Consider the following 60458-nt stretch of genomic DNA (forward strand, 5'->3'; position numbering starts at 1 on the left):
AAGTTGCCGTGGGAGGAAAGCCACGTGTGCTTCCCAGGGATGAACTTCTTGGTTTTCGGAGACAGTAGCACGTGTCCACGTGTAGAGGAGATAATAGGCGCCAGACGAGAAGGCCAGAGCATTTCCAGATGTAAAGACCCGGCCTCCTCCGGTGCCCTGGTTGGACTGCGTGTGGCCTCGTGTCCAAAGTGACTCAGAGCAGAGAAAGAAGGGCTGGTTGCGAGTGCTGAGTTGGTCTTCAGGCAGTAAGGGAACTCCTCCCCAGTATCGTGGGGATGGAACATGCAGCTGCGAACGCTGCCACAACTCAGCCCCCGGCCCTCTTTTAGCTTTGTCACTGGGACTGGATGGTGGGGGGGTGGGGGCGGAAACGACGGGAAAAAGAAAGGTGAGCAGGCCTCTGTTTCCGCCCGGTTTCGAACCGGGGACCTTTCGCGTGTGAGGCGAACGTGATAACCACTACACTACGGAAACCCGGCGGGCGCGGGAAGCGCCCCGCACATCCGTGAAAAGCGTCGGTCGCTCCTGCCACCACCATCCTGGCCGCCGATCTTTCCAGTTGAAGAATGAACCCGGAAGCACCAGCAACAATCCCCTGGAGCAAGGAGACTGCGGCTCCTGAGAAGCCCTCGCTTAGTGCTTCCCGCCTCCTTCCAAGCGAGGCGTCGGGACCCCGCCGTCCGCCGTTTCCAGTTCCACAACTAAGCGCCCGAGGGCAGGAGTCGCCCCCTCTGACTCGCCAGCTCCCCGAATTTCCACTTGTTCTTTAAAATGGATTCTCTTTCCTTGGTGAACAAGATTTCTGATTTCCTTCTTTTTTTTTTTTTTTTTTTTTTTTTTGATTTCCTTCTGATTTCTCATGGCATCCATATTCTGAAGAGCTCGAACCTATCATTTGAAGTTCCTCTCTGATGATCTCAATATCTCAGTCACCAGCGAGTCCGTTTCTACGTTTTCCTCCCCCATCCCACCCCCTTGGCTCCTGTTCCTTTGTAATCCTAGACTATTGTGGCTGTATGATGAACCAACCTGCTGTGTGAAAAATGATGGACAGTTTCCTGACGCTATTTTTCTCTGAAGATCGTTCCCCCTCTCCCGCAGCAGGCAGCGGAGGGGGCAGAAGACCTCGAGCCAGTCCTTGACTAAGCTGACTTGCGCTTTGTTTGCCCTCAGGGGAAGTCTCAGTCCAGAGCTCGTTTGCTCACATTGCCATGCTGAAGGCAGGGAGGGCTCCGACCTGAGACCTTGAGCTGTTTCCTTGCTTGGGTCCCTCCTCTTGGTGAATTCTGAACTTGAGTTTTGATCTCCTTACTAAGGAGATACCGCGATACTGCTGAAAATTCCACTCTCTCACAGCCACAAGCTGCTTGCCTTCACAGCCTCTTACACGTGCACACGGCTTAATTTGCAAAGGTCTTCAGGGGAAATCCCGAAGCAAGCATCCGGCTCCCGCATCAGCCCCCTCCAGGATCTTGGCGCCTCAGGTCTGAATCCTTGGACAGCTCCGCCTTTCTGTGTCTCCATTTCCTCCTCCCCCTCCTCTTCCTCCTTCCTTTTCTTCTCCTTCTCCTCCTTCTCTTCTTTCTCATCCTCCTTCTCTTCTCTTCTCTCCAGATTTACCAGAATATCTCAAGGGTTGCTGTGTTCCCTGACCCTCAGCAGCTGCCTCTTCTGCCCCCAGCCCCAGCTTTTCAGTTGTCTGTGCCTTGCCGAGAACTGGCACATTGCCCTAAGGGGGAAAAGTAGAGAATCCGGCTCATTCCAACGAGCTTCTCCTCCCTCTAGAGCTGACCCTGTGGGTCCTTGCTGCATCGGTATTTCTCCAAAGACCTCCAACGGCATTCCTTTAAGCCAGATTTTATGTAGCTGTTTTCAGGGCGGATGCTGGTTGCCCGCAAGCACTCCCTCATAACCGAAAGAGGCAATCTTCTCTAACTTCGAGATAAAGAATATGGCCCTCCTTTGATCTTACAAACGAAACAAAGTTAAAAAAGGAAAAAAAAAAGCAGCCAAAAAGGCTGGATCCTCTGGTGCGTATTTGGACTTTTCTTGTAACACCTAAGACAAGTCTGCTGTATATGCATAGCTCTTGCGAGAAGCAAGTGTGAAAGATTGTCTACCAGGAGCTAGAGAATCCTCATGCCTGTCCAAGGTCCAAGGATCTGATGAAGATGGACCCAGTGCCCCTGCTGCAGTGCGATCACCGTCAAAATGCACCAGTTTTCCAAATGCTGGTCACTAATGGGGGGAGGGGAGATGAAATCAACTAAACCACTGAACACTCCCACTTTATTCTGTGGAACATTGAATGTCAGCAGGGGTACAGTGAGATGTGGAAACAAAACACTTAATCCCGACAATAATTACCGCTTTCCCGGAGCTCTACTGTGTGACCAGCATTGTTCCTGAGTGCTTTACGGTGTGATAACTTACTGTGTCCATGTAACCGCCCTGGTAAGATAGTGAAGGACATCACCACCCCTTGTTGCAGAGAAGAACACTGAGTGAGGCACTGAAAACCCAGGCTCACCTTTCTCAGAGTCCCACCCCAGGGATGGTGAGAGCCAGCACTCAGCCCCGGGCAGGTTGCCTCCGGAGCCCCTCCCCTTGGCCATGATGCTCCGTGGTAACCGAGAAGACAGCCACGAAGATTTGCATCCCCTCCTTCTTGTCCAAGGTTTCTAAGAGAAAAAGAAAACCAAAAAGAAGGCCTGAACACTCCCCAAACTATGTAACGAAAATGCAGAGGAATAGGGTGTTTGTTCTAATAGGTGAAATTAAGCTGCCCTTATTTAAAAGGAGGAGGAGGAGGAGGAGGAGGAGGAGGAGAATCTCAGAACCAAGGAGGGAGAAGTCCTGTAATCGTTCCTGGGTTCTGCATCTTCAGGATCTTCAGGTAGCTAGGCCCTGAAACCTTAGCGGTCACATAAGAGCCTCATGGCCTGATCTTCCTACGAATTCAACACAGACCAAAAACCTTGGATGGGCCTGCCTTGATGTTCGATATTGTCAAGGAGCCAAAGTCCTAAAACATCACCTTTGCTTTGGTACCTGCTACAACGCGAGAGTGTGGCGAAGGAATCGGACGTTGCAAGTCCAATAGAATGAGCCACGCGGCAGGACCGGAGACCCCACCCCCACGACTTGGCAGGGGTGGACACCTGAGAAGCACGGCGCTGAAAGGGCTTTCAAGAGAGGAACACTGGGATCAGGGGGCGCGGAGCAGTGGAGGGGGCGGCGGAGGGCGGGACGGGGGGCGGGGAGAGATCATCCTACGGTTTCCTGGATTCCAAGCGCCGCATATTCCCGAGAGTGGAGAGCACTGACAGCCGGCTTCTCCCAAAGGGCCACCGAGGCGCGGGTCCGCTGTCCCGGCGGGGCGGCGTCTACACTGTTCAGGAGCGGGGTCGCCCTGGATCAAACGCAGCACCTCCCGCCCACCACCACCTGGCCGCCTCCTGCGGCTTCCCGAAGCTGGGGAGTCAGCCGTGGCGACCCCTGCACTCAGGCCCGTAGCTGCGGATCTGGAGACCCTGCGTTGGGTGTATGACGGAAGGAAGGATCCTCGCTTCACGGGAGGCGAGGAGACCTAAAGAACCAGGGCCTCTCGGGAGCCTCCCCGAGAGATCGCTGGAGCTCCCAGCATTAGTCCTCAGTGTATTGAAAAAGTCGGTGGTCGGGACCGCGGTGGCCAAGACCTACGGTTTTCACAGATACAGCGAGGGAGAAGGGCGCGGTTTCGGTTTCCGTAGTGTAGTGGTTATCACGTTCGCCTCACACGCGAAAGGTCCCCGGTTCGAAGCCGGGCGGAAACAGCCCACGCCCTCTTTATTTACTTATTATCTATTTACTTTTCCTCCTTTCCCCCGAAATTTACATTCCATTCAAAAAAGTGAAAGGGGCTGAGGAGTGCGGCAACCTGCGTAACTGCACTTTCCTTTCCCCAAGACACTTGGGAGGAATTCTGTTACTACTACCTGGGAAGGAGCGCTCCTTACTCTGCTCTGGGTCACAGTGGAGACCAGGCCACAGACAGTTAGTCCAAGGAGAACGCGGGACAAGGCCGACCTCGGGTTATCTTTACAGATCCCCTCGCCTTCCCACCTGGCACCTAAATCTCTACGTGCTGACTCCTACTACGTCTCTGAAAACCAAGGAGGTCATCCCCGTGAAGCACACTGGACTTTGCCAGCCCCCAGCGCACATGCGGAACGCGGTCATTTGCGTGACAGAACAAAAGAGACCGAACCCAAATCGCTACCGGGGGACCGGCGAAGGGACGGCGGGGGGGGGGGGGTCCGACCCAAAGACGCGTCGATGACGATGTTCAGGCTGCACGGTTCGAGCTGGTCGCGGAGGAAAAGGAGTCCGTACCCGTGCCTTTACCAGGAGAGCCCCTGGAGTCGGGTCAGAGCATCACCTGCTGAGAGCCGAGTCTGCCCCAGACTCCTGAGGAAACGGAGGCTCAGAAAGAGAGCGCAAGGGCCGGGTGCCTCGCACAACTGCCCTCAGTCCCGGCCCGCTGGGAAGCATCTCCTTTCTTGCCCTTCGCACCTCAGCAATTTGATCTTTGACATCACGCCGTGTTTACCAGGAGACGCTAGGCCCCTCCACCCCCGCAGCCGCCCTGTTCCCTGGTGGTCTAGTGGCTAGGATTCGGCGCTTTCACCGCCGCGGCCCGGGTTCGATTCCCGGTCAGGGAAGCTTCTTTTCGCAGCATCTTCACCCAGGCCCGCAGGAGGCGGAAGGTGCGACGCCCTCGTCGTCCCCCAGTGATGTGTGATAGGTGTTCCAGAGGGAGGGCTCCTCTCCCGGCTGGGGGCGGGGGCAAGGAGAAGAGAGAGTTGGTTGAGTCCTATCTAGTCTACCCACAGAGAGGTAAATTCGGGTGGGTGCAAGAGGAAAAAGAAAATTCCAGTGGATGGTAAGGGTGAATCTCCAACAGTTTCGAGGTTCTAGGGACTTCTAATCATTGACAGACGTACGCATGATCGGACCGAAAGTGCTATGGAGGAGCTAGAGATGTATTATCAGGTACAGGATTCTGTAGGTTGTGACGATTTGTCTCGGATGGGTTAATTTTTGCAGAGACACCCAGACACCATCAAGGAATCACATGGAGGCAGTTGTTAGCATGCTAACACGGCCTTGAAGAGGAGGGTGACCGGTCATGAGGCGCCGCATCCAAGATGGCAAACGTGTATTCATGAGGAAAAGGGAAGAGGAGTAAATATCTGAGACCAGTGGGGGGGTCCCCCGGGGGTCCCCACCCTTCCCCTGCACCCATAAACTGCTTAGTAGGAAGCTACTGGGAGTCATTCTGGTCAGTACTGTCTGGACCCTCGTGAGTGGGTCACCACCAAAACCAATTACAATTATTAGAAGACTGTCTAAGCATCCTGGAAGTCCAGCTGCTGAACGTGTGCCAGAGAGTGTCTCCCGGTAAGGTGCACAGTCGACTTTTGTTGTACCTCTGGCTTGACTGAATCAGGAGGGTGCCACGCCCCTCGTTAAAGTATCATTCTGAAGCATACAAAGTTTGCGGTGATGGCCAGGACGTGAAGAAAACACTCCTTCATCGAGTTTGAAAAATGGAATGACAAAGTGGCACACCTCCAACCGAAATCACACTAGGAACACATAAGGAGATGCCTTCAGCTCCTGACAAAGGCGGAGTGGCAAAAATCAGGTCTACCCTCTTGCCCTCTTGCCGGAAATCACACCCTCCCTCTCTTGCCAGCTCCCACAATGTGGGGAGGGGAGGGGCAGATCATGCCGGCTTTCTAGATGCAGGTAATCAGGCAACAAAGGACAGCAAACCTCTAGACACGAGAAGCAAAGCAGGTGAGTCCTCTCATAGCGGTTCCAGGCTGGGCCTGAGGAGGGGGATCCGCGGTCAGCTCCTTGTATTGTGGAGATGAAGCTGAGTGTTGGTGGAGAGCAACATAGAGCAAAGATCCAGTGAGGAGAGAGAGAGTGAGCAGCAAGCTGAAGAGAGAACCCAGAAGCATGAAAGGCTCTCCTTCGAGTACTCAGCAGAGTTCCGATGGGACCATGCTTATGGAGAAAAATGCCTGAGACCAAGGAAAGGAACGCTTGAAAAGATCATGGAACAATGCGTGGTGCTCAGACAGGACAGGCAATTGTATTCGCTCTCGGGACCAGACTGGACTATTCACAAGTAATGCGCCATTGGGGAGGACATTCAGGAAGCACTTGTCTCGGTAGTGGGAATAAGCCACCTAGACGGAACTACCTTTAAAAAAAAAAAATTCATAAAGCAAGCTGCAAAGGGATCAAACGGTTTACAACTCGCTTAGCTGCACCCCAAAACAAAACTCAAGAAAATTTATAGCAATACCAAAATAGCTGGTACCAGAAGGGAAGATTTCTTTTCTTTTTTCTCTTTCTTTCTCTCTCTCTCTTCCTTCCTTCCTTCCTTCCTTCCTTCCTTCCTTCCTTCCTTCCTTCCTTTCTTTCTGTCTTTCTTTCTTTCTGTCTGTCTGTCTTTCTTTCTTTCTTTCTTTCTCTCTTTTGGACATTTACAAGGGATGCTCTCTGGCCAGGGTGGAACCCGAGCCACAGCAGGGATTTGAGCTGCTGCAGTGACAGCACCGGATCCCTACTCCTGTGTGCCACAGGGGAACGCAGAAGGGAAATTTTGACAATGCCCAGCATCCAAAGGAAAAAATGCCAGGCCGGCAAAGAAGCAGGAAAACATGAGGCATAAGGAGGAGTATAATCAATCAAACAAAACTGAAGCAGGACGGAAACGATGGAAAAATCAGCAGCGAGGACCTTAAGCAGGTATCATGACTGTGTTACATAGGTCCAAAGAATTCGTCAGAAATGCGAAACATAGAGGAAATGGCCAAAATCAAACATTGAATGAAAACTATAAGGTCTGTGAATTAAAAACATATTGGATATTGCAGGGGGAAAAAAAGTTTAGGGAACACGAAGCCTTGAGCCCCTGAAAATATCAGTTACGGTGGAGTTAACCACTGTAACGCCATTTCATTTTTTAAAAAGCAATATAGCATCAGTAAATGGCAGGCGGGCAACTTTAAAAGGCCCGAGAGAAGAGTGTTGGGAGTCTCTGAAAATTCCAGGGGAAATGTTTTGAAGAAAGAAAATTTTGAAGAAAGGCAACAGGAAATAGTCCAATCATCAGGAAAATCATAAACCCACCAAGTCAAGGAAACAAATGAGCTCTGAGCCCAAGAAACATGAAGAAAATCACACCTAGTCACGTTATAATTAAACTGCCCAGATCCAGTGGGGGAAAAAAACAAAAAACAAACAAACAAACAAAAAACCCCAGACCACAAAACCTCCAAAGCAGCCCGAGGGAAGAGACACAGAACTTAAGAAAACAAGACTAAGGCTATGTCAGATTTTTCATCAAAAGCAGTGACAGTGAGAAGACAGTGAAGCAACACTTTTAGAAGACTGAGGGGCAAAAAAAAAGTCCAGATGGAATTCTATGCCTCCACACACACACACACACACACACACACAATAACCTCTTTGAAAAATGACGGCGAAAGATGATATTTACAGACGTACAAACGCTGAAAGACTTCCTCGCCGGCAGACCCACACTGCCAGAAATGTTAAAGGAGTCCTCCAAGAAGAAGGAAACTCACACCAGCTGGAATTCTGGAGGTTCACAAAGGGATGGAGGCAGAGAGACATGGTCTCTTGCATGGGAAAAGTGATGAGCTGTTTTGTCCTTATCAACTACATCTCTTTAAAAACATGGGACAGTTTAAAGAAAGGTCTTAAGGGCGGACTGTGGGGTTTACATGCTAAGTAAACTGCATGGCAACAAAAGCCTAAAGGCAGGCAGGGGAGAAACGTGAACAGGTATGACATCACTTGAAGGCAGACTGTGGTAAGTTACGCATGTGTGCTCTAAAGCCTAAAGCGGTCGCTGAAATAGCCAGAGAGTCCTAAGTCATCAAATAAGTCACCAAAGGTGAGAACATGGACTCACATGCAAAACCTTACATAAGCCACGATAGCTCTTCTTCCAAGTGCTCTTCAAAGATGCTACCCGACAGCCTGGTGTGCGAGAGTGACGACTGCAGCGCTATGTGTAATAAGGAAAGCGTAGGACGGAGTTAATTTCAAAAGTATACGTAAAGGATTAAAGACTAGTACCAACGAACAGTGGAAGAAACTTCACTGGTAAAAGGAGCTGACCGCGTAAAGATGTCGAAGGAAGCTACTCTCCCTCCCGGGAGTTGTAGGTTTCCCAAGGACCTGCTTTCCTCCATGAAGCAGTGAGGGTGCGCGCAGGTGTGAGAGAGGCAGCGGCCAGAAAGACAGGAGCGCGGGTAGGACGTGCGGAGGGGAAAGCTCCTCCGCGAACCACTTACTTTCTAAAAGGCCAGGCTCCGTCCCTGGGTGGGCTCGAACCACCAACCTTTCGGTTAACAGCCGAACGCGCTAACCGATTGCGCCACAGAGACACGGGCACGCCGCCCTTCCTTCCGGCACCACCCCGCCTCCGGGTTCCCCACAGAGAGCAAACGCACCCAGGCCAGGCGCAGCCACTCGCCTTTCGCAGGACAGCCGCGCCGGCTCCCAAGCCTGGGAAAACCGGACAGGTGGAGTCCACGCAGCATGAGGAAGCCGTGCGCTGGGCGACTCCGAAGGCAGAAGGGCAGCCGAGGGTCCCCGCCGCGCCTTGCTCCACACGCGCCGCGCCGCAGACGCCAGAGGCGGGGCGGAGCCCAAGGGAAGCTGAAAGCCAGGTCTGACTCGGTGCCGGCTCCCCGTTTGCCCGGCCTTCACCGACCTTCTGCGCCGCTGGGCAGGGGCTTAGCAGGTGTGGTTGGTGTGGCTGCAGAGCGAAAGAGCTCGGGTCCAAAGAGGAAACGCGAGAAGCTACAGTTCCCTGTGCCCGTTTGCTTTCCGTGCCAGTGCCAGCTATGCCCCTGAGCAGTGGTCCGAGAGCTGAGTTTAGCGCTGGCCTCACAGCGCCACGCGGCCAGAAGAGGAGTACACAGCCCACAGGGCGCAAACCTGCGGGGCGGCCGGTGGAAAGGAAACTTAGGGCGGTTCCTTGCCTCTCCAGGAGCCTTCTCTATCAAGCTTCCCCAAAGAAACAGCATGGTCAATGCCGTTGCTCTGGTAAAGACATTTCAAATATCAGTGGGGCTCTTTATGCCAAAGGAGACAGAGGTTTTAACAGGCTTGCAATAAAACGCCACCTCGTTGTCACGGTCTACACCAGCTTGTCTCCGTTCACCATACACTAATTTTTACGGGAACAGCAAATCACTAGACCATACTTCACACATCGTGTAAAAAGCACAAATCTTTACAAGTGCACAGTTTGTCGAATTTTGGTGAATGTGCTCACCACCGAAGGTCAAGTCATAGAAAATTTCCATCATCCCAGAAATGTCACTTGCGGCCCCACCCCACCCCCGCCGGCAATGCCTACACTCTCCCGAGTAGTTAATTGCTATTCTGACATCTGCTGCAGTAGTTCCTTGTCGCCTGCTCTTAATAGTCAAAGGAATGAGTGTCCTTTTTTTTGGTAGTTGACTTTTGTTTCGGGCCACATTTGTTCATTAAGCATCTTCAAAGTGCTGTGCATGTCACCTCCTAACTACGGTGTAATTGGACTGATTGTGGTGTTGATTGGAGTCTTGTGAATATTTGTGGTGTCTTGGCCAACATCTTGTACCAGGCTTCGTGCGTACTTGTGCTGTCATCGAAGTACTGCAACTGCTGGGCCATGGAGTAGTTACAAGATTTGCTTTATTAGAAATTGCCAACAGGACTCTAGAATGATTTCAGACCAACTGCTACTGATGCCAGTGCTCCACATTTGTGTCAGTTCTTGGCGTGCGCATTGCTTTGTACTGGAGGATGTGTGGGGACATCTGCTTACAGCATTAATGCATCCTTCCCTGATGAGTACAAACATCAAGAATATTTCCTTATCACTTTCATTCATTTCACTCAGATAGCTAGCTTTGTGATCCAGGGAGACCCCGGTGGGCTTCCCAGGAGGAGGAAACAGGGTCATAGGGTTGGCCCCAGCGGTGCAGCTGGGACCGGAGGCCTCTCTCCCAGAGACAGAGACCCAGGCTCGGGGTGTCACTCAGAGCAGCGGCAGGTGCAGATTCAATGACAGGTACAGCATCAGCCCACCTGTCCAGCCCCCCAGGCCTTTGCCATATCCACGCATTGGTCAGTAGAGCCAGGGCGGAATATGAAGATGCTTATGGAATATTCTCTTTCAGTCAATCCATTCGCATCCATTTCCCTGAGTAACTTGACTTTCCAATTCATCTTACTACCCTAGTGGAAAGCGTCTCTGGGCACCATAATCAGAAGGGGGGGGGTGTGAAAATCAGCACCAGAACGATGGATGGTGATCCATGCATATGAGCTTACTTCTGCAATCGCTGTTGTTTTGATTGCGCGTGGTCTCTACCAGCCCTTGGCCGCGCCTTCCCTTTTGCCTTGGACACTCGCTCACAAGACCCGTTAGGGTAAATGGTTCTGCTCACCGTAAGGCAGGAGGAGAGGGAGCCAGCGCAGAGGTGTGGACCAAGCCTGCAGAGGCAGCAGCAGATGAGACAGCGTAGTGGCTGTGAGTCTGTGGTTCTGGAGTCGCTGCTGAAAGGCGGTCAGTCTGGCGGGCCGGGCCGGCGGAGCGTGTTCGCCTGAGCGGGCGGAAGAGGGGCGGGGCGGGGCAGGGCGTCGGGAGGCCTTGGGTCGAATTCCTTTGCCGAGAGTGGTGCGGTATGGGTGGAGGGGAGGATGGTAACCCTGAGTGAAAGACGGTGGCCTGCGGGGTATGTGCTGGTAGTTCCTCCGCAGGAGAGAGATCGTGCTCTTGAAGGTGCTCTGGGGGCCGTGCTGACCTCTGCGGTTTCCCTCCTCGTGGTTACCTCGGCTGGTTGGAAATAGCGAGATAGGAGTAAGAGTGTCTCTTCAGTCATGAGACTTGGAAGAGAGGACAAGCCTCATCTGTGGGGTAGACATCAGAATAGTTTAAAGTAGCAGGGGGTGGATGGGCATTCCTGGGCAAGGGGAAAGTGTATCAAAGGGTTTCTTTCATCCCTGTATCAAAGTGTACCACGCATACATGGTTGATAACCGCTGTCCACGTCGTGATCCTGGTGATGATTACACATGCGAATACGCAAAAGAGCTGCCCGTTGATGACTGGTGCATTTTGTTCTGTGACTACCTCTTTCCAAGTCCTTTTTGGGTAAAAATTGACGGTCAGATGTGGGAGAACCCGTCGGAGGCCGTCATCGGTTTGGCGTGCATTGCAGACTCTTTAAAAGCTGGTCTCTCTTTGCGTGGGTAGGTGGGAGGCGGGGGTGGGGAAGAAGCCTCAGTGACATTGGAATGACTTTCAGCAAAAGCCCAAACCAAAACGCGTGTGACCAAGATCATTTCCTTAGTTAGAGCTGCACCCCAGGCTCACTTAGAATGGGCACCTCCCTAGGTACTGGTGAGTGAGACGTGCAGGGCGTTCACGTTTTCCTCGTGAGTTTGGTGCACCATTGCGTCGGCCTCTCTTCTCCCGGGCCAACCGCACTTGGAGGCAGGAGGGAGCAGGCACTTCCCTGGGGACCCCAGGTAAGGGGCGCAGCCCAGGCAGGTGTAAGAAAACGGGAGGCAAGGGCCCCTTCTTCTGCTCTCAAAACGGGAGGCAAGGGCCCCTTCTTCTGCTCTCGAGAGCGGAAGGAAGGCGCACGGAACACGCCTGGCCAGAGTGCCGTGACTCGGAGTCGAACCGAGGTTGCTGCGGCCACAACGCAGAGTACTAACCACTATACGATCACGGCGCGCCACAGGGCCTTGCGTCGGCACGGGGCCTTGATCTTTGTGCTTGGCGTCAAGCGCATCCGTGCTGTGCTTCATCGGCTTTGGAGAATGCAGGGATTTCTATTCTTTACTTCGTCGTGTCCGCCTACCAGTTTCCCCTCTCTTCCTCTCAGCCTCAGTCTTTTTTAATACATGACTGGAAAAAAAAAAAAAAAAAAAAAAAAAAGCCAATTCTCATCCTCCCAAATCGGGCGCGTGCCTCTCCACAGGCCTCCTGGAACGTCTCCTCGTCCTCGTTCCCGCCTCGCCGGCTTCCTTCTCGCCTCTTCGCTCTTCCTCGCTTTGACCAACCCTGTCCACCCCCTGGGTCCGGCTCCCGCCCCACAGACCGCGGCCGAGCCGAGGGAGGGCCGCGCCCGCGGCGCGGCGCGGCGCAGACGGTCGGGTGAAGGCGGGGCAAACGAGGGGCCAGCACCGGGCCAAACCCGGCGTTCAGGTCCCTCGAGTCCTGGCTCAACTCGGGCCCGGGGCGTCGCGGGGATCCGAGCAGACGTCTCCGGGGCGCTGGCGTTGGCGGCGGGTGTGGCGCAGGGCGCGGCGGGGCCGGTCGGCTTCCCTTCTGCCTTCGGAATCACGCAACAAACGGCTTCGCCACGGGACCAACGCACGGCGTGCGCTCCACCTGTCCGGTTTTCCGAGGCTTTGGAGCCTCGGCCGCTGTCCTGCGAAGGGGGAGCGGCTCCGCCTGGCGACGAACGAAGCCTTGCTCTCTGAGGGGCTGACGGGAAGGTGGCTCAGGCGAGTCTCTGTGGCGCAATCGGTTAGCGCGTTCGGCTGTTAACCGAAAGGTTGGTGGTTCGAGCCCACCCAGGGACGCTTCGGCCTACCCTTTTAAAAGGGGAACGCCGCGCGCGTCTTTCCACCTGGCACACACACCCGTTCCCCTAAAGGCCGGAAAAGGCTCCTTCCCTCCTGACCTCCTGTCCCCTGTGTCTGCAGCCTAAGCCAAGCTCTTTGAGGAACAGCGCGCTGGAGCCCAGAGTGTCTTGAAAGAGCGCCACTAACAACTGTCTCCGCCCTTCTCCCCTGCCTTTATTGCTGCTGTTAGTGTGCATTTTTCACGTCGCCTGTCATCTTACAAGCCCCACGGTCCATCCTCACGACTTTCGAAACATCTGTCCCGTAAGGCAAATCTCCTATTTTCCGCATGCAGATGCCATCTCTGTTTTCCTTCACCCCTTTGTGTGCATCCAGACTTCCATCTGGCGCCAGCGGTGTTCCTCCTGGAGGACTCCTTTCACATTTCTCGTAGCACGGGTCTGCCCTGCCGCTGCGGCCTTCTTTAGCATTTGTATGTCTGTGGATGTCATCATTCCCCCTCATTTTGGAAAGACTTGGGCGGCTGGGGAGGAGTCATAGATTTCCACCTTGGCTTTTCCGCCCTTGCGTCCTCTCAGGAGGTCGCTCCCCTGTCTTGCCCGTGTCTTCTCGCCTCCACTACTTCTGAAGAGAAATCTCACACGGGTAATTTTTCTCTCCGTCTGTACCCGGTCTTTTTCCTCTGGCCCCTTTGGAGATCTGTATTCGTTTTCAGTGGATCTGAGCAGTTTCATTTTGTTCATCTGTCTCCTTGGATCGACGGGTTTACAGTCTTTGTCTTTACTATCTGTATTATGACAGGAATTTTCTGACGTTGTTTCTTCAAAACTTGTTGCTTCTCCTTGGGTATTTTCAGGGACATCAAGCACCTGCGTATCAGGTCTTTTAACCTCGCCCTCGCATTCAGTGACACTGTGCTCATGGTAAACATTCGTTTGTCTGTCGTTTCATTGTGCGTGTTGCCAGCTGTCCAAGGCTTCACCGTCCCTAATCCCCACCCCCACCCCGCCCCCGGCGAATTCTAGTCTGCTGGTCGTTAAATCCGGTGAATGTATCGTGTGGAGGTTATAGTTTCCATCTCTAAACAACTGAAGTCAGTTCTGCCTCGGTTTTGATCGGTGGAATACACGCCTCCTTAGGAGTGTTAAAGTTTCCCTTCTCGGGCACTGGCTATTTTGGCCTTCCTACCAATTTTCTTGAGTCCTGTTTTGGGGTACAGCTAAGCGCCTTGTGAGCAGTTTGGTCTCTTTGGATCTTGCTTTATGATATTTCAGGTAGGTCCGTCTAGGGCTGATCAGTCCCACCGCCGAGACAAGAGCTTCCTGGGCGTTCTTCCCAAAGGCCGAGGAGTTAGGTGTGGTCCAGTCTGGCCGAGGGGAGCAAGTACAGTTGCCTGTCCCGTGTGAGCACCAGGCACTGTTCCATGATCTTCTCAAAAAGTTCTTTCCTTGACATCAGACAAACCCCCGATCATCACTCTGCTAAGTACTTGAGGGAGAGCCTTTCCTATCCCTGGATAGTCTGAGCTCTCTCTCTCTCTCTCTCTGTCTCTCTGTCTCTCACATAACATTTCACTGGGTCTTTGTCGAGTGACCTCTAGCTGCCTTGCTCTCCACCACCTCTCAGCTTCATCTGCACAATGCAAGGAGGGGGCCTCAGGTGCCCTCCTCACACCAGCCGGGAGACTTTCGGACAGCACTAAGCTGGGCCAATGACAAGGCTCCCCTGGCTCGTAGCTCACGTCTAGAGACTGCTGTCCTTTGCTGCCTGATTTCCAGTGTCTTGAAACCCCGTTTTTCATGTCTAGGGTCTGTTTGTCTGTTGGTTCTTTGGGGGCAGGGAGAAGGGGGAGGGTGAGATTTAGGCATTTCTGTGCCTCCACCTTTGCCAGAAGCTAGAGGCGTCGCTTCCTGTTTTTAGTTTTCCTTCGATGGGTGTGCCAATTTGTATGTTTCCATGGGAATTCCCTTTTCCACCTCAAGGAAGGCGCCTTTTTCTTCGTAGTCTTGCTCCCACAACAAAGTTTCTAGGCATCTATCTGAGCTCTAACAAGGGGGGTGGTGTCCTACTGACTCAACAAAGTGGGAGCTACCATAGAAGGACGATGGGGACGTTTCCCAGAGGCACCCTATGGCATATGTCCAACAGGTAAACGTCCAAGTTGTTTAGAACGTCTTCCAATAACTGGAATTGTTTTCGATGGTGACCTCTTGAATGAAGTCCAGGGAAGACCTGCCTGCACGACTCCGGATTGCTTCCTGCCAAAGCAGCTCATGGACTGGCGCATGGGGGCATGCCAGTGCTCCCAAACACACACTCGGCTTCCCTTTTCTTTGTAAATTGCATGTCTGCTTTGGTTGGGTGCACACAATGTAATAAGAGGGGCGAGAGGGGCTTCCTCAGCAAGAAAAGCTTTCTGTGTGTGCGGACTACCGAGTGCCGAAGCTCGGCATGCCCCTGGACCTTGCAGCAAGAGGGAAGCCCCCACTTGGGCGGAAAGGAGCGCGAGGTCCAGAAGTTTCCCTGACCGGGAATCGAACCCGGGCCGCGGCGGTGAAAGCGCCGAATCCTAGCCACTAGACCACCAGGGAACTGCGCGGGGCTCTTCTTCGCCGATGCCAGTGAAAGGCATGAAAGTAGCGATTCGGTGCCGCAGCTGCCAAGAACAGAAATGGAGTTTCCCAGCGGCCCAGAGCGGAATGCAAGTGGCGAGGCGCTCGGCCCTTGCCTGGCTGCGCATCGCCCTTCCCTTCTCCTGGCCTGGGCTTCGCGTCGGGCTCCGAGGCCAGGCCACGAGGTCAGCCGGCTGGGCTCCACCCTGGTCTAGCCTGAGCTCTTCTGGGCAGCGGAGCCAAGAAGAGCAGAGCCCTTTCCGACCCTCGGGCTCCTCCGGACCCTGGGGCGGCCGACTTGGCTCTCAGCGGGGGACGGGAGCCGATTGCTCTCCTGCCAGATCTTCCAGACCCACTCCAAGGGCTCTCCTGATAACAGGCGCAGGTACGGGGTCCTTTTCCTCCGCGACCAGCTCAAGCCGTGGAGTTGTTTGGGTCGAGTCCCCGGTGGAGAGCTGGGTTCGGTCTCTTTCGTTCTGTCCTGGAAATCGACGTGTTCGGCAGATGGGCAGGTGTGTTGGGGGGAGGGAAAGCCACGTGTGCTTCGCAGGGATATGACCTTCATGGTGTTCAGAGACATAGTATGTGCCAGCGTGTGGAGGAGATTTAGGTCTCTGGTTAGGAGGCGAGGGGCTTTCCAAAAACAAAGGTAACCCGAGGTCAGCCTTGCCCTCTGTTTGCCCCCTGAGAGTAACCGGTTACGACCTGAGCTCCAGTGCGACTCGGAGCGGCGAAAGAAGGGGTGCTTCCTGGGGCTGAGTGGGCTTCCAGGCGGTCCCACAAGTCCTGCTTTGTTGCGGACGGAAGATGCAGTTGTGCCAGCTGCCTTTTCGCCCCTTTTGGTTTTGTCAAGAGGCGTGTAAATTTCCATAAAAAGACGTCTCCTGTTCCCGCCCGGTCTCGAACCGGGGACCTTTCGCGTGTGAGGCGAACGTGATAACCACTACACTACGGAAACGGGGCGTGCGCGGGCCTTGACGCCATCGCCAGGAAAACCCGTAGCCCTGGCACCTGTATGCTGACCACCAACTTACGACTCATTTCTGTTTTAATGGCCAACATTTCAAGCGGAGAACAACCCTGGAGCCCCAGTGATCTCTTAGGCAAGGAGACTGCAGCTCCCGAGGAGCCCTTGCTCAGGTCTCGTCGCCTCCCTCCAACAGAAGACCCTCGGGGTCGCCGCTCCCCGTGCCCGCACCCCCATCCCCCGACTCCCCAGTTTCAGAGCCACAGGGGCGAGGCAGAGCGGGGCGGGGCGGGGCGGGGCGGGCAGGGGTTAGGTGCGCTGAGCCTCAGGCGACTCTGGTGCCCATCGGTGTGGACGCCGTCCCTCCCGGCTTTGCCGACGTCGGTGGCCCTTTTCTTGGAGCCGGCGGTCAGTGCTGCGGGGGTCTCCGAAATGATCGATGCTTGGAATCCACCCAAGGCGGATCAGACCCGCGCTCTCAGCCCTCCCCTCTTCTCCGATACACCCGACCCACGCGCTCCTTCCTTGCAAGCGCTCTCGCTCGCCCGCCACAGCACTTCTTCGGGGTCCTCTCGTCCAAAGGGAGTCTCTTGGCTTTCTTTTGGGCAGGTCCTGCCCGGGCTGCTTTAAAGACATTGACAGAAGCCTGTGGCCACGTCCTCTCGGCCCCATTCGGGACAAAATCACGACGAAACACCAGAAACGGAGAGGAAGAAGAAGAAGAAGAAGAAGAATAGTAATACTACTAATAAAATAGGAGTTCCCATTGTGGCTCAGGGGTTAAGAACCCAGCCGGCATCCATGAGGACACGGGTTCAATCCCTGGCCTCGCTCGGTGGGTTAGGGATCCCCTGTTGCCTCCAGCTGCGGTGTAGGTCGGGAGTGCAGCTCGGCCCTGGCGTTGCTGTGGCTGCGGTGCAGGCCTGCTGCGGCGGCTCTGATTCCTCCCCTAGCCCGGGAACTCCATTGCCTCACGTGCAGGCTTAAAGAAGTAATAATAAGGATAAAAATAGATATACACCCCATCTGAGTGTGTATATCCCTGTGGGATACGGATGGTACCGTAATTTAGTACAACCCACTTCCCTGATGATTGGCAGTTCCTCCCAAATTTTAAAATAAACCTACTTGTTACCTGGTTCTGTCACTTCTATTAACTTCCCAAGTCTATAAAGACTTCCCCAAAACCCGTTCGTGGCAACAGCATTCATACTGGCCAAAAACTGGATGAAACCCACACGTTCATCAACAAGATTACAAACCCTATGCTGGTAGTGACATACGAACCCCATACTTGATTAATAAGTACTCCGCGGTAAAAACAACCATCTATAGATAAGGCAGTAATGCGGGCAGCAACCTCTCCCCCCCCCGAACCCCAAATAGTAGGTTCAGCTGAATATGCCCATCAAATATTTTTGAATTTTTATCTATTTTAATATACCTATTGGATAGTCCTGTGTGACCTCATTTTCCTGAAGCATCAGCATAGAAGAATGGTTGGCCCTGAGATGTTTTGATGGAAACTTCCTGGGTTGATGGAAATGGTCTAGCCATTCACCCGGCTGACAGTTACAAGGGCTGATACCTTTATATCGGTTAGCATGTCTTACTGTATACTTTTTACATTTACGTTTTTAACATCAAAATATAATAGATTAGTATTTTTTTTCTTTTGAGGGCCCCATCCGTGGCATACGCCACAGCCAGAGCATTGTTGTTCTAAATCTTGGTTTTACATGTATTTCGACATATATTTTTTCACCTTTGTGTAGTGTGCAAAATCTGGGCTAAAGACTCTGATATAAACTAGAACTTCTCCCATTTCCTAGACAAGGCTAGAACTGTGGAACACCTTGGCCTCGTTTACTCTCCTCCCCACTTCTGAGAGTTTGGGCTTAATTCGCAAATGTCTTTAGGGGAAATCCTGTACAAAGGCTCCACCTCCCTTATCGACCCACTCCAGGATCTTGGCTACTCTTGGGAGCACTTGAACAGCTAGCTCCCTTTTTCCTTTTTCTCCTCCGCCTGCTTCTCTTCCTCTTCTTCCTCCCCCTCCTTCCCCCTCCTCCACCTCTTCCTTCTCTAGGTTTCCCTCCTGACACGTGAGATGAAAGTGCTGCCGTCTTCCCTGACTCTCAGCAGCGGCTCTCTCCGCAGCTTCGCCACTGCTGGTTCATTGCCAAAAGCTGGCAAGCACCCTAAAGAGGAAAGACAGAGGGTTCGTGTCATTCCAACGAGCTCCTCTCTCGCTGGAGCTGACCCTGTGGGTCCTCGCTGTATTGGTATTTCCACGAAGATTTCAACCATACTTCCTTTGATCCAGACTTTATTTAGTTGCTTTCAGGGTCACAGCCGGTCTGCTGCAAACACTCCATCACAGCTGAAAGAGAAATCTTCTACAACTTCCGGAGAAATTATGTTTCCTCCCTTTGATTTCGTAAAACGACCCCACGGACAAACAGACAGGTCACTGGTACATAGCTGGACTTTTCTTGTAACGTCTCAGGGGAGTCCAAGAGAGGAGAGTCAAAGCTCGTGCTAGAAGCATGTGCAGACAAGGATTGTCTGCCAGGAGCTAACAATCGTCATGGCTGCCCAAGGTTCAAGAGTTGGATGAAGTTGGACCTAGTCCTCCACGGCAGATAGATCACCACCAAAAAAGCCAAGCGCACTTCACAGGGATGAACTTCTTGGTTTTTCAGAGACATACTATGTGCCAGCGTGTGGAGGAGATTTAGATGCTTGGTTATTAGCAGGCGAGGGGATGTCTAAAAGTAGAACACCCCGAAGTCAGCCTTGCCCTTTGTGTGCCCCCTGGGATTAACTGGTCGCGGCCTGAGCTCCAACGTGCCTGAGAGCAGAGAAAGGACGGCTAGTTCAAGCGGCAAGGAAAGTCTTAACCTGTTGCCCTTGGCAGATGCCATTGTGCCAGCCGCCTGACAACCCCCCCCCCCCGCCCCCGGCCCTTTCGCCCCTTTCGGTTTTTTCCAAGAGGAATGGCAAGTTCGTGAAAAGAGGTGACTGTTTCCGCCCGGTTTCGAACCGGGGACCTTTCGCGTGTGAGGCGAACGTGATAACCACTACACTACGGAAACACTGCATGCGCGAACATGTAACGCCGTATCCAGGAAAACCGTTAATCCTGACACCTGTATGCCAGCCACCAACTTTCTCTCTCTCTCTCTCTCTCTCTCTTTCCTTCCTTCTTTTTTCCTTTCTTCCTTCCTTCTTTCTTTCTTTCTTCCTTTCTTCCTTCCTTCCTTTCTTTCTTTCTCCCTTCCATTCCTTCTTTCTTTCTCCCTTTCTTTCTTTCTTTCTCCCTTCCTTCCTTTCTTTTGTTTAATGAGAAAGTGAGAAATAACCCTGGGAGCCCCAGCGATCTTTTAGTCAAGGAGACTGCGGGGCTCCCGAGACGCCCTTGTTTAGGTCTCTCGGCCTCCCCCTACCAGAGGACCCTCGTGTCGCCTCCCCCGCACCCCTGCCCTCCCGACTGCCCGGCTTCGCAGCCACAGGAGCCCGGTGCCCCCGAAACGCAAAGGGCATCAGAATGGTCTCACTCCACTTCGCCCCTCACCCGCCCCAGAAGCAGATTCCTGCGCCCTCGGAGACACCCGGGGCCGGGACCTTCCAGGCACGAATCCGCTGGGATCCAGCGGGAGCTGAACACCCGCTGGGCTCCCACGGAGGCTCTTCCCATTTCCTCGTCCGTCACCCTCCCCCCCCCCCCCCCGTGCTGACAGTTTGCCCTCCTTTCCGAGAGGCCTCCGGCCTGGCGCTTCGTTTCCCGTGTCCATCACGCGACCTCCACGAGGGCAGAGGGCAGGGTACGGTTGCCCTGGTGTCCCCACGCCCGAAACAGGGCCGGGCACGCACCAGGACACTCTTCGGCCTTGTCGGGTTCATACATGGTCGTCTTTAGCCCTTAGTCCCATGAAGACCTTTGAGAATGGAAATAAGGAAGCGCTACCCAAGTGAGACATTCTTTCTGAAAAGCTTTCATTCTAGTGCACTGACTGCTCAGCATCCCGTGGGGGCGGGCAACCGAAAGACCTGCAGAGCACCGTCTGCGCGCCCCCGGGAGGGAGGCAGGCTGTGTTCTGGGGGATCGATTCTGGGAGCGGAAAGGGCGGGAAGCGAAAACCCCTCGGGGAAAGCGGGTTTGGGAGGAGCACAGCGAGACCTCCCGGGAGGCCCGTGCAGGGATCCCGAGAGAGGAGCGTTGTTTCTGCCCCGTCACAGCGCGCGGAAGGAGGGAAAGAGCTGGAGTAGGAGCCAAAGCAGGAGGCGAGGGGAGGGGGCGCGATGGAGGGAGGAGCGGAGAGGGATGAAAGGAACTTGAGCTTCCGCCCCCTCCCTCGCGCCTTCTCTTGCCTTCCCGCTCCTTCTTGCGCTTCTTCCCATTCCCACGGATGCAAAATCCGGATGTATTCACACCTGAGAAGAAAGCCCCCACTCGTCTGTGCTCAGGAGCATACCCTTCACGCCACCACCACTCCCTCCCCACCTCTCACCTCGGGCTCCCAGACCCAACGCCCTTTCTTCCCTCAAGGACATTCTTTCAGACCACCGAGGGTCCCACCTCACTTGCTTCTCTCCCTGCTCCTTGTCAGAGCCCGGGTCTCCAGGTGTCTCTGGTCCTTCTGCTTTCTCTCGACAGATTTGGCTACGGTCTGGCTTGTCTGAGTGTTCTATGGAAATGTTGGACATGGTTGATCACTTCGTGTCGTACATCTTATCATCCACATTCATTAAGAAAAACCACTCCTCCCCGGCCCCAAATAAATAAATCAGAGGTGTGTGAAGGAGAAAAGGAGAGCGCCCCTGCCTCCCACTCCCACTCCACGGCTGACACACTTTCTGTATTGCATGTAGGAGGTGGTGGTGGCTTTGGAGTGCCACCTGTGCTATGTGGCCAAGGGACCCAGGAGCCCCCGACGATCCTGCCCTGACAATCGTCTGCCCTGTCCGGGCAATGGGGAACGTGGGAAGGCGAAGAAAAGGACGGTAACACGATTATTTGCAGAAATTGTACTTGGAGCACAGGAAACTGGCAAACAGAGACAGAACGTGTGGTTTATGATGGAGACCGAAGGGGCTCTTCCCTGGCCGGAAGCCCAAAGCTCACTTTCCACTCTACCTCATTTGCTGAGATGCAAGTGCAAGGAGAAAAGGCGGTGGAAGGAGAGGCGCAGAGAGAAAGCACGAGGGATGAGCTGCCACGCAGGTCAACCGTAGTCCAGCCTTGACGGATGGGTAGAAGACGTGTCTCGGGATCACCAGGGAGGAGGATGGATGGTAAGTAAAGAGGTGTTCACCCGTCTCTAGCCGCACGTAGGACGCCGCTCTCGGGGAGGTTCCATGGTGTAATGGTGAGCACTCTGGACTCTGAATCCAGCGATCCGAGTTCAAATCTCGGTGGGACCTTTCTGTTTAATTCCGACGGGGGGGGACTTTTTAACCCCCTAAATGGGACTTGCCTTCCAGCTCCCGCACCCCACTCCGTCCTCCTCTTGGGACTGGACAGCCTCCCCCGCCCTCAAGGAAGCTCTGCGGGGCACGCGTTTCCCCCGGGCCGGTCCCTCCGGCTCCCGTCGTGCTGGGCGCCTCGCAGCCGCGTTCCCCGCGCTGTTCCCCCGACTCTTGAAGGAATCGTGGTGCTGGAACCCGGCTTCTCTCTCAGCAGCGCGGTCCACGCGTACTTGGCGGGCAGAGGGCCATATGGAGCCCGGGGGCCCGGGCGGCTCTTCCCCTCGCCGGCATTGGCGGCGTGGGTCCCGCCGCCAAGGGGCGCAAGCCACCGAGCCTGGGCCCCACCTCGTCGGGTCACCCTGGGTCCCGGGGGGTAAAAGGCCCAGGCAGCGCCCACTGAGTCCTGCACCGCGAGGGGGCTTCACACCGCGCCTCTTGCGCCTGCACGGCTGTGCCTGTGAGTAAAAGGTGGTGGGAGCGGCTGTGACGTCGCCGATCAGCCTGGGTGAGGGCCTCTTCACTGTTGGGTGGTGCTCCGAGGCCTGAATTGGAAGTACTGTGTTTTCTTCCGGTGCCCCGTTTTGTTCCTAATTTTAATTGACCCTATTCCGGATCAATGGACTGATTTTATTCAGAATTTCTCGCTCCTCAGTCTCCACTGGACCCGAAAGCCGCCGTTAGGCTAAGACTGGCACCTCGACTCCAGGAAATCTCGTCCTCCCCCCGCCCCCCCAAGCTCAGCCAGAAGAGGAGGACCGGCAGCAGATTCCAGCGTCTGAGGAGACCCCCCCCCGCTCCCCCCCGTCCCCAGGTGCCCAGCCTCTGCCGCCGTCCAGGCTCCTCCGGGGCCAAAGGTGAGACGCGCCGGAGCCGCTCGAGTCCGGACCCTGGGTCTCCGCTTCGTCCTGCTCCGCAGAGGAGACGCCCCAGGACGTGACCAGATGGAAACACGTTCGTCCCCTTCTGCTCGGTAGAAAAATACGGATGAGGATAGTGGTGGACTTGCATAGCTAATTAAAATGGTCCCTTCCAGGTGCTAAGGAGCACCCTTCCGATTTCTCTATCTTTTGGAACTTTCGGCGGTTACAACGGACTCAGTGACACAGCTGTCTACGTAGGGTCTCACGTTGGAAGGCGCGAAAAGAAAGGTGTGAGGCCGGCGACAGGATCCGAGAAGGGAAAGAACGGAGAATGACAAAGAAGGGGGAAAGGGCCGGCAAGGGGGCGAGCACACTGCGGGAGCAGTCGCTGGGTTGGGGCGGCCGCAGCTAATCCTTCGGGAGTGCTCCCACCCTTTCCTGATCCGCCGCAGAACCCACTTCCTCCCCAGCTCCCAAAGCCGCTGGCCTGGCATCTGCTGCTGCCAAGTTTCCTTTGCTGCTGGTTCGCTTGAGAGCGTTGAGGTGGGTTGTCCAGCGGATTTGCAAGTGAGTGGAAGTCTTGGCTTCTGCCTTGGAGATGACTGGCGCTCGGGGAAACACACACAAACTCCTCTGGTCCCTTCGCAGGCGGGTCTACAGGTCCTGGAGTGGGAGACTGGGAGATGAAAGAGTGACAGTATTTATTTAGAGAGAAGGAGATACACAGCCAAACCGTTGGTTACATGTGTCGAAGGTGGTTATCCCTGGAAAAAAGGAATGTGGGATGGGATCAGGGGACTCCTCTTTTCCATATCGGGTCACATGTAACTTTGATTATATCTATATCTTAATAGCTATATTTTAATTAGCTATAGATAGATAGATGTAGATATAGATACAGGTAGGTATCTCTATATCTTTCTATCTAGCATCCATCTATCTATCTATCTAACTAATTTGTCTTTTTAGGGCCACACACGGGGCATATGGAGGTTCCCAGGCCAGGGGTCGAATCACAGCTACAGCTGCCGGCCTAGGCCACAGCCACAGCAAGGCCAGATCCAAGTCAGGTCTGCCACCCACACCACAGTTCATGGCAATGCCAGATCCTTAACCCACTGAGCAAGGCCAGGGATGGTTCACGTCTTCACGGAGCCTAGTTGGGTCTATCACCGCTGACCCACGAGGGGAACTCCTATAAAATATGTTATAAATATATATAATATAGTATATAAATATATTTAAAAGTTCATTTTAAAGTTAAATGTTTCACGTCTATCACTCTTAAAATCCTGGTTCTTGTGTCATGTGAAGAAATGTTTTCCACTGTTAAACCATAAATTCTGTATTGGGACATTCTTGAAGGAAAGAATTGGACCATTATTTCCCTTCGGATGAGCTGATCAGATGAGATCATCAGCTCACAGATCTTCCAGCCCAGGGGATTACTGCTTATCAGAGAGGATCACTTTACTCTCCCTAGGAGAGTCCACAGCCCCTGAAACATATCAGGAACTTAAAGTCAGTTTTCATTGTAAGCAGTCCTTACCCAGGGTTGTGGCCTCACACATGAGCTTATGCTCAGTGATCATATACAAAGTGCCATGTGCCCGGGCTCAGAGTCTACAAGTTTTACGTGAGTTGACTCATGTAACCCTGTCAACAGGCCTATGTCATATAACTGTCCTCATTTTACATATGAGAAAACTGAGAGGTTGAATAACCTGTGCAGTCACTCAGTCAGTGAGTGGGATTTGAAAGCAGGAATTTGAACCAAATCCAGCCTGGCTCCACAAGATATGCTCCTAATCAAAGAGAAACGCACATGGTAAAAGTGCTTGACAGTAAATTGAAGTCTGGGAGTTCCTGTTGTTGTTCATCGGGTTAAGAACCCGGCTAGTATCCATGAGGCTGTGGGTTCCATCCCTTCCCTTGCTGGTGTGGGTTAAGGATCCAGCATTGCAGTGAGCTGTGGTGTGTGGGCCACGGATGCAGCTCAGATCTGGCGCTGTTGCGGCTGTGTTGTAGGGCAGCAGCTCCAATTTGACTCCTAGCCTGGGAACTTCCATATGCAGCAGGTGAGGCCCCAAAAAGCAGGGGTGGGGAGGGGAGAAATTGACATCTCTATTTCTTTGGGGCAAAAACCACCAAGGAGGAGTCATATACCAGGCATAAAACTGTCCTAAATATTCTCATAACCCTCCTGTCTCCCAAACATCCTTCTTATCCCAACAGCTGCTCCCCCTTAAATCTCCAACTTAAACACAATTCCTACCAGAACCAGGTTTTCCTCCCCTTTATCTTTTCCTCTCACCTACCCAATACCTCTTCAAACTCTTCTCAAACTCTTTTCAAACTCTTCTGTTCTTTCACTTCCGGGTCATCCATTGTTGAAATTTAAATATCTGAAAAATGCATAAAGAAGAAAAAAGGCAGCCATTCATATCACCACCGCCTTTTTAGCTACTGTTAACATCTTCACATATTTTTCTTCAAATGTGTTTTAAGTTATTCTAATTTTTGCAAAAAGCATAGATGCTTGTTATACAAAATTCAAATGATGCAGAAAATCCAAATACGTAAAAATTTGAAACATCTGAAATTCAAAAGTTTTTGTGAACATTAGGTAAAGATTAATAGAATCATTTGTTATATCTACAGAAAGAAGAACATACATAAGTATGCTTTTCTAAAATTGAGCTCATATAGATGCCATTTTTCTTTTAAAATATTCAGTTTAATCGTACATGAATTTAATGGAAGGGAAAATACAAAAATAAATGAAGGAAGTGTTGCATTTTCAATGAGATTGTTTATTATAAGAGCAATGCTTTTCTAGAAGAATCCTGTAAGGCTCATAATAATAATGATGTTGATGATGATAATTTAATTAAGGCCTTAAACTTTGGAAGGATTCTTTTTTCTTTTTTTCTTTTTAGGGCTGTACCGGCGGCACATGGAGGTCCCCAGGCTAGGGGTCGAATCTGAGCTGCAGCTGCCGGCCTATGCCACAGCCACAGCAACGCCTGGTAGCCTGGTCTGAGCAGTGCCTTCGACCTACAGTGCAGTTCATGGCAATGCCGGATCCTTAACCCACTGATTGAGGCCAGGGATCAAACCCTCATCCTCATGATACTAGCTGGGTTCGTTACTGCTGAGCCACAGCAGGAACTCCTGATCATTATTTTAAAAATCAAATTTCTTAAGGTAAAATTTGAAAATAATCAAATGCATCTATTTCAAGTTTGATGACTTCTGACAAATGAATACACACACATGTCCCCATTACCCTGTTTAAGAAAAAAAGAACATGGCCATTACTCCAAAAATGTCCTCTTGTGCCCCTTTGCCTGTCCATCCCCCACCACGGCCAGAGCCAGGTCCTCAGTGATCTAGTTTCTGTCCCTTTGGATTAGTTTTGCCTGTTCTAGAAATTCACATACTTGGAACCACAGGGTGTGTAGTTGTCATCATTCAGCAGGATGTTTTTGAGATTAATCCGTATTGTTGCCAGGTATCAAGAACTTGTTTCCTTTCATTGCTTCATTTCATCGTATTCCTTGGACTGAATACGTCACAATTATATCTGTTCACCTCTTGTTGGACATTTGAATTGTTTTCACTTGGGGGACTCTTATGAACAAAGCTGCTGTGAAGAAGTCCCTTTGGTGGGTCTATGTTTTGTAAATTCCACTCAAATTTTTTTATTCTTTCATACTGATTTATTTTGTGCATGGATGTTACATTCACAAATACAATTTTTTTTTTTTTTTTGAATCTTACGAAAGCCTGAAGTACAAGCTTATCTTTGTTTCCTAGCTGGACATGTTTATTATAAGCCGCATACTATGCCAGGTGTATTATTAGGTTATCTCATTCTACACAACACCTTCATGAGGTACTTATCATCACTTTCACATGACACTTGCAAAATTGGCCCAGCACATTGAAGGAGCTGGTCCAAGGTCAAACAGAAGGCAAGTCCACGTGGCATCAGGCCTGGAACGGAAGCTCCCCCCAAAGGTTGGCCTCCTAGCCACAGACCCAACCCAAGTCTCGGTAATAAGCTTGGTATGTCTGATGGGCCCAGAAACCAGTATCCAAGCAGGCCCTGGCCACAGTGTTGCTTAGCTTCGTTTGGTCAGAAACTCCTGGATCAGGGATCCAGAGAATACTAGTGTGGGCAATTTTGAGACTAAGGAGATTGGTTAAAGACTCTAAAAACCCGTTTTCTCATCAGTGAAGCACTGAAAGGTAACCTCAGTCTTGGTTCAGATATTCTGTATTTGAGCAAAGAAACCTCCCGCTGCTAGGGCGAGTAGGATGCACTACTATTCTTTCAATGACCCAAACATTCCATTGGCATCCTGTGCTTTTCAGTTGGTTTTCTTTGGACCTAGCCTTAAGTATGGCCCCTCCTCACCCCATTCCCACTGCCAGCACCCCCCCTTGGATCTCAGAGGCTTGTAGAACTGAGCTGATCTGTGAGTACAGTCCTCAAGGTAGCCATGAGGGAGCAGTAGTCCTTCTGTCCATAGCCCTGCCTTTTCTGAGTGGCCCTGAGTTTGTGGATCAGAAGGGAGAGCGAAGCAAGAAGAGAAGAACGTATCCTGGGGAAACGGGTTGCCCAGCTGCAAAGCCGACAACTATAAACACTGGTTTCCTTCTAAACTGTAATCCAATATGCTCAGAGAGGGGAAAAAAAACTAAAATTACTTTTGACTGGAAAAAAAAAAGTTTTGTAAATTCCGACTGCCATTTAAAAGAGAAGGGATGTTAAAGAAACTTCCTAATTTATCAGCCTACTGAAGCATGTCAAGTGCAAATTGGAGGCTGAAAGAAAGCTAGTTTTATATGAAGGCAAGTAATAAGGGAAGGCCTGAGAGAAAAGAGGGGGAGTGGGAGAGGAGACTGGAGCCAGAAATACGAAGCGGCTGCTGGGAGTGGGAAGAAGGAGTGGGTGGCATCTAGGGAATTTTCTGGCAATGATTGCAAGGCAGCTGACACTCAAGAAATGAAGTCCGAGAAAAGATTAGATGGCAGGAAACCAGTAGAAGGAATGGCTAGTTGCAAACTCTCACAGCACAGGCAGATGAGAAACTGGACTCTGGTGCCTCCCAATATCTTGTGTTCCCTCCTGGAAAGACCACTGGATATTCTGGTTCAGACTCAGGTCTTACCTGAGTGGCCTACGTATGCTGGATTACACAGAGTAAACACAGCAGCTTCAACATGGATGAAACAAAATGCACCAACAGGTGAGTGCAGGCATTATCGCTTCTACGCCAGGAAGGCAGTAATAAGATGCATATCCCAGCAAAGAATGAATCTTCTCAAAAAAAGGTTTTCTCCCAAAAGAATGTGGTCTCTGCTGCAGATAAATGGAAAACCTAGTACAAAGGCGATGAAAGCAACTACTAGCAGGAACTGACAAAAAGAACCACTTAGAGAAAGACCCAACGTCTGTGGGAAGTTGCTAGAAACCAGTACCAGTAGGGAATTTTATGGCTCCTACCCCTAAAAATTCTTTCAAAAATAAAGGTGAAAAACGACATTTACAGGCATCCAAATGCTGAAAGACGTATTCACCAGCTGACCCACACCACAAGAAAAGTTAAAAGAGTCCTCCAGGAAGAAAGAAACTCACACCAGAGAGAAATCTCCATGGGCACAAAGGGATGAGGTACAGATGTGTTGAGTTACAGATCTATGGTCTAAAGCCTCCAGCAGTCGTGGCAATAACAGAAGTTACTTCTAATAAGCCAGTGAAGGTGAGGGAGTGGAACCATATACAAAACCATGTAAACTCTTGTAAAACATTTGCCCTTCCAGAACTCTACAAGTAGGCATGTGGACAAGATGATGACTGCATTTCTTTGGTAACAATAAAAGTACGATTTGCAATAATAAAAGCATAGAAGTAAATTGATTTTAAAGGTACATGTAAAGGGTTTAATAAATAGCAGTACAAATAATGGAGGGCAATTCATTGTTAAAAGGAACCCAGGGGGTAAGGATGAGACGACGACTCCGCTGTTGCCAGGAATGCTGTATTTCAAGAGACCTGGTTTCCTCCAGAGGCCTTCTGTGAGGATAAGCGATGGTGTCGTGTCGGGCAAAACGGAGGAGATAACACCCCAAATTCACGCATAAGTGTTGCGCCAGGGAGAAAGCAGCCCATGCCACTTAGTTACACCTCCAAAGGCCCAAGGAAGCGTCCCTGGGTGGGCTCGAACCACCAACCTTTCGGTTAACAGCCGAACGCGCTAACCCATTGCGCCACAGAGACAGGCGGGAGGCCGCCCCCGCTTCATTCCCGTCAGAGCCACGAGTCTTTTGCCAGCTTGCGGTGCCGGCGCAAAGCATAGGAAAACGTGGGAAAGCCGTGTGTCGGGCGATTCCGAAGGCAGAAAGGCAGCTGACCTCCACACCCGCTGCAGATGCCAGCGCCTGGGAGACGCCCGCGGCCACGGCGTCCCGGGCTTGACCAAATGGGACCCCGGGGAAGCTGAATGCCCGGTGGGCTCAGGAATGGTTCTTCCAGTTCCTCGCCGCGCCTTCCCCCAACCGTCTGGCACAGGCCTCCCTCAGCTTGGCCGTGGAGGGAAAGAGGCAGGGGAGGCAGGAACAAAGCAACATTACTTCCCAGGAGGAGACCGGTGCAGAGACAAGGGCTGGATGCAGGGGAGATGAGAAATGCATCAGAATGGGGAGCGAATAACTCTGTCTTTATGCAGATTTTAACATCTACTATCTTCTCAGTAAAATACATTCTTAAACATGTGTTCATTTGTTGTAACAATGTATGGTGATTTTACCTTTTTCTGAAAATTATTTTTTAGCGCTTTTCTTTGGATGTGTTCATACGTCATGAATTCACATTTTCGGAAGTTTTTTAATGTGTTAATTTTTAAATTTTACACTTATAGCATAAAAGATTTTATATTTTGTTTACCTTTTTATGTGTATGTATAGTATATATATATACAGAACATTGTTTTCCCTGTATCAGGAGTTTCATGAAGATGTTTAAAAAAAAAAAACCCTGTGGAGTTCCCTTGTGGCTCAGCGGGTTAAGAACCCGATTAGTGTCCATGAGGATTCAGGTTCGTCCCTGGCCTCACTCTGTGGGTTAAGGATCCTGTGTTGCTGTGAGCTGCGGTGTAGTTTGCAGACGTTTTTTGGATCCCATGTTACTGTGGCCGTAGGTGGGGGCAGAAAGGAAGGAAGGAAGGAACCTTGTGATTTAGTTTGTCCCATTAGATTTTGATGTCAACCATTCCTTCTTCTTCCTTAAATTTAGCAGATAGCTTTTCTGCTAATGCTTAAATGGAGTCCTGCAGATATCTCTTAGTCCTACCATCTGACAAGAGGTGTCAGTAGAAATGCTTTTGAATTTAATCCAAAATTCATTGTTCGTTTATTAAATAGTGCCGATTCCTCCTCTACTCTTTTATTTTATTCTTTTTTTTTTTTTTTTTTTTGTCTTTTTAGGGCAGCACCCAAGGCATATGGGAGGTTCCCAGGCTAGGGGTCAAATTGGAGCCATAGCTGCTGTCCTATACCACAGCCACACTGGATCTGAGCCATGTCTGTGACTATACCACAGTTCACAGCAACGTGGGATCTTTCACCAACTGAGTGAGGCCAGGGATCGAACCTGCACCCTCATGGATTCTAGTCATGCACCACAAGGGGAACTCCTATTTTTTAAATTTTTTTATAAAGCAATGCTTCTCCAGCAAGCCTGAGTGCACTGCTGCCTTCCCCACACAAGACTTGTCTCCAGCCACTCTTTGGGTCTTTTTCCTAGAAAGCTCCCATGTACGTGGAAGAATATTGGTACACTTTTCTCCTATTGATCCACCTCATGTCGGTGCCAACCGAAAATTGGCACTTGCCCTCTATCCCTACAAGGAAGTGAAGGTTGCATCTGCTAACCTTTGACATTCTCTGATAGAAGTTCTTCAAGTTTAATGACAAGCCTACATGTTTCCCCAGGGAGGGAAAAGAAGCCACCACAACATTGGTCTTCAGAAAGAAGGTAATTAAGACACAATCTGGCCAATAATCCTTATAAAGTAACTACAATATTATACTCAGGATTTTCGTCCTATAGTATTAAAATGGTGCGGAAACAAAACAAAACAAAACAAAACAAAACTAGGGAGTTCCCATCGTGGCGCAGTGGTTGGCGAATCTGACTAGGAACCATGAGGTTGCGGGTTTGTTCCCTGCCCTTGCTCAGTGGGTTAACGATCCGGCGTTGCCGTGAGCTGTGGTGTAGGTTGCAGACTTGGCTCGGATCCTGGTTGCTGTGGCTCTGGCCTAGGCAGGGGTTATAACTCCGATTCGACCCCTAGCCTTGGAACCTCCATATGTCGCGGGAGCGGCCCAAAGAAATAGCAAAAAGACAAAAAAAAAAAAGCAAACAAACAAACAAAAAAACCACCAAAACCCTAGAGAACCAAGTCTACCTAAAAGTTTTAATTTTTTTTCTTGTGGAAATGTGACTTTCACGACAGTCCTTGTGACAATGTAAGAATCTGGGAAAATCCTTGATGTTTTCTACACTTGCAAGAAAAAAACATTACAGAACAGGCTTAAGTTTTAGAAAGAGTTGTGTCTGTGGTATCTGTACAAGGTACACAGATACTGAGAGTGGCTGCTGAGGGGGTGTCCCCATCAGTGGTTACCTTCAGAGCAGACAAGGCAGCCTTGGGTATCAGCATGGCCTAGGCAGCTGGAAGGCAGGTGCCCCCAAGATTCCATGACACTCCCACGTTCTGGTTCTGTTATTGCAACTCCACATGGTTACCTGGCACGCTGGGTCTTCCCTCTGGCACTCTTGTCAGAGCCTGACCTCTGAGCTTTGGCATCTGGTGCCTTATTTTTGTGGTTAAGGATTCTCAGTGTTGTGGAATGCTGACAAAGTCTGGCCCAAAAGTAAGTAACAAATTATATCTGCATTCTTTACACTTGTTTAAATATACTTTTTCACTGAATGAAATCTTGTTGAGGTATGATTAAATACTATACAACTCACCCAATATAATTGTCTGCTTCAATAATTTTTTTAGTAATTCACCGGGCAGTGCAATCATCGCCATAAGCCATTCACTTGTTTTTAATTCATTATTTGTTTGGGTTTCTTCTCCCCAGGTTCTGGCTCTATTTCCACCACAAGCTTCAGCATGGCTGTATCTCTCACTACTCCCTCTGGTCTGAGAACAGACATGAATATCTTGGAAACCAACAGGTACTTGCGCTCCCAGCTGGAAAAAAGCAAACAGGACTTCAGAGACCTCACAGAGAAATTCCTCGCCTCTCAAGCTACTGCTTACTCCCTGGCCAACCAGCTGCAGAAATACAGTAAGTCCTACAGGGCGGAGATCACCAAAGTGATACATGATTGCCAATCTTCCCTCTGAGAAACTAAACACCCTCCAGACTTTATTCTTCTCTCTCCTTCATCAAGATAAATCTCATCCTTACTATACTCCTAGAAAGATAGAAGTGGGTATTTTACCCTCAATTTGCAGAGGATGGAATCACAGAAGCACTTAAGGAGTATTGTTTGCAGTGATAGTATAGGAGGAATAGAGGCAAAGATCTTGGTTTGGGCACTAAACTTTCTTTGCTCTCTCAGGAACACATGTCAGATTCTACAAACATATAATATCATTGTTGGCTTAAACATCTCAGAAGTCATTTCAGACTTTTATGGAGCACCCATTTGAAAAGCACTGTGCTAGCAGCACTAGGGGAAGAAGTGGTGATAGGATACACTGCCTACCTTAAAGGAGCTTAATGCTGTTTGTACTCAACTGAACCACACATATCTGGAGATGAGAACATCAATAGCAGACACAGAGGGAAGTTCTGATGTCTGGAGAAAGACTCTTTTCCATGTAAGTTCCAAGAAGTCATTCCTCACACTCTGGTGAGACTGAGGGTATTCCCAGGAAAATCAGAGCCTCTGTAACACCTTTGCTCTCTCTCCCTGAATATGAACTTTGCAGACAACAAGCAAGTGGGCTTGGAGACAAATGGCCAAAATGAGAATGAGGCCATGTGGAGGGGACCTTCAGTCCCCATAGCAGGCCATGTTAGTGTAGGCTCTGGCCCTTCCCTCTTCATGGTCAGCTTTCACATTTGGAAATCCGCTCAACCATCCCAAACCTGTTCCCAGTTGAGGGAGTGTTGTGTCGTGAAAGAACAGAGACCACTCCAACTGAGAAGAAACAAATTAGGAGTCTTTAATACTGGCCAGGGCCACACACTGCCTATAAACGGCTTGAGTGTGAAGCCCCAAACAAAGAAACCGCATTTATAAAGGCAAATTTACATCCAGGTTGGGAGGGGTTATGCATGCATAAGTAGGGGTACAAAAGGAAAGCGGCGGTTAAATTACTTTAAACCTTAACTAGTAATAGTGTTTAGGTTAATAATAATGATTTATGGTAAGGGCTGTATTTCCTGACTTCAAGCAGGCAGCTTATGCCTGCGCCAAAGAGGTAATTAGATGGGTAACCTTGTAGCATCTGCAGTCCTCCTTATCAGCTAACTTTGTTCTTCTAAGGAAGGGGGCTGCAGCCTGGAGACTTAGGTGCTGGGTTGGGTTGATTGCTTGACACTGGCACTGTGGAATGCTAACAAGGCCCAGGCTTATGTTCTTCAGGAGGAGTGGAGCTGTAGTGACTGAGGAACATGGGAGCAAGGGTACGAGCGGGTCAGGAGTGTAAGGGAAGGATTCTTAGGGACGCAAGTTATTTGCTTTCAAATATCTGCAATTATTTTTCAATAAATCAATAGGAGATAAAATTTGCTATCCAACTTACTGACATAGACCAAAAAGTAAAAATGAAAGCCTATTTATTAAAGATGTGAAAAGATGAAATTTGGGGTATGGGAATATAAGGTTTTTTGCTTTTGTTTTTTTACATCATTCATTGTGATCATAATACAGCTTTTTTGAAGCTGGAGAAGAAGAAAGATATCACCTAACATCTTCTTGTAAAGGTATTACTGTGTAGTGATTAAGAGCCTGTACCCTGGTGCCAGACTTCCTGAGTTCGCACCCAAGTTGTATATCTTCTCTGTGCCTCAGTTTCCTCATCTGTAATGGCAATAGGAATGGTATCTGCCTCCTCAGGTAGTGGTGGTGATTACATGATAATGATTCTGGACAAACCACTAGAATAGTGCCTTGGCAAACACTATGTGTAAATCCTCCCTCCAACCTAACACAACACCTGTTAGCATTTGAGCATGTCTTTCAGACTTTTTTCATTTCATACCCATTTTTACATGATTGTAGCCAGATAAGCTTTTAAATCTTTGAGCTATTAGGGGATTACTGAAACTTTCCATATGGGGGAGAAGAACCATCAGCCCCACTGTCCTTGGAGCCTTCAGAAACACACAGGAAATTCCTACCCCATGACCCAGGGTAATATATTACTTAAGAGGCTGCAAGCATTGGTAAAGTGGCTCAAGATTTGGAGTCAGAACTCAGGGTAAATAAATTCTGACTTTCCTTTGTTGCAGTTAAGTCATCTTAAACAAGTTGTTTTATTTGCCTTGGAGCCTCTCTTTCCTCAGCTCTAAAATGGGGAGGACCCAAAAGGCCATGCAGTTGGGAGCCTGAGAAATCAGATGTGGAAATCCCTGCATAGAGCCTGGTAACGGGCTTACATCCACCCTTGGGATGTACTCTGCTTCCTCCCTTGAAGGCAGTGACCAAGCAGCATGTCCAGCTTCCCCCTGAGGCAGCATCTCTGTTTTCTCAGAATGTGAAGAGTACAAAGACCTCATTGAATCCGTGCTGGAGGAGGAAGTGCTGTTTCAGGATGGAGAGCTGGCAGAGAAGATGAGCCTGGCTGCAAGGCTTGGGTAAGGAGGTACCTGTGTGGGAAAGTATGTGAAGTGGGGAAGCCCAAGCTGGAAGAATAAAGAGATAATTTGTACCAGGAGAAGAGCAGAAATGTAGCCGGTAGGCACAGAATTAGACAAAAGACAGCTTGTGGGCCTGTGGGAACTGGATGGGGGCCTAGTTAGCCCTCTAGATTCACCCTTAAATAATGCATGAATAAAAGGGAGACAGACGCCTGGGTTAAAAGACTAGCAACATGGCTTCTAGCTTTGTGACCTGGGGCAAATTTACTTAACTTTCCTCAGTTACCTGAGCCACCTCATTTGTAAGATGAAAATACCAACAGTCTACCTTAGAGGGTTATGAAGATTAAATGTGATTACAAGTAGTTAGAAGCATCTCATACATGCATGAACAAATATTTGCTGTAATTATTATACTTGTTCTTAGTTTTTATAGGTTTGGTAATTATCGCCTTTTAAAAAATGTTAGATCTAATTTTTATTGTATGGCACACATGTGAGGACAGGATGCTGCACATACAACTATAGATCACTTATGGAAAATAGGCTGTTTTTTTAGAAAAAGTGCAACCTTTTTAGTTACACAGTCCCGACTTGGGAAATTCACACTGGCAAGGGAGTCTTGGCCTCTAAGAATGGCTTTTTTTTCTTTTCTTTTTTAGGGTCATACCTGTGGCATATGGAGTATCCCAGGCTAGGGGTTGAATTGGAGCTGCAGCTGCTGGCCTATGCCACAGCCACAGCAACGCCAGACCAGAGCCACATCTGCAACCTATACCACAGCTCACAACAATGCAGGATCCTTAACCCACTAAGCAAGGTCAGGGATCGAACCTGTGTCCTCATGGATATTAGTCAAGTTTGTTAACCGCTGAGCCATGAAGGAAGCTCCCCCTTTTTTTCGGGGGGGGGTGCCCTAGTGCCATATGGAAGTTTCCTGGCCAGGGACTGAATCCGAGCCACAGCTGCAACCTATGCCACAGCTGCAGCATTGGATCCTTAACCCACTGCGCTGAGCCTGGGATTGAACCAGCGCCTGCCCAGAGACAAGCTGTATCATTCACCCACTGTGTCACAATGGGAACTCCTGAGAGTGGCTTCTTGATGTGGCTGCCCCAAGTTTCCGCTGCCTTAGGCCTGGGCCTCTGTAAGACTAGACCCCTGGGGTGGTGGCATCCTAGGGAACTGGGAGGACCTCTGCTCTTGGCAGGCCTGGGGCCTGGCCTTGGCTGGCAAAGAGACATTCTTAATTTCCAACTTACTCCAAAGTGACTTTTTTTTTTTTTTTCTTTTTAGGGCTGTACCTGAGGCATATAGAAGTTCACAGGCTAGGGGTTGAATGGGAGCTGCAGCTGCTGGCCTATACCACAGCGACAGCAATGCAGGATCTGAGCCCAGTCTGTGATCTATACCATAGCTCACGGCAATGCCGGATCCTTAACCCAATAAGTGAGGCCAGGGATGGAACCCACATCCTTATGGATACTATTTGGGTTCATTACTGCTGAGCCACAATGGGAACTCCCCAAAGTGCCTTTCATAATAAAAATGGTCTTCCTCCCCAAGTTTGATTTTTTTTTCTCTAAGTATCAGACTATTAGCTGATTAAGAGTATTAGGCTGGTAGGGCTATCAGGTAGATAGATAATTGAGCTGCTTTTGCCTACAAAATGAATTATTAACTTGCTGAAGATCAGCATTGCCCATCCTTAGAGGGTTTCAAATCCAAGGTAGATTGTGACATTCAAGACATCTTCTAACCCTTGGTTGAAGTGAAATCTGAGAAGCTCAAATGTGGAAAACCCACTAAAGCAGAGATACTGGATTAAAGGAAGTCTGAAGCCACTGTTTCTTCCTAGTCTGTGCCTTCACCTCCTCTGACATGTTATAGGAACTCTAAGGAATAGAGTTTGAAAGATGATCTGTAGGAGATGACTTAGTAAGGAGGAGATTCAGGCAAGAGGTGGGGTAGATGACTGTAAATGTCTAGTCTGGCATTAGAATTATGTGGTTCTAAGTATTAACTGATGGCTTACTTGTGTGTGTACACTCCATTGAGTACTGTCAGCTGGGTAATTCAGCACTGTCTCTAGACTCACAGAGCTCACATTCTAGATTGACTCTATGAGAAATAGTGTACAATAATTTAAAAACTGTGAAATCCCACATAGTGTGATGCATTTGTTACTCAGAACTTTACTTAAGTACCTCTTTACTAATTATGGCTTATCTTTCTGTCATTCAAAAGATTGCTCTTCAACTTGACCCTTTCACTGAATTTTCTTTTGATCCTTTCAATTAATATCGGACTTACCTGTCCAACACTTCTGTATTTGCCCCCCCCTTTTCTACGTAATGCTTGATGATGTGTATGATATTGAAATAGATATAGGCTGGGAGTTTGCATCGTGGCTCAGTGGTTAATGAATCCAACTAGGAACCATGAGGTTGTGGGTTCGATCCCTGGCCTCACTCAGCTGGTTAAGGATCTGGTGTTGCTGTGACCTGCGGTGTAGGTTGCAGGTGTGGCTCGGATCCCGTGTTGCTGTGGCCCTGGCGAAGGCCCGTGGCTACAGCTCTGATTAGACCCCCTAGCCTGGGAATCTCCATATGCCACAGGTGCGGACCAAAAAAAAAAAAAAGATGTAGGCTGAAGTGAGGAACTGAAGGGACTTTTTTAAAAGCAAAGTTAAATAAAAAACAAGAAACAAACCCAATGCCATTTCTTCATTCCTTCTGCCACAGGCAAGGCACACAACCTATGCAAGATTTCAGCATGGGGTCTTTCCCATGAGTAATCCAAGAGAGATCTCCGCTGAAATTCTCATAACATATAATTCATGACATTCACCTTTACATTTTATTTTTCTTTTCCACCTTAGGGAATATGATCCCCTAATTCAAGCTCAGGCCAGAGAACTGACCCACTTACGACAAAAGATACAGGAAGGGGAAAGTGTGTGTTATCTTTTCACACAGCATATAAAGAATACAGCCAAGTCTTTTGAGATTCTCCTCAGGAGCAGTGACCTTACCTACCACCAGGGACAGAAATTCTGTGAGCTATTGGCTCAAGGAAGTCACCTGGCAGAAAGACTTGCCAGCAAACTCACCATTGGTAAGTTGGCTTAAAGGCTTTGAAGACCCTTCGCTTCTCCCAAGGTCTTAGCCTCACATAAGACTCCATGTCTCCATGATTCTAAGAGTGACTTTTTAGCCAGATATCCTGCTGTTTTGTGTCAGTCTAAGCCAAAGGATAGTGATGCTATCAGCTAGAAATACCTGGGCATCCTCACCTGTGCCTGAGATGAACCCCCACAGACATTTCCCTTTTTGGAGCCTATGTTGTGGCTGGACAAACCCTTGTGGTTCTTATTATGATTGCAAGATGTGCCTCAGCAACAATCATCAGGGAACTTTGAAAAACACAAAGTATATTACTCATACCTCCTGGAGGGTACATGGCATAACCTGGAGCCACACAGCAAGCTCACAGGTAGAGAAAGAGAGAGCACAGGCCTGAGGTTCTGCTTAGTTTGGGTTGAGGGTGGGGTGCCTAAGATTTTGTGGGTTCATTCTTTATCGGTAAACTTAAAATAAGAGTGGGAATTAAAGTGCAGGAAGGAAAAACAAGCGGTCAGACATCGGTTATCTAAATCTATCAGGGATCACTAAAAAAAACTTCAGAGATAGGGCACCCTGCCTCTTGATCTACTCCTATAGCTGCCCATGTGATTCTTTGAGATCGTTGTATTTGAAATGGATGCCTCAGGAATCAATAGCTTAATATCAGGCACTAGGGTTACAGTTTTAAAGAAAGCAGACTGTCATGTGCTTATATTACACCTACTTTTCACATCATTCTGGGGACCATGATGATATCAAGACTGGTGAGGAGTGAGTACAATGGAGAATACACAGGGCTGGAGGCCACATTATTGTAACTGCCTCCATCACAGGCTTTTGGGGCAGAAGGCAGAAGCCATCTAATCATTTTTGGATTTTGTGGTTTTGTTTTTTTTGTTTGTTTTCTTTTTGGTTTTTGTTTTTGTTGCTTTTTCCGTTTTTTTGGCTGCATCCGAGGTAGAAGTTGCAGGGTTAGTGATCAAACTCACACCATAGCCGTGACCTGAGCCACAGCAGTGACAATGCCAGACCCTTAACTGGCTAAGCCACCAGGGAACTCCCCATTTTCTTTGGTTCGTTTTTAAGGATAATTGATATACAATAAAATGACCCATTGTAGTATCAGTTCTGTGAGTTTTAAAAAGATGCATACTGTGGTATAAGCACCAACCACCACAATCAAGATATGGAACAGCTCCATCTCCCCTAAAAATTCCCTATGCCTCCTTTGTAGTCAGCCATTTTCCCCAAACCTAGCAACCACTGGAACAATTTTCTGTCCCTTTAGATTATTCATCTTCAGAATGTGAGTAGTTTGCTCCTTTTATATTGCCGAGTACTAGTCCATTATAGGAGTACACCACATTTTTTGGTTTATCCATTCACCCACTGAAGGACATTTGGAATATTTCAGTGTGGAGCGATTATGACTAATAGCTGTTAAAATTCATATTACATATTTTTGTGTGAAAATACATTTTCACTTCACTTGGGTAAACATCTAAGTGTGGAATTGCTGTATCATACAGTAAGTATATGTTTAACTTATAAGAATCTGTGAAACTGTTTTCCATTGTGCCTATGCCATTTCACATTCCTCCCAGCATTGAGTCAGAGTTCTGTTCTCCAGTACCAGCTCTTGATATTTTAAAGTTGCTCATATTTTGCATTTTGTCTTTTTGGCAATTTTAATAGGTGTGTGGTGGCATATCATTGTGGTTTTAATTGGCATTTGCCTAATGACTAACACTTTAAGGATCTTTTCATATGCCTGTTGACCATCCATATATCTTTGGTAAAGTGAGTGTTAAACTGTTTTGTCCATTTTATTTTTATTTATTTATTTATTTATTTATTCTGGATGCACCCGCAGCATATGGACGTTCTGGGGACAGGGATTAAACCTGCACCACAGTGGGTACCCGAGCCACAGCAGTGACAATGCAGGATCCTTAATCACTATGTCACCAGGAAACTCCTGGAAATTATTTCTTAGCAGGCAATCAACCCCTGCTGAGTTCAGATTGCAAGTTCTGTCCCACTTTCTATGGGCAGTAGTTACAATGCCTGTTTACTAGTGCTCAGTGCCTTTGCTGTGTTGTTTGGGTCAGTCCAGCAAAGATGTCACTTGGGTTTTGTCTGGATTAGCTAGTGGTTTATAAGGTAATTCAGTTCTTTACTCCTCTGCCATGATTCCTTGGGTGTGTTCCATACATGTTCAGTTTGGGAATGAGGGGACTTTTGACAGTTCATAGACACTCTCCAGCCTCTTCCCTCTCTGGTATTTCTTTCCAGTTCCCAAGGGTTCCTTTTCCAAGTCTCTCTCTTTGGAAAGATTGGGTTCTCTCAGTCATGTCTCCTCTACTGCTGTGCTGTAGTTCCACACAACTGGGGCATTTTAGCAGTGGGGAGGCAAGAAAATTGAGAAAAGAAAAAAAGGAGGGGACACTCTTCATACTTTTCAGACAAGAGGTCCCTTTTTGACCACAGAGGTAGATGCTTGTTTGTAGTTCAGATCTCTGTTCAGCTGCCTTGACAATACAGTTCTGCAAGTAGTCTGGTCAGTCTTTGGGTGGAGTCAGGAGAAGGAAAAAAATAAATGGAAAAGAAGGGAAGATTCTTTTCAGACTCACCAGCATGCAGAGGTCCCTTAGTCCAGTCATTTGGTTAGAAAGAAGTGGTTTCTCCTGAATATTTTCTCCTAAGAGGCTGCTGCAGGTTCTGTGTGAGAACGGTAATGGGTAATGGATAATTTCACCTTGTGGTAAAAATAAAGGTTACAGCTGAAGTACAGAGGCATCTGGGCAAGTGTCCTGTAGGCTGGGAACAGGGCATTTTAAACCATTTGCCTTGACTCTGTAGCATATGTCATGGTAATGATTCACCACACCAGCGACAGTTCAGTGCTTGTTGCTCAGCAAAGCTTGCCAGGCTACTTCTCTAAAGACACAACCTGAGCCCTCCTGGAATAATTCTCCCAGAGCGTTCTGAACATATGTGGAGTATTATGTCTCTGGTCATACAGAGATTTTTTTTTTTTCTTTTTAAGGCTGCACCTGTGGCACATGGAAGTTCCCAGACTAGGGGTCAAATTGGAGCTGCAGCTGCCAGCCTACGCCACAGCCATAGCAACATCATGTCCAAGGTGCACCTGCCACCTTCACTGCACCTTGCGGCAAAGCTGGATCCTTAACCCACTGAGGGAGGCCAGGGCTCGAACCCGCAACCTCTAGGAGACTATGTTGGGTTCTTAAACCACTGAGCCACAATGGGAACTCCAGAGACATATTTGTAATGTATGAAATGGGACCCGCTTGGTTCACTACTAGCTTTTTCTATTTTTGGTTCACAGAAAATCATGATGATAGGAAGGTTGACCATGGACAGGAGCCACTGGCACCCAGGTAACTCTGAATGAGCAAAGGGCTGATGATGGAATGGTGAAATCTAGAGAGGATTCCAGAAGCGAAAAACCAAGAGGCCAAAGGTCCCAGATCCAGGAAAAACCAGAAACCACTGAGTATACCTATTTCACTTGTTCACCATATAATAATGTATCCTTTTAAACAATGTAATCTGTTCTCTTTGTAGTTCTTGTGTTGGTTACCATTTTCTGGTAATTCCTCTAGTTTAGTTAACTAGAGTCAGTCTGAGCAAAGGTAACCAGCCAGAGATCCCTGTTTTCTAAAAAGCTGTATGGGTAGAAACTAAAGTGAGATGACTACCTTGTTTCTGCACAGTTGTCCTGAGGTATGTGGGCAAATATTTCATAGCCAGAAATATCCTGAAAAATAAAGCCAATGCATATCAAATGTTTAGAGTCAGAGTTCCCGTCGTGGTGCAGTGGTTAACGAATCCGACTAGGAACCATGAGGTTGCGGGTTCCATCCCTGCCCTTGGTCAGTGGGTTAAGGATCTGGCATTGCCGTGAGCTGTGGTGTAGGTTGCAGACGCAGCTCGGATCCTGCATTGCTGTGGCTCTGGCGTAGGCCGGTGGCTACAGCTCCAATTGGACCCCTAGCCTGGGAACCTCCCATATGCCGAGGGAGCGGCCAAAGAAATGGCAAAAAGACAAAAAAAAAAAAAAAAGTTTAGAGTCAGAGAGAGGTCTAAGCTGCAAGAGCCCTAGGAGGTTACATTGCATCAGGGGCCAGTAATCAATGGACCCCTTCATGTACTAGTGCATAAAATTTGTCCACAGCATTTGAGAGCCAATATTATAGGTCTCTGTGTGTCCTGTGTATCAGAGCATATTTTAGAGAGTAGCTAAGGCCAGTTTCTCACCCACACATTATGAGGTCAGTACACTGAACACCTGCTGCTCTCTCTCCGACATCAACTCTAGGCACACTACACAACTAGTCAGAAGTGCATCGTTATGCTTTCTCTGATAGGATGGCCCCTTTGGTTTCTGGTGCCTCTTCCGTGAGCTTCAGATCAGGACCAGCTGTGAGGCTATGGTTCCCGGTTGCCTTAGTTTGATCTCCTGTCTTGCCTGCCCACCCATCCCCCTCTCCCTGCCTCACAGTATCAGCAGTTGGCTCCAGGAGGAAGAAGTGAATGAAGTCCCGGAGGACTCACTAGATGAAAGGTATCTGACTCGTTCCAGTTGCCATGACTCCCACCAGACCTCCAGCAGCAATGCTTTTGTGTGTGATGTGCAGGAAGCCAGCTCTGCTTTGGATGTGGCCAGTGAGTAAGCCCAATACAAAGAGAACAAAACTCCAACAATCAGAAGACTGAATACTAAAACTCCAGTAGCTTCTACATGCTCACTAACTCTGTCTAGGCTGATTGAGACCATCTCTGCAGTAGGCCTTAAAATTAACCTTGAAAAAGTCACTAGGGAGTTCCTGTTGTGTGGCTCAGTGGGTTAAGAACCTGACGTAGTATCTATGAGGATTCAGTTCTGATCCCTGGCCTCGCTCAGTGAGTTAAGGATCCTATGTTGCCGCAAGCTGCAGTGCAGGTCACAGGTGCAGCTCAGATAAGGCATGCTAAGGTTGTGGTGTAGGCCAGTAACTGCAGCTCCAATTCGACCCCTAGCCCATGAACTTCTATATGCTGCATGTGCGGCTGTAAAAAGAAAAATATTTTAAAAAATAAAAAAAGAAAAGAAAAGAAACAAAGAAGTGATTAGGCTACACACAGTTCTGGGACTAAGTTTTTTTTTGTCTTTTGGTCTGTTGTTGTTGTTGTTGCTATTTCTTGGGCCGCTCCCTGGGCATATGGAGGTTCCCAGGCTAGGGGTCGAATCGGAGCTGTAGCCACCGGCCTACGCCAGAGCCACAGCAACCAGAGCCACAGCAACGCTGGATCCGAGCCGCGTCTGCAACCTACACCACAGCTCACAGCAACGCCGGATCGTTAACCCACTGAGCAAGGGCAGGGACCGAACCCGCAACCTCATGGTTCCTAGTCGGATTCGTTAACCACTGCGCCACGACGGGAACTCCTGGGACTAAGTTTTAGGTGCAGGTCCCTGGTGGGTCAGATCATGTGAGTTGTTCCTGGCCTACACCTCACCTCTGTCTTTCTGGGCCCCTCTGGCATATATGAGCTGAGGAGCTCCGAGAAAACCAGACGCAGAGTGAAGGAATCATGGCAAACTCTCTGCTACCCTTCAACATATACAGAATCGGTCTAGCAAACCTCTCTTTCTAAAATGAAGCATGTGAGCATCCCTGAAATGTTCTTTCTAATTACAGCTCCTTAAAGGTGTCTCTTAAGCTTTTCTACCTGTCCAAGAATATCGGCCATGTTGTCCATATTTAAGGTCCAATTATCATTGTCCCTGAGTGTAAACACCGGTCTCCATCTCCCTCAGGTAGCTTGCCTCCCCATAGGGTTCCATCTTAGCACTAGAATATCAGGTGGTGTCCCTAAAGACAGGGCTCTGATCTTGACAACCTTTAGGCAACTAGCCAAGGTTCCCATTTTTGGGCAACACCAAAGTTGCTTTTGTTGTTGTTTTTCTTGTGGCATGTGGAAGTTCCCAGGCTAGGGGTTGAATCAGAGTTGCAGCTGCCAACCTACACAATGCCAGATCCCAGCAGCATCTGTGACCTACACCATAGCTCACTCCAATGCTGGATCCTTAACCCATTGAGCGAGGCCAGGGATCCAAGCTTTGTAACCACTGAGCCAGAGAAGGCAAAAAAAAATGGCTCTAAAAAGCAAAGCAAAACAAAACCAAAACACCTCAACTTTCATCTTCTATCTGCTACTTGACTGACTTTCCTCTGGGGACAACAGTTTAGATTGTTAGAGAACCACATGTTTTCTATTCTCTTCTAGAAAAGAGAAAGGGACTATCTTAATTTGCTCACTGTTAACTGAGTTTTTTATAGTGAGAGTAGCCACATTCAGTTTTGTCTTCTTGCCAGTGGTGGGTATAAGTACATGACTTTCCTTACTCAGTCCATTCCCTCACAAAGGCATCGTATTCCTGTTTCCTATTTCATCCTGAGGTGCAGAGGGAGGTGTCTGTCATCTTTTAAAGATGTTCAGCAATAAATCTGGTGGGGGAGGTTTTTAGTAGAGGGGAATACCTTCCTAGTCCCCAAAAGTCATCCCGAAGAGGTGCCCACTCCTTTCCCAGTGCTAGACAAGCCCTACTCAGAGGCCTTCAGTATTTTCCCACCTCATGCAACCTCCCCTAAACTTCCCATATCCCCGTGGAGGAGGTGGCCTTATGGGGTGAAGTTAGCACTGGGCCATGCTCTGTTGGAAAGCCTAAGGGATCTTAAAGGAATTTACCTGGTGTGCCCTGACAAGATGAAGTTGGCAGAAAAATGATGTGAGGCAGAATCTTCCTGAGAGGCCCCAGTCACTTCATTAGTGACAAGGATTCTCTGTCTTCTCCCTCATTCCATGTCCTGGGGGAGTAGCTGCAGTAGATGAGATCCAGGACCTGCACCAGCACTTGATGGAAACCCTTGTCACCAATGCCTGCCTTTGAGAAATAGCTGGAACATCATCTCAGCATTTCTGACCAAGGAAATGGCAGAGGAGGCCCAAGTTTGCCTGTTTCTGGAAATGTGTATTTCTAAGGACCTGTCTCCTGTGCAGGGCTTCATGGAGTTCAAGAACTTTGATATACCTCACTTCCCTTACTTATAAATGGCCCAGCTAGGAAGATAGGGAGCAGGTACTATTATTCCTAGGTGACTAAAGAGGCTCTGATACATTTGCCCCAAGGCTGAGCAATGGCACCGTCTTAGAGCTGTCTGACTTCCAAAGCCATTCTTGTGACTCCTGGCTCACCTAAATCATATTTCCAGAAATAGTTCCACACGGGGTGAGAGTGCTCCCAGATCTCTCTTTTCTTTTGCCACATCCGGCTATCAAAACAAAAGATGACGAGGAGGCCAAGACTATTACACAATCCAGAATTCTGATAGTTTTCCTTCAATCTAGAAAGGTGCTTCCTCTACAGGTTCCCAGACTCCAGGCTCCAGGAATGAGTAGCTCTGAGAAATCCACCATTTAGATACAGACTGCACCCTTTCTTCTTCCTCTTCATTTTTTTTTTTTTTTTTCGGCTGTGCCCACAGCATATGGAAATCCCTGGGCCATGGATTAAACCCTCACCATAGCTGTGACCTGAGCCACTGTAGTGACAACACTGGATCCTTGACCCTGCACCACAAAGCAACTCCCTGTACCCTACTCTTGAAGCCTGGATTCCAGCTCCAGATTTTTCAATTTACAGGTCAAGTGGCTTTAGTTACTCCTTAACCTCTGGACACTATTTTTTCCTCATGGGCAAAGGAATTGTACTTGAATGGTATATAGGTTCTGGTACCAGTTCCAACATGGTGAGGGAGGTTTCGAATTCCACAGGTTAAGGTTAAGTTTTCGGTCCCACAGGACTGCCTCCTGCCTCTACCCCTGTCCATTTCTGCTTACAGTTGAAACAAGCCCAGGTTGTTATCTATACTACTGACTGACTGGCTAGAAATCAGAGGATCTCATGACCCTCTTTTCAGGTTTAATTAATTTGCTAGAGTAGCCCACAGAACTCAGAGAAGCATTTTATTCACTAGATTACCAGTTTATTATAAAAGGATGTAACTCAGGAAGAGCAGGTGGAAGAGAGGCAGAGGGCAAGGCATGGGGAGAGGATGTGGAGTGTCCATGCCCTCAGAGCAGCCACTCTCCCAGCATCTCTATATGTTCACCAACCCAGAAGCACTCAAAACACTTTTGGGTTTTTATGGAGACTTCATTACATTGCTATGATTGATTAAATCATTATCCATTGGTGCTTGAACTCAATCTCCAGCCCCTCTCCCCTTTCAGGAGGATGTGGGACTGGAATTTCCAACACTCTAATCACAAGGTTGAACTTCCTGGCATCCAGCACCCCTCAACCTCACCACTTTCCAAAAGTTGCCTCATTAACATAACAAAATAACCTTTGTCTCTCCATCACTCAGGACATTCCAAGGGGTTTTAGGAGCTCTATGCCAGAAACAGGCAAGAAGACCAAATATACATTTCTTATTGTAAATCACAATATCACAGAGGGTGTCTGGGTACCCTCCTGGTTTTCACATTCTTGGGCTGTTCCCTTGGACCACCCTCCTATTTAAAAGGAATACAACATGGATTTAGGAGCCAGATTTCCATGAAAATCGTCCTCTCTTTCCTAGGACAGACTGTTTCTGAATGCACATGCTTGAAGCCAGGCATATCTCTCCTGGGAAGTGTGAAAGGCCTTCATTTTTCTGGAAAAGAGTAGACTGGAGAGTAATCCTCCTGATACTGAGGAGGAGATGATGGGCTCTGGCTAGCCCACCTGGAGCAGCTTTGAGCAGGGCTATCGGTATTTTGAATGGTGGGGTCCTATGTTCCACATCACAGGACAGACGCTGTATTTCAGAGGACTTTACCAATAATCTGCTAGGACAGCTTTCTCTTTCTAGACTATAACTTACCTCCATAGTTTATCCATTGAACTGCATTCAGGTGGCACATGTCCTCTTTCCTCTCTTAGCTCTCACTCCAACTTCAGTTAGGTATTAGCAGAACCTCATGGAAGATTCTCAGTTTAGATTTTGTTTTCTGTTTCAGGTAATAACTAATGCTGGGACTTTGAAAAGTTCTTGTCTCATTTCAACAAAGCCCTCAATTGATGAAAAAGAAATGAAAGAAAGAAAAACAACATAACAGGAAAAAGCCCACCTCTGAAAGGAAGAGCAGGACTTCACAGCTACTCCAGATTTTTACTCCAAATGGATAGTTTGATTGCAGAAATCATAGCCCTTAGCCTGCAACTGTGATAATTGCCTAGGTAACCAATATCTGGATTCACGGATAAACTTGAGATGCCATAACCTTTTTCCTCCTTACTCCCATCCTGTGGATAACTGAAGCCAGCAGCAGCTGGAAGAAAATGGCAAGGACTTGGGTCAAGAATAAGTCCAAATAATATTGCTGCAGACCAATCATCAGCTCTTCAATACATGTCCCTTTTCCTTAAACAACGAGGCTTTAAAAATTCCCTGGAATAGAGTTTATTTTACAGACATTCTGTTGGCTATCATTTTTTTTTGTACAAATCAAACTTATAAAGCTTCCTTTCTTCATCTTAAAGCAGGGAACTCAAACATACATTCATGTGTCCACTACATTTATACCCCAGAGTGACAGAAACCAAGTTTGAATGCATCACTTCATTCCAAAATGAAATATTACTGAGCACCTGATATTACATAGAAAAAATCCATTGTGTCTCACCTTCTGGAAACCAAGATACTTAAGCAAAAATTTCTACCCAACAATTGGGCATTTGTAAACAAAGCAGTGGTCTTATACATGGAGTCTACTTAATGAGGGACCCAGGGAAACGAGAGCATCTCTGCCAGAGAATGACTCCGAGAGTTTGCTGTTTACTCTTATACTTTCTGTACAGGTCTAGCAAAAGTTCTATCCAAGAGTTCCCACTGTGGTGCAACAGGAACTGCAGTGTCTCTGCAGTGTCAAGTTGAAAGTTTGATCCCTGGCCACAGTGGATTAAAGGATCCCGTGTTGCCACAGCTGCAGCACAGGATGCAGCTGAGGCTCAGATCTGATCCCTTGCCAAGGAACTCCATGACCAAAAAAGAAAAAAAAAGTTCCATCCTAAGCGTCTCAGTCTAGGGCTCATGGAGAGAGATAATATACCTAGATGGAACTGGTAGCTTTCAAGTAACTCTATACTCATTTGGAAGTTTTCTTCAGAAAATAAATTCCTTCTATTTTTTGTTTTTGTCTTTTGCTATCAAATATAAAACTAGACATCTTTTTTTTTTTTTTTTTTTTTTTTTTTTTTTTTTTTTTTTTTTTTTTTTTTTTGTCTTTCTGCCTCTTCTGGGGCCGCTCCCAGGGCATATGAAGGTTCCCAGGCTAGGGGTCTAATTGGAGCTGTAGCTGCCAGCCTACACCAGAGCCACAGCACCACGGGATTGGAGCCGCATCTATGACCCACACCACATGGCAATGCTGGATTCTTAACCCACTGAGCAAAGGCAGGGATTGAACCAGCAACCTCATGGTTCCTAGTCAGATTCATTGACCACTGAGCCACAACGGGAACTCCCCAAAAAGCAGGATATCTTTTTATTTGGTTTTGGTTGTGGCTGCACCTGAGGCTTGCGGAAGTTCCTGGGCCAGGGATCGACCTGAGCCACAACAGTGACAATGCCAATCCTTAACCCCTAGACCACCAGGGAACTCCAAAAGCAAGGTATCTTATTTAGAAGCTTTGAAACATTTAAAGTAGTCTCCATCTCACCAGATTTCCATGTTAGAAGGCTGATTCATGTAAGGAGCACAAATCCTGGGTGGCAGGAAGGTGTCCTTTAGATGGGTTTGTACAGCACAGTAGTGACTTACATTTTCTTATAGGAGTGGGTGATATTGAGGATGTCACACCCTTCTGTGAGGAAGAGACCCACTGAGAGCCAATTTTTAGCTATTGCTTTTATGTTTTAAATGTCATCGATTTCTACTTTGTATTATTTTCTTCCTTCTGTTTGCTTGGGATTTTTTTTTTTTCCCTTGTTTCTTTGTGCGGGAGCTTAGGTTATTGATTTGAGCCATCTCTTTTGTAATATAACCCTTAGGGCTTTCAATTTCCCTTTCGCCACTGATTAAGCGGTTTCCCACAAGTTTTGATATGTTATATGTTCATTCGACGTTTTAAAGCTGCCAAATGCCCTAAAGCATAGCCTTTAGTACGGTACTGGCTAAAACAAAATGTATTATTAAAATATTGGAGTCGAATTGAAAAAAAAAAAAAGATTAAGCGATAGAGGTAGAAACTAGAGGAATTTCCTTTCACTCGGAAGACAAGGAGAGATCACCTTTGATTTCCAAGAAGAGCTGAGGCAAAAGAGCTTGAGAGGAAAGAGCAGAAGAGCAGGAAGACCCGAAGCATCTGAGCGGAGAAGAGGGCGGGGAGAGATGCTCCTAAGGTTCCCTGGATTCGAAGCTCCACTTCAGACCAGAGCGCTGATCCCCGGCTCCATGAAAAAGGCCACTGAAGAGCGGGGTCTGCAGCCCACTAGGGGCGGCGTTCGCACTGATCCACGGCAAAGCGGCCTGAGGCTTGGAGACACCTAACGCCTCCACCCCTTCCCCGGTTCCTGCGGTTTCTGGGAGCTGGGAAGTCAGCGTGGGGCGGGGAAACCCTTGCACTCTGGCGCTTAGCTGTGAATCTGGAGCTCCTGCGTTGGATGCGGGATCCCAAAGTCAACCTGGGGCAGGGAGAGGACATGGTTCTCGCTTAAGAGGAGGGGAGGAAACCTAGGTGAGAGCCTCTCTGAAGCTGTAGTCTCCTGGCTTGAGAGACTGCTGGTGCTCCTAGGTTTCAGCTTAAACGATTGGTGGCCAGAAGAATGGTGGCAGGACCTAAGGTTTTCATGGCTATATCCTTGAGCTCAATCATTTGCCTCGTTTCTGTAGCGTAGCTGTTATCACCTTAGCCTTACAAGCCAAAGGTCCCAGATTTGAAACCTGGAGGAAACAGGTTGATTTTTTCTGAGTTACATTCACATTTTAAAAACAAAAACAAAAAAGGAAGCAGATGCACACGAGGAGTTCCGTTACCACCTTAACCAGCCCTCCTTTGAGTCACATTAGAGACCAGGCCACAAACAGTTACTACTCCAAGGCAGCACAGGAGTACTTGAAGGTTACCTGTGCCTTGAAAGTACAGGTGGCACAGAAGGTGTTTCACATTACCTTTACATCCAGAAATACCCTCACCTTTTCTTCAGGCAGTTGCATCTCTTCTACACACTTACATGTAATAATAGTGTCTCTGAAAATCAAGAAGTACATCCCTTTGAAGCACACCTGTCTTTCCCACACCTCAGCACACCATGGAACACATTGATTTTCATGGCAGAACAAAAGAGACTAAACCCAACTCTGCACCTGAGGCTGGAGCCAAAGATGGGGAGATGAAGAATTCAGGCTCCACGCATTGAGCTGGTTGTGAAGGAAAAGGAACCCGTATCTGTGCCATTATCAGGAGCACCCCTGGGAGGGCTCAGAGATCAGGAAGTAGAGGAATCCCCACTCATCACCTGCTGAGAGCCAGTCAACACCTGACTCACAAGGACAACAGAGGTTCAGAAAGAGAGCATGACCTTGGCTCTGCCTCACACAGTGTATGGAACCCAGCCAGTTACCCTGTGGCCTGGCCTTAGAGCCCAAAGCTCCACTTAGGCAGGGAGTGGTGAAGGGTGATCAGCACCCAAGTGAGGTCTGGGAACCTTACACTTAGCCCTGAGCCTGGGAACCACCTCTTTTTCTGCTCTCACATCTCTGAAATCTAACCTTACTTTCACCATGATCACCTAGAGAGACCAAACTAGATCTTTAGCACACCTCCCTGGGGGTCTAGTGGCTAGGATTTGCACCAGCTGGGTTTGATTCCCTGTCAGGGAAGTTCTTTTCTTAGTATCTCCACTCACAGGTCTTCCCCTTCAATCCCAGAGATGTGTTTTGCCACAAGGTCCAGATGCAGAAGTGCCTCTGCACTGAGTCCCTAAATGCTGCTGAGGTCCTGCTTTGGGATCCATGGCGTCTCCCAGGCTGGAGGAGGTGAAGTGTGATGAACAGTCAGGGCTAGGCAGCTACTCGCCTCCATTCTCCCTTTGTCTCAGAAATTTAATATCTTGCTTTCAGAGTTTTTCATCCAAAGAGAACCTGAGCTCCAAAAACTCAATTAAAACAACAACAACAAATATTTTGAAACATACAGAACATTTGAAATGTTAACATCATATATTCTTTACCTAACTGCACACTTAACACTTTCCCACCTTTGTTTGCTCACTTTCTCTCCCTGGATATGAACTGGGACACCACTTGGAGGAACTTGCAGACACCTCACGTCAAGATCACTGCTTGGGCCGCCGTTGCTCCTTCCCTTTGGTGTCTCTATCAAAACCAGCTTCTGCAGGACGCAGCCTCCAAAGACAGGACAAGGTTTTGGCCTGGAGAGGAGGTCTTTCTTGCCCCTTCAGAAACCTGGAATCCATTCTCTTCAGGCTGTAGTGAAGCTTCAGTCCATGTTGTGTTTGGCTTTCCCCAAAGTGCAGGCCAGGTGCACCCTGTGTTTGTAGGAACATGGCTGGGCTGTGGGGTCTGGGGTCAGCCTGAGTCCTGAACTGCCTACCTCCTGAGAGAGGTCTCAGGAAAGTGCAGGTGCCCCCTTGGCTCTTACTTGTCTCTCTGTGTCCTGCAGGGAGCATCCAAGGTTCGGACCTGGCAGAAATGGGAAGGATCTTTCCTGTGGTGGGAGGATGAGGAGAGCAGGTGGGAAATGCTTCAAAGGGAGGAAGAAATTTTTCAAGAGCTTTCAAGAATTGTCTGTGTTGGCACTGTCTGGTATGTGGCTGCCCTGCGATAGCCATGCTTAGTCTTGCTTGTCCTGGCCTTGACATATTCCTGGGTCCAGAATGAGTCCAAGCAGACAGAGGCGTCCTGGTTTGCAGTATGTATTTCATTATGCTTTTCTTGCAAGTGTGGTAGTTACTGAGCTTCTAGTTCCAGGATCCCAGTGGATGGCTTGAATTTTCTTTCTTGGTGACATGTAACTCCCAGCATGGGGGATGGAGTGGGAAAATAGTTTAGTTCTAGATAAATTAGTGGTCTTTGGTGGCTGGTAAAAGAAAAAATACTTTTAAAGATTTTAAAGAATTCTAATAATTGACATATAATGGCTTGGACAGTGTGTCATGTCATACTTCAAAAGATGTCTCCTTGTATACATCACATTAGTTTAACATTTTTGGTCTAAAAGCTATTTTATGTTATCCTTTGTACTTTCTAAAAATATAGAGAATATTAGTAGCAAACAACTCTAGTTCTATGTTTTTTAAAGTCTCAGATTTATTTTCTCTTCAAAATCCTAATGACACTGAATTTTCCTATACTTTATTAATGGTCCAATAAGCAAACTTTAATTCCATAAATGTTTAAGTTTATAAAATTTTAAAATGTGTGTTGCAGTAAATTAAATATACCACATAATATATTTTAAATGGGGATTAAGTCGAATAATTCTAGAAGTCACTGTGTCAAATATTCCACCTACCATTTTTGGGTAATTTTCCTCATATTTTTATAGATTATAGAGGGGCCATATGGTAACAGGTAAAGTGTCACTATGCTGGTGAGCATGGCCATCTTTGTCACTTTTAAGAAGTGTAAAATACATGCAATTTCTGCCGTAGGAATTAAGGACCTATCAGTGGAGACTTGCTATTTTCCTGAAGCGTTATTTATTTTTTAAAAATTTGTGTGTGTGGGGGTGGGGTGGGGTGTTCTTTGTTACCTGCCTTCTAGAGAATGAATCATCCTTTTCCCATTCTTCTTTAGGTTTTCCATGTTTTTCTCACTGCTAATGTCCTGGGAAGGGGTGTGGGAGGACACAACTGGAAAAGACACAGTGCCAAGAAGTTACCCTCTTACAGTGGCCTTTGTTTTTGTTTTTGATGCCTCCAGATGTGGGCTCAGCAGGGCAGGGACTTTGAGTTTGCTCACAATGCAGCATCTTCCAGAATAGGTCCTAGCAGCTAGTAAAACCCTAATATGTGCTCAGTGATTAAAGACACACTAATGAAAGGTCTGGAAAAAACAGAAAAGGAAGAGAGAAAAGTGAGAAAGACTGAGGTCAGTCTAGAGTTTGAGGGACAGATAGACAAAACACAGAGAGAAAGGAAGGGCGAGGGAAATTTTCGAGAACCATATTTAGTGTGTAAAAGCCAAAGAGCTCAATTAAACCCATGGATTCAATTTAAATCTCTTTAAAAGCATGGGGCAGGTTGAAGAAAAGCAACAACGATGGATTGTGGGGTTTATAACATATGCGAAATAAAATGCGTGACAACAACAGCACAAAGGAGAAGGGGAGAAATGTGAAGAGCTATGACTGCACTTGAAGGCAGACAGTGGTAAGTTACTGACGTGAGCTCTAAAGGGCAAAGTGATTGCTGAAATAACAATAGAAAGAGGTATAGATGGCAAGCTAACAAGCGCGAGAGAACAGGTACACATACAAAACCGGGTAAACACTGTGGTGGAGCAGTTGCTCTTCCAGAACTCCATCCCACAGGCTTGTGCCCAAGGATGATGCCTGCAGTATTATTTGTAATAGTAAAGGCATGGAACCAAATCAGTTTCAAAAGTGTATGGAAAAGGTTCAATAACTACTACTGCGAGGGAAGAAACTTCACTGCAAAACAGAGCGCAGAGGATAAGGACGAGAGGACCCTGGTTCCAAGCTACCTGTTTTCCTCCAGAGATCTGTGTGATGTTCTTGGAGCAGGTCCGCCTGCTGTGCACTAAGATTCCAAGGAGAGGACGTAGCGGAAAGTGCAGAGTAGAAACGGAAAGTGCGGGCTAGAAACGACCGCAACCGCAAGCCTCTGACGTGCTAAAACGGAGACCCGTCCCTGGGTGGGCTCGAACCACCAACCTTTCGGTTAACAGCCGAACGCGCTAACCGATTGCGCCACAGAGACGGCCGAGGTTGGTGTTCTCTCCGCCCTCTCAGATTTCATTCCCACGGAGAGCAACTGCACCTCCAGGCTAGGCAGAGCCACCCACCTGCAGCGGGATGCAGCTCTACCGGCTCCAAAGCATTGGAAAACCGGAGCAACCCGTGGGGAACCGCGCGTGAAGCAGTGCGTCGAGCCCTAGGGAAGGCAGAAGGGCACCCGAGCCTCCCCGCCGTGCCTCGATCCACAGCCTCCGCAAACGCCAGCGAGCTGGAGACGCCTCGGGCCGCGACCCTCCCGGCCTGAGCCGAGCGGAACCCACGAGAAGCTGAACGCCTGGTCTGGCTGGGGTTGGGCTCTGTGATGGCTCCCTCTTTGCCCCGCATTCCGCCGACCGTAAGCGAGGCGGGCGCTGCCCTCCCTCTGCTCAGCCGCGGGAGCGGGAAGGAAGGGTTTGGGATGATTGACCAAAAGAGGAAACAAACAGGGGCGGGAATGAAGCAGAGGAGGCAAGGACAAAGCAAAGCAAATTTCCTGGAGCCTGTGCAGCGACAAAGGCTGGATGCAGGGGAGATGAGAAATGCATCAGAATGGGGAGGGAAGACGTGAAGGAAAATCAGAAGTGCGTGCAGTTGTTAAGCGACAAAGCAGCTCAATCATTACACTGGATTTATGGCAAAGGCAGTACAACAACAACAACAACAACAACAAGAGCAGTGGGCTGTCCGTCTGGTGGCGCGCCGTGATCGTATAGTGGTTAGTACTCTGCGTTGTGGCCGCAGCAACCTCGGTTCGAATCCGAGTCACGGCACTCTTTTCTTCTTACCGCGCCGACCGAGCAAAGTCTGGAGAACGGAGGTCAAACAAATAGTGCCTTAGGCTGTACCGCTTTGGACTTGCCCTACCAGTCTCCGCTTAAGAGAAAATATCTAAAGATACTAAACTATAAAGACAGAAACGTTCAAGGTCTAAATGAGCATTGTGTATAGTCGCTTTCACGAAGGAAATGGTCCAGTCACACGGGGACTGTTTAATTGGGTTTGGGGTTGTTGGTGGAAATATTTAAAATACCGCTCATGCTTTTCTACACAATGTAAAACAAACTTTAAAGAGTCACAATATATCGCAAACCCGGCATGGTCCAAGCTGTATTTTCTAATATCCAACTGCAAATTTTTATCCAAAAAGAAAATTATTAAGATGTAGTCACAGAACGAAATGCACAAATCATTAATGGGCAGCTATGCGAATACTGAAATGTGTGATCATGACCCAGATCACGGAATAGAATTTTTTTTTTTTTTTTAATCATCCAAGCAGGCCCCAGGATACACTTTCCAGGTAATGCCTATCCATCGCCTGCTGCTTATAAACCATCCTGACGTGTACCCCCTCAGATTAGGTTTGCCCTTTCTTCAAGTTCTTGCATGTCACTGAATATGCAACTTTCTATCTCTCTATCATCAAACAACAGGATGTTTTGATATATATGTATGCATTTGTGTTTCTCACACCTTAATCTTGGTGTTAACGACAAGCATCACACAAACATAAAACTATGTCACATATGAGGAACACTGGGGTCATTTCAAACTACAGCGTAGGGAAAGGTTCATATGAATACCTTTCTACTATGATTTGCGGATGTGAGAATAAATGTTCATTAAAGGTAAGGGAGCTGTGGGCACACACATCCACACCCACACCCACACATACACACAATTGGCAGGGAAAGCAAGTCCAGTGGCCTTCTATCCTAGAGGTTTTAGTATGGGGGAGTGGAGGGGAGCCCTGAGGCAAGTCCTAGAAAAGTGGAACTTTTACTGTCACCGAAGAGCACTAAAACGGTGATTAGAAACTAGAGTATGGCTGCCAGTCACAGGTGTGTCTAAAACACTCGCGGTTCCATAATTTCCTGTGCCAGCGGCAACAGTTGCAGAAAATTGCCTCTTCTCACTTCTGCGACTTCTCTTGAGTCCATGTAATAGCGGGACATAATGTCTGTGTAGATGCCAAGCGGCAAGGGAATCTCAGACTAATCATTTTGCTGCCTATCTTGCTAAACTTATTTTCTTTCTTTCTTTTTTAGGGGGGTGGAGGTGGGCACTCAATTTATTTCCACATTTGTCAGGTGAGTGTATGTGAGTGTGTGTGTGTGTGTGTGTGTGTGACAGAGAGAGAAAGAAACTTTCCTTATTTGCTTCTCTCTCTCTCTTTCACTGTTTAACGACCCTAGACTCTGAGCTATGCTAGGCACTGTGCTATCTCTTGAGAACATGTTATTTACACACGCAGCCTTGGTTTCCCAGGAAACACGAATCGTTTTCACCTGAAAATATGCCTTTGGAAGACAGTGTCAAATAAAACGTGCTTTTGTTAGAACACAATTTAAAAAATAAAAGTGGACCCATCACACCTTCAATTCAGACAGGACAGTCTTTCCAGAGGAAGACACTTCTGAACTGAGACGCGAAGGATGAGAATGAATCCGAAAAATGAAGAGGGAGTTTCGGGAGGCCGCCCACCTCACCCCAGCCCTGTAGAGAGAAGCAAGTACCTGAAAGTGAGGGAGTTCCTGACACATGAGGTACTTCACTGTTGCTGGTCCTGAGAACTGGCCAGAGATATTCTGCTGATGAGGAAGGGGGAAGGGGGAAGCAGATTACATGTCATAGATGTAAGAGGACACTTTAGGGAAGGACTTTGGGGACCCTAGGTGGTTTTAGGCAACAGGAGCATCCAGGTCCAGGCATGTCCTGCAGAGGGGTCACCCAGGATGCAGATGGGTGTGGACTAGACTGGCCGTGGGGAGACTGGCTTTCTATCTGGTTGCATTACTGGCGGAAAGTGTTGACGGATGGAACCGGACAAAACTGCCATTCGAAAAGATAATGCACCCCGATGTTCATAGCAGCACTATTCGCAATAGCCAAGACGTGGAAACAAATGAAACGTCCATCGACAGATGAATGGATTAAGAAGATGTGGTATGTACACGCGAGGGAATGCTACTCAGCCATAAAAAGAACGAAATAAGGTCATTCGCAGCAGCACGGATGGACCTAGAGATTATTACACCAAGTGCAGTAAGTCAGAAAGAGAAAGACGAATACCATGCGGTATCACTTCTATGCGGAATCTAAAATATGGCGCCGATGAACCTCTCTACAAGACAGAACCAGACTCACAGACATAGGGAACAGTCCTGTGGTTGCCGAGGGGGAGGTGTGGAGGATGGCTGGACTGGGGGGTTGGGCTTAGCAGATGCAAACTATTCCATTTAGAATGGATAGACAACTAGGTCCTACTGTATAGCACAGGGAACCATAGCCAATCTCTTGGGCTATTCCATGATGGGAGATAATATCAAGAAAGTATACTCAGGAGTTCCCGTTGTGGCACAGTGGTTAACGAATCCGACTAGGAACCATGAGGTTGCGGGCTCAATCCCTGGCCCCGCTCGGCGGGTTAAGGATCACGGCGTTGCCATGAGGTGTGGTGTAGGTCGCAGGTGTGGATCGGATCCCGAGGAGCTGTGGCTCTGGCGTAGGCCGGGCGGCTATAGCTCCCATCGGACCCCTAGCCTGGGAACCTCCATATACCGCGGGAGTGGCCCTAGATAAGGCAAAAAGACCAAAAAGAAAGGAAAAAAAACAAAAACAAACAAAAAAAAAACACCCAACTATAATAGAAAAAAATAAGAAAATTTTAAAAAATTCATAGCATATATGTACAATGGAATCACCTTTGCTGTATAGCAGAACTTGGCACAACATTATAAATAAGCTATAGCTTATTCACAATTAAAACAAAGAGTTGATGAATGGAAGCATGCAGGCTTTTAGTGGCAGGAAGCCAGGGTGCATCGGATAAACTTAAGCACTATCTGTGGGTTATACTGGACATAATACACTTCCAGGCAGGGAGGATGAAAGAGTATATCCAAAGAGGGTAGCAAGGTCTGGTTTGGGCCACAGGGTGGTTGGCGGTGAGGGTAAACACCCTAGGTAAGGGTAGAAACAGCTTTGGGTGTTGTCTTGGATTGATGGAACAGACTGATGGAAACGCTTGAGAGACAGGGCACACTACTCTTTGGGAGACCCTGCGCCTGGATCTGGTCATCACGTGTTGAGGAGGAGGGTGGTGTGTGCTGCTGACAGGGACTCTCTGGTGACGCTTAGCATTTATGACTCTGAGGCGCATATGAGGCATTGACTTGCGCATTAGGAGTTGTGAGTTGAAAGTGCAGATCTGTAGTTTAGAAAGAGGTATGGGAATCAGTGTAGATCTGGTCGATGGACATGGTAACTGAAAGCATGCTGGCCAGAGCTACTGCGTGTCTTGGGGGTTGGGCAGAGGCCAGACAGACCCAAAGATCTTCCAGGTCAAGGTGATGGCCGTGCTCCTTGTTGAGACCGAGTTTGTGAGCTCAGAAACAGCTTCTACCTAGCTGGGCTTCTCAGCAAGGGAAGCATGACTGCACTTCTGCAGCTCTTACCTTTCAAAAAGTCATATGGATTCCTAAGTCCCAAGGTGTGGGGGAGCCCCTCAGGTTCCCTCTTCAGTGCAGTTTCCCCAGAGAAGATTTGGAAGAGAAGTCTATGTTTCCATTTCATCGGAGGTCCAGTATGTTAACATTTCACCCATGAATACTTTTCAAAAAATTAGCCTGCTTCTTATACAACCAACACACCAAAGCCCGCACCTCATATGCATCTCAGAGTCACAAATGCTAAAACTCAGCACCGTACAAAGTTCAATTCTGGAAATTAGATTCTCCCATATCATCAAACATTGATTGCAAACTTAATATTATTTAATCTTTTAGTAATCATTACATGTCACATATCCATCCAAATGCTTTGAACACCTTAAAAAGCAGACACAGAGCGGTCTGTTGTCATAGTGGTCACAAGACCAACTCATTTTTCTTGTACGAAAAACAGTTAGAAAGAGCTAACTCCCTTGACCAAGGTGTGTTTCTTTACCATCTCTATTTTGATTCTGGCCCTCTTCTTCTAATTCTAGTGTGATTCTGCTTCTACTGCTTATTTCTCCCTCGGATCAGAATTTTAGACCCAGCAATTCCACTCCTGGGTATATATCCAAAACAACCAACCAACCAACCAACCAACCAACCAAAAAGCCACTAATTCAAAAAATACGTGCAATCCAGTGTTCATCGCAACAATATTTACAGTTGCCAAGGTGTGGAAGCAACCTAAGCATTCATCACACACACACCCCCCACACCCACCCCCCCCCACACACACACACACAGGCAGAGGAATACTACTCAGCCGTGGAAAAAGAACAAAATGTTGCCGTTTGCATCTAGCTCATGGATCCACTCGGAGGGCAATTGTGCGGAGTGAAGTTAGTCAGCAGCGAAAGACAAATACTGTAGGATATCACTTACATGTGGAACCTAAAAAATACCACAAACGAGTGAATATAACCAAAAAAGAAGCAGACGCACAGATATGGAGAACAAACTAGTGGTTACCAGTGAGGGGGAGGGGCAACATAGAGCTGGGGGAGTAGCAGGTACAAACGATTGGGTGCAAGAGGCTTCAGGGTGTTTTGCACAACGCAGGGAACGTAGCCAAGATTTTGCATTAAGTGTAAGGAGAAAATAACCTTTACAAGTGTATATTTAAAAATCTTAAAGTTAAAATCTTTAAAAAAAAAAAAAAAAAAAAGAATTTTGCTTACCTAACCAGGTGAGTGGGATTATTTTCTCGGGCTCCCTAAGGTAAGAGGTTGAGGTGACAGTTGAAGGTTTAGGTCTATCTAGGGTGGGAGACAAGCGATCTGGATAAATGTCTGATGTTTTTCTGCGGGGTTGGGGGGGTTGTTTTACGGTTGGAAAGAGCCTGGTTTTATCAGAGTTGTGGTGTGAGCAGACAAAACTGGTACTTTGATATTTTCAGTTGAATGTCCCCGCTTCGTGCTGTTGCCAGATTGCCAGTCTCCTTGGCAAGCCTTTCCTTGGAGTGCCTGGCGGTGTGTCAGACTCTGTCTTCAAAAGACAGCGCTGTAAGCCTATTTTGGAACTTGTAGTTTCGCGGCCGCGGGGCTCTAGGTCAGGGTTCCGGAGATTCTTCCCTGAGATGTGTCAGATCGCCCAGCCAGGCGGAGCATTGGTGGTTCAATGGTAGAATTCTCGCCTCCCACGCGGGAGACCCGGGTTCGATTCCCGGCCAATGCACAACCGACGCCGGTGTCTTTTTTCCCCTCCTCGACTTACCACGCCTCCTTGTTTTGTCTGGTGCACAGTCAACTCCCAATAGTCTGTGGTTCTGGCCACCAGGAGTAGGAAAATGAGAACTAGAATCCTCAGGGCACCTCAGAGCAGAAGATACAAGGGATCAACCCGAACTGGGGCTTTGTAAGAGCCCTGCGGCGGTGGCCTGTTTGGGGGGGCGGGGGCGCGGTATATGGAGTAGCATTTGCATGGCAGCGCGGCAACCCGTCTCGCCCGCCAGTTCGTACCTTTTAACCTGCGAGGGTTTCTGGTGGGCCTGGCTCTGAGGCCGCCGTCTCTTTGAGTAACACTGTTTGTTCGGGTTTCTGGAGCCATCAGGTCAGATTCGCGCTCTGCCTCTCGGGCTAACGGTTGGGCCACGTCTCACCCGGGAGCGAACGTCAGGAGAGGAAGGTCCCCGGAAAGAGAGCGGCTGCGGGACCCACAGACACCCGAGTGTGGAAGGAGGTGGACCCAAGGAAGAGGAAGGTGTGCAGGGAAGAACCCGCGTGGACAGGAAGGGAGCTTGGAAGAGGGGGCCTGGCGCAGAGGTGACGAGAGCCGTCTGGAGTCGGCACGGGACCCGGTC

At 48.5% G+C, this 60458-nt stretch overlaps 1 protein-coding gene and 14 non-coding genes across 15 annotated transcripts; 7 read left to right on the plus strand and 8 right to left on the minus strand.

The window, feature by feature from the left end:
* Nucleotides 1–401: 401 nt before the first annotated feature.
* Nucleotides 402–474, minus strand: TRNAV-CAC. Its single transcript has one exon. It is a non-coding gene; the product is annotated as a tRNA-Val (tRNA).
* Nucleotides 475–3742: 3268 nt separating this feature from the next.
* Nucleotides 3743–3815, plus strand: TRNAV-CAC. Its single transcript has one exon. It is a non-coding gene; the product is annotated as a tRNA-Val (tRNA).
* An 816-nt stretch (nucleotides 3816–4631) lies between these two features.
* TRNAE-UUC lies at nucleotides 4632–4703 on the plus strand. Its single transcript has one exon. It is a non-coding gene; the product is annotated as a tRNA-Glu (tRNA).
* Nucleotides 4704–8403: 3700 nt separating this feature from the next.
* Nucleotides 8404–8477, minus strand: TRNAN-GUU. Its single transcript has one exon. It is a non-coding gene; the product is annotated as a tRNA-Asn (tRNA).
* Nucleotides 8478–11756: 3279 nt separating this feature from the next.
* Nucleotides 11757–11828, minus strand: TRNAH-GUG. Its single transcript has one exon. It is a non-coding gene; the product is annotated as a tRNA-His (tRNA).
* Nucleotides 11829–12610: 782 nt separating this feature from the next.
* TRNAN-GUU lies at nucleotides 12611–12684 on the plus strand. Its single transcript has one exon. It is a non-coding gene; the product is annotated as a tRNA-Asn (tRNA).
* A 2522-nt stretch (nucleotides 12685–15206) lies between these two features.
* Nucleotides 15207–15278, minus strand: TRNAE-UUC. Its single transcript has one exon. It is a non-coding gene; the product is annotated as a tRNA-Glu (tRNA).
* A 906-nt stretch (nucleotides 15279–16184) lies between these two features.
* Nucleotides 16185–16257, minus strand: TRNAV-CAC. The gene has a single exon. It is a non-coding gene; the product is annotated as a tRNA-Val (tRNA).
* A 3034-nt stretch (nucleotides 16258–19291) lies between these two features.
* On the minus strand, nucleotides 19292–19364 carry TRNAV-CAC. Its single transcript has one exon. It is a non-coding gene; the product is annotated as a tRNA-Val (tRNA).
* Nucleotides 19365–21621: 2257 nt separating this feature from the next.
* On the plus strand, nucleotides 21622–21693 carry TRNAQ-CUG. The gene has a single exon. It is a non-coding gene; the product is annotated as a tRNA-Gln (tRNA).
* Nucleotides 21694–28813: 7120 nt separating this feature from the next.
* On the minus strand, nucleotides 28814–28887 carry TRNAN-GUU. Its single transcript has one exon. It is a non-coding gene; the product is annotated as a tRNA-Asn (tRNA).
* Nucleotides 28888–31422: 2535 nt separating this feature from the next.
* Nucleotides 31423–42103, plus strand: LOC100627720 (neuroblastoma breakpoint family member 6-like protein). Its single transcript, XM_021082068.1, has 6 exons — nucleotides 31423–31544; nucleotides 31761–31970; nucleotides 34391–34493; nucleotides 37378–37613; nucleotides 40974–41025; nucleotides 42058–42103. The coding sequence occupies exons 2-6, from the start codon at nucleotides 31793–31795 to the stop codon at nucleotides 42101–42103; spliced, it is 615 nt and encodes a 204-aa protein (XP_020937727.1). The 5' UTR covers nucleotides 31423–31544; nucleotides 31761–31792.
* Nucleotides 42104–53572: 11469 nt separating this feature from the next.
* On the minus strand, nucleotides 53573–53646 carry TRNAN-GUU. Its single transcript has one exon. It is a non-coding gene; the product is annotated as a tRNA-Asn (tRNA).
* Nucleotides 53647–54361: 715 nt separating this feature from the next.
* On the plus strand, nucleotides 54362–54433 carry TRNAH-GUG. Its single transcript has one exon. It is a non-coding gene; the product is annotated as a tRNA-His (tRNA).
* Nucleotides 54434–59762: 5329 nt separating this feature from the next.
* TRNAG-CCC lies at nucleotides 59763–59833 on the plus strand. The gene has a single exon. It is a non-coding gene; the product is annotated as a tRNA-Gly (tRNA).
* Nucleotides 59834–60458: the final 625 nt, after the last annotated feature.

The sequence above is a fragment of the Sus scrofa genome, unplaced genomic scaffold, assembly GCF_000003025.6.
Source record: "Sus scrofa isolate TJ Tabasco breed Duroc unplaced genomic scaffold, Sscrofa11.1 Contig46, whole genome shotgun sequence".
Taxonomy (NCBI): domain Eukaryota; kingdom Metazoa; phylum Chordata; class Mammalia; order Artiodactyla; family Suidae; genus Sus; species Sus scrofa.

What these genes read in the sequence shown, in the direction of transcription:
- LOC100627720 (XM_021082068.1), top strand. Translation starts at nt 31,793, where the DNA reads ATGGCTGTATCTCTCACTACTCCCTCTGGTCTGAGAACAGACATGAAT. An exon ending in CAACCAGCTGCAGAAATACA is followed by an intron (nt 31,971 to 34,390) that starts GTAAGTCCTACA and finishes CTGTTTTCTCAG; the next exon opens with AATGTGAAGAGTACAAAGAC. An exon ending in AGCCTGGCTGCAAGGCTTGG is followed by an intron (nt 34,494 to 37,377) that starts GTAAGGAGGTAC and finishes TTTCCACCTTAG; the next exon opens with GGAATATGATCCCCTAATTC.